Source organism: Quercus robur, chromosome 5 (genome assembly GCF_932294415.1).
Source record: "Quercus robur chromosome 5, dhQueRobu3.1, whole genome shotgun sequence".
Lineage (NCBI taxonomy): Eukaryota > Viridiplantae > Streptophyta > Magnoliopsida > Fagales > Fagaceae > Quercus > Quercus robur.
The window spans coordinates 67,908,828-67,980,916 of record NC_065538.1 but is presented as its reverse complement, the minus strand read 5'-3'; the positions used below and the strand labels follow the sequence as shown (position 1 = coordinate 67,980,916).

Here is a 72,089-nt window from a genome sequence, read left to right as displayed (position 1 = left end):
TAGGGCAAACTTGGGAACCCCCAAAATTGTCTGTTTTGTTTGTGTTTACCAGTCGCCACCGCTCAATTCAGTCAAATATTTGCTTCCCGCGATTTCCGCACGTTAATTGTGTATGTATCAATTAGATTGCAGCGCCTCTCCCATTTGAAAATGCTACTACAATTTTTCTTTTTCAAAGCCACAATTCTAATCCAGCTAAGGAAAATACTATAGTTACAAATTATTTTACAAATGTTAATGTGTGTGAGTGGTTATTAATAAGTAAAAAAATTATGCTATTAGTAGACTCAAATGAGAACCAATAAGAATTGGTCACAAAATTAATTTGTAAAAATGTTGTAAATAATTTGTGGTAGTTACCAAAAATTCGAGCACGTCAATCAGCACTTTGGCGGTGCCCTATCCATTTATGCCCTGGGGCAAGTTGGGTGTTATTATGGTAATGTTCAGACAGTGTAGTCAAGCGGGTTGCCCTTTCCCAACTCATTTTTTCTTTATCAAATAAAAAATAAAAAATTTCTTGCCAAAACAAAAGATTACACTAGTATTTAGTTGAAAAACTAATTTTTTTAGGTAGCATTTGGATATGACATTTTTTTTTTCTTTTTTTGTGAATAGATATGACATTTTAAAATCAAGTGATTTGAAGATAAATGATTTGACATAAAATTTAACAACATATAATAATTTGAGATTTGGAGCTTTTGCTCAAGCAAAAATAGTTTTATATTATGAATTGAAATTACTTCTTATATTTAATCATTTCAAATCTACATATTAATAAGATCAAGTTACAAAAAGGCCCCCATGTGGTATGGGTCTTGGTCGTATGGTGGTGGCATTAGTTCGTAGTTTTTCAATGAAGCGATGGGAGGTCAAGCTATACTTGTGGCATGGGTTTCGAGCCTTACTTGATTGATGTGGGAGTCATTTCTCTCACATGCAATGCATTAGACCACTTTCCATCAGTTACAATTGACGAAAATTATATGGCTGGGTCAATTTTGGCATTTTCAAAGTCTCAAAAGTGAATAACACAAATTAAGAGTACAAATTAAGAATCTGTTTGCCATTGAACAAAAACCCTAGAGGTCTTTTTGCAATTTGACCTTCATTCTTCACAAGGCTTTTTTTTTTTTTTTTTTTTTTTTTTTTTAAGAATCCTTGGGAATAGGCCGAAAGGGATTTATGCATTTGTGGATTATTAGGGCTGTTCGGCCCTGCTTTCAGTGGGCTCGGTATTTTGCAAGCTTATTGAACTGGGCTTGTTGGTTTACGGTTAACCCAGCGCACTTTTGATTCTCTCATTCTCAACTGCCGACATCGCTCGGGCTCTCCTCAAATCATGCTTCTCATCAAATTGATTCCAAACCAGAATTCCGGAAAGATACTTTAAAGTTCAAACATTTGTTTTTCTTTTCTTTTTTTTCTTTTTTTTGGGTGAGAAAAACGACAGAAACTTCACACTTTTTTTTTTTTTTTTTTTTTTTTTGAGGAAGCACAAATTTTATTTTGTGGGTCCAAATATCTTATTTTGTTTTGCGATAGTTACACTTACATTTTTTATTTTATTTTTATAAATATAAGAGAATATGCAACATTCTCTCTCTCTCTCTCCACAAAAAATGAGAATATAAGCCTTGGAATCAATTTGGTTTCTTCAAAATTTATCAAAATAATCGCGAGTCTTCATTAGTGTGAGATTTATTTATTTATTTATTATTATATATTATTATTTTGGTTGTTGAAGTTAGTTTCTCAAGAACTATGTATTAGGAAGCAATTGCATGCGCTTTATAATGTTGTATTACAATCAAATTTATTACATCAAATCAAATTTAGTAGCATATTTAGTAGTTTTCCCGTGCATCACACGTGTTTGCAATCAACGAAAAAATATTGAGTCTTGTTGAAATTTTAATGTAAATCAACAAGTCTAGGATGAAAGCCCACAATTTGCTGAAGAAAACCAAGAATGTGAAAGTTCAATTGATCAAGATGAGTTCGATTCCCAGTTCGACCAATTGAGAATTACAGATTCAAATTTTCAAGTCTAACATGATTTATTAAGTTTGCTATACATGTGGGTTTTTATAACCCTAATGGAGAGCTTTTATAAAGGTCCATTAAGAATGAATTATTAAGAGGTTAGAGAGGTAGAAACCCTAAAATTTTCAAAAAATAGATCTGAGGCTCCACTTATTCAAGCTATGATGGTTCAAGAGCACATAAAGAAAAATCAACTTGGTGTTACTGCTGCCATAGTGCAGATCTTGTATGAATCCATAGAGCAATCCAGTCTACATCAAAGTTGTTGGTCTAAGTCTTCAAGTGGTTTCTTGGAATCACAAACAAGGAGTCTGTGTGTAGCAAATTAGAATAGACTAGTCTGTGGATCTTGAAACTACGTGTGATCATCACTAGTAAGTACTATATGAGGTAATAGTAGATTTAAGATTAAGTCTATTGTATAAACTTTAATTCTATTCTAGTGGATTTGTTGTATTGAGGATTGTTAGATTAAATCTTCCAAGAATTTTTTTACTATGAAATGGGCATTTTTTTTATTGATTTTTCTAAGTCATCATATTATTATATTCTATTATTTCTGTTGGATTTATTATTTTATTGCTTTATTGGTGACATATTTAATCTGTGACAATTAACCTAAAAAACAATTTGATCAATGGACTTAGTTTTGGGTATTTTGGTTATATTGGTTTTGATTTAGGATTTTGGGTTTCTATCTAAAAGCTTTGTCTTCTCAATTTCATGTACAATAAGCCATCTCAATTTAATGTTTTGGGGTGTCCAACGCATGGATGTCAATACCGTACCGTACCGGCCATACCGGCCGGAATATACCGTACCGGCCAGCAATCCGGTACACTCGACCCCCCTATTTCGTACCGGAAAAAATACCGGCTATACCGGCCTCGTACCGGCCGTACCGGCCAATTTCGGGCAATACCGGCCGGTACCGGGCGTACCGGCCGGTACAGAAAAAAGTTTTTTTTTTTTTTTTTTTTTTTAAGTTTTGTAATTTTTGAATTTTTGTTAGGACAAAATGGTAACTTATTTGTATTAACTTATTAGTATTATTTGTTTTCTTAGTATGCAATGGTAACTTTTATGCTTTCTATTTTATTTTTTTTCCCTTTTAATTGATACTAAAGTCTAAAACCATGAATAACTAGTTCTAAATTGAGGAAATGTTTTATGGTAAACTTTTATATTTATTATAATATATATATACACAAACACATACATACATACATATATATATATATATATATATATATATATATATATATATATATATATATTATTTATTTATTTATATTTATATTTATAAATATAAAAAATAGCGGTAAACCCGAAACGGTACACCGGTATTGACCGGTATCCGAAATATATCGTACCGGTGGCCAAACCGGTACGGCCTCTGGTACGGTATTGACATCCTTGGTCCAACGTCATCTCAGTTTCATTTTGCTATGTATTTTAAATCTTTGCTTTTTGGGTTTTGTAAGATAAAAAATGAAAAGTTAAGGAATTGAGGACATGGTGTGTGTACAATGTCTCAGGTGATGGAGAACAATGTTGAATCTTAGATCAAGAACATTCGAAGAATACACGAACAATGAGAAATCTATATTAAGCACATAACCAAAGGTTCATAACAATTCCATTCCAAAGACCTTGTCTTTGAGTCAAGACTACATTGACACAATACTTGAATTGAATACTTTTCCAATAAAATTGAATTAGGGGATCATTTTATTGTATTATAATCTAAATACAGATAATTGTAGATTATTTGATTTTCAAACTTGAGGTTTTGTTTTTACAACTATAAAGTAAAGAATATCCTTGAAAATGACCAAAAAAAAAAATTTATTTACAATATTTCTTACAATCTCATTGAATTTGCACCATTTATTTCACAACAAATTATAAGTGGTTAGTTGTGTTATTGGTTCAAATTTGAACATACTACTGAAATTACTTTTTTGCCACAACATTAACAATCACTAACAACGTACCACTTAGGATTTGTTATAAAAATGTTGTGAAAATATTGTGGACATTGCATTTCTCTTTTAGTTTTAGTTAATTTGAGACATAATGGCTCAATTTCTTATATATTTTCTCACCAATAAAACTAATTTTTTAATGATATCATATAGTATGTATATGATGTTAGATTCCTCATTTTTTTTTTTAATTTTTTTTTTATACAAGATAGAAATTCTATTCTAGCCTAATCTAAGTGTATGTGTGCGTGAAACTCCCTCCTGCAGACTTGAATTTTGGCTCTTGCCCTCACATCCTACAAGCACTTATACTTGTAGAGTGACTATCGCACCAAGGGTGTGCGATGATATGTTAGATTCCTTATTAAATGCTCATAAAATGAATTACAACTGGATTCTTAAAAAAAAATATATATATATATATATATATATATATATATATATATATATATATATAAACAAAAACCTGAATTCCAAGTACTCGTCAAAGGAAACTGATAATGATAATAGGTAATAATAATAACTAATCCAACCCATGATAATGAAAGATGAAAGAAAATAATAAAGCTAGGTCTTCCTAAAGGCAAGCAAGTCTCTATTTGATAAACTCCATCGCTAACTAAGTAATTTAACTAAATCTCCATCACTTATGCCCCTAAGCCGTGAATCCCATCAGGCCAAGACTTCATCGCAAGTCACAATTTCTTCTGCTTTAACCACATCCTTATCTGCATTATACATATTGTGATTGCATTAGAAGGGTAAATAATTGCCTTTAATCAAAGTAAACAATGAACTACAAAGTCGAACCCAAAAGGATAGTAATTAGGAAAAACAAAATCAATAAAAAAAAAAACAAAAACAAAGGAAACAAAGAAACTATTTACCATAACTCCTTGCCGTTAAATGAATGATCAATTTTCCTTCAGGGTTCAGGTTGAAGACAAACTTCTCGTATTCAACGAAATCTACTGGATGAACCCTATTTGCGGTTTTCCATTTACTTTGATGATCACAAATCTGGGCATAGAAGAAAAAGAATCTTGGAATTTTTCCTTGTCAATCAGCTCGTTAGCACCAACCTCGAGTGTGTGCCCTAAATACTCTAGTGGACCATAATCAACCAAATTGTACCAGAACTTAATAACATATCCGGTATTATTCACCAGCTCAGTGGTGCCGATATCCCAAATAGCCATCCAAACTTTGTAAGCTAAATTTCTCCAATAAGACCAAGAATATGCAGATGACTCATCGTTGGTGGCCTTCTCCTTGCTAAGAAGCAAGGGCTTCTTCAGCTGCTTCATAGAGGTTGACATAACAGTTGCTTTTGATTTTTGACTTGAAAATCCAATTAGAAGCGTGTGTAAAGTGTGAACAAGGTTTCGGGTTGAATATATATCTGGGAAAAGATTGAAGAAGGTTATGTTTTGTAAATATGAATGAAAGAAGGTTTTATATATATATATATATATATATATATATATTCACGAAGTCCTTGTTTGTAGGAGTAGTAGCATACCAATTTATACTTGGTTTTAGGCTTTTAGCTTTACTTGGATTTTGTTATTAGGGATAATTACACTTTACCTACCTGTGGTTTGTGTCTGATTTGACTTGCCTATCCGTGGTTTCAATTTTGACATTTTACCCACCTGTGATTCATTCCATTATTAATCCGTAACCTACCTCTGTTAAAATTAAGGATAAATAGGTATTTTTGCTCAAGTTTTATGTCTCTCTCCCCCCAAAACAAAAAATAGTACAAAATGCAAGAGAAAGAAGATCAAAAAGTGGTATTTGTATCTCTCTCCATTCACACAAATCTTGAACATGAAGAACATACCCCCCCAAAAAAAAAAAAAAAAAAAAAAAAAAACCAGATCAACCTACACAAGATCACTAACTTAATGAAACATCTTCAAAAAATCATTTCTCCAGTTGGCAAGAGGCATCATTGAAGCTGAATCAGTTCCTTGTCCCTCCATGAAAATTGGGTTCTAATCTTACAGCTTAACTCTACAAAACCCAAAATTTGAAATCTAAATATAAATTAAATTTCAATAATAACAAAAACTAACACCATGGTAAAAGGACCAAAGGTCCAGAACAACTAAATTTCCATATTTTTAGGGACTTGGTCTACATTAAACCATTTGGCTAATCCAATTTTTCAATGCCCTTTTTAGCATTATAGCAGTACGGAGCATATGACTCAATATTTCAAATCATCTTTCTTTTACCTTCTTTTTTCTCAGCAGTCAAACAGCGTGCTAGTTCTTGATTATTATACGTTGAATTACAGGTACTTAGAGAACAAATAAAATCTTTTATTTAAAAACAATAATGGAAGGATAAAGTAGAGTGGGTTAAAAATGGATTTCATTAGCTTGAAGAGCTAACTTTCTGGGGGTTGGGTTAAAGATGGAAGAAAAATCGACTCACCAAGTTCTGAATAGGCAACCCGAATATAAAGGTTAACTTTGCCGCTAGATAATATCTGTGGGTCAATTAAGCTTCCAGTCCATGACAAACAACCTGTCCTGGTTATGTGTGGCTTTTAAATCTTTTCGAAGATGTTTCATTAAGTCAGTGATCTTGTGTAGGTTGATCTGGTTTTTTTTTTTTTTTTTTTTTTTTTTGGGGGGGGGTATGTTCTTCATGTTCAAGATTTGTGTGAATGGAGAGAGAGACAAATACCACTTTTTGATCTTCTTTCTCTTGCATTTTTGTGTTATTTTTTGTTTTGAGAGGAGAGAGACATAAAACTTGAGAAAAAATACCTATTTACCCTTAATTTTAACAAAGATGGGTTACGGATTAGTAATGGAGGGAATCACAAGTGGGTAAAGTGTCAAAATTGAAATCACAAGTAGGCAAGTCAAATTAGAAGCAAACCACAAGTGGGTAGAGTGTAATTATCCGTTGTTATTAATTGCACACACGGCACAACATTATATTAGCCGCCTATGTCTTGCGGCAACCCTAACACACAAAACAACATTATATATAGGGCTACCTCAAACTTCAAACTATACTTTTTATTTTTTTATTTTTATAAAAATCATTAAACAATATATTATTTTTAATATTTTTATATAAAATCTTTTTTTTATATACTTTTTAAGATACAAAATTACTAATTAAGTTTTGGCTAAAATGCAAAAACTATTCTCTAAATTTCATCATTTATCATTTCAATCCTCTAAGTTTACATTCATTCATTTTAGTTCTCTAAGTTTCAAAACTCCTTAATTCAATCATTCATTAAAGTGCCGTCGAGTGGTGCCGTTAAGCCCCCAAAAAGTCACAATTTTGGTCTAATTTTAATATTTAATATTAAATTTATTATTTATTTACTGATAAAAAATACACAGAAATTAAAAAAAGCTAATACCCAAATAATGTCATCCCTCATTTGAAGAACACAAAAAACAAACCCGCCCACCAAATCCCTAACCTGATAATTGAGAGAGAGAGAGAGAGAGAGAGAACTTACCCAAATGAGTATTGGCTGGAGCAATCGGGTATTGTTCTAGAGCAACCAAGTATTGGCTAGAGCCGCTGAAAACACCTCCTCTTTCCCTCTATCAGTCTCAATGTCTCTTTCTATCTCTCAATTTATCTCTCCCTCTCGGCCTCTCAATCTCTTCTCTTTCTCTCAGTTATTGGGTTAGGGTAGGGATTTTGGTGGGTGAGTTTTCTTTTTTGTGTTCTTCAGATGAGGGAGGGACGACTAAGTTTGGGTTTTCCTTTTTTAATTTCTAGGTTTTTCTTTTTTTCTTTTTATTTTTTTAAATTAAGAAATAAATATTAAATATTAGGGTAAAATGACATTGTTTTGAGGGCCTTAACGGTAGCATTGAACAACAGTTTAACGGAGGACTGAATTGAGGAATTTTGAAACTTGGAGGATTAAAATGAATGAATGAAACTTATAAGTGTTAGTCTCAAACCCTTCTTAGAATGATGTGATTATTTTCTAACAAAGTATAGTTGATACAATATATTTGATTTTTTTTTTATCAAGCAATACATATTTTTTATTTGAAAGTATTTTAAATTTTGTAAGTTTTTTCTTTTTTAAGGAAACACAATGAATTTTACACCATATTATTATATAAGGCAAGATATTTTTGTTAAATAAGTAATGTGTGGTTGAAATTTTTTCTAATACTCTTTTCAAACAGTTAATCCTTTATACGTTTTAAATGTCTAAAAAATGAAGCAAATATAAGTGAATCTATCACTTATTTTAGAAAAAATAAAACTTTAATAACTTAAGCAAAATGTAACTTTATCAAGAACCTATCAAAATTATACTGAGAATGTGACATAATTGTCAATGAAGCAATTCTTCTTTCTATACAAAACTTTCCTTCCAAAGCATCACCAAATGAACCAAAATCGACCTAAGTGTCCAAAATGGACCGAAATGAACCAAAATGAACCAAAGTAGACTAAAATGGACCATAGTGGACTATAATGGACTGAAGTGGACTGAATTGAACTGAAATGGACTGTAGTGGACTGAAGTGGGTTACAATAGACCAAAGTGAACTGAAAGTGTCCAAAGTAGATTGAATGGACCAATTAAGTTGAATTGAAGTGGATCGGATGGACCAAACTGAATCGTAGTGGAGTAAAATGAACCGAAATACAATGCTAATGTGACTTAACATGACCATAACAACAATTAATACTACGTTTCAACTTTTAGATATTATATAGATTTGTAGTTTCTTGTATTCTCACATCCAAAAAATAAAAATAAAAAACAAACTCTCAAATTGCAACTTACTACTTTCTATCAATAGTTGTTGTTGTTGTTGGGTTTTTTTTTTTTTTTTTTTTTTTTTTAATATTATTTTATGGACAAAAAATGGGTAGAGAATGGGCGAGCTAAGTTGACACCTTCCATCGATAATTGTTAGTTTGTATTTTCTTTGAAAATCCGCGTAGCAAACTTAGTAAATTTAGCACCAATAGACTAAAAGTATTCTTCATTGAGATAGCATTGAATCACATCTCTTTTAACTCGAAGTCAAATCTATAACTGACATCCTCTATTCCTTAAATTTTATTTCTTTATTTTTGACCCACTCTTTTTCTTACCGAACTAAAAAAAAGCAAAAATTTAAAACAACACATATCCATTACTGAACGAAAAACATAAATAAAATAATAATAATAAAAAAAAAAGAAAAAAAAAAAGAGAAAAGAATAGAGGACATGATGTGTGTACAACGTCTCAAGTGATGGATAGTTATGTTGACTCGAAAAATGCGAAATCTTTAACAAGCACACAATTAAAGATTTATTGTAATTATTAGTTCTATTATAGAGATCTTTCAATCCACTTTTCAATCCAAGTGGAGAACATCTGTTCAAGTCAAGACTACATCAAATGAATACTTTTTCAAGAAAATCAAATTAGATGATTATTCTATTGTATTATAATCTAAATACAAAGAATTTTACCTATAAAAATTATTTTGATTGTACTTGAGATTTTGTGTATAAAACTACAGCAATGAAGGGAAAAAAAATTATTGACAATATTTCTTGAATTCTCATTGCGTTTGGACCTAAAATTTAGTTTCTTAGTTAATTTTGATGAAGGCTCAATTTCTTATATATTTTCTCATTATTCAAACTAATTTTTTAATAATATCATATAGTATATGATGTTAGGTTCAACATTTTATGCTCATGAACTGAATTGCAACTGGGATTGAACTTAATTGTTGATTGGATAGGGAGGATGAGATGTGGAGGCAAAGGGCTAGGCAAAATTGGTTTCAAGGGGGTGATAGGAACACGAAGTATTTTCATGTAAAAGCTTCGGATCGTCAAAGCAAGAATCATATTGATGGTATTTTTTATGGGAATTGGGTGTGGCATGAGGAGGAGGCCAAGATAGCTGACATTTTTGTGGAGTACTAAATGGGTCTATTCTCTTCTTCCCAACCCGTGGAGTTTGAGGAGTTTATCCATGCAGTTCAGCCGAAGGTTTCAGGGGAGATGAATGTTGATTTGGCTCGTGAGTTTCATGAGGGTGAGGTCCATAAAGCTCTAAAGCAAATGTATCCTCTGAAGGCACCGGATTCAGATGGTATGTCACCTTTATTCTATCAACATTTTTGGAGTACATGTGGGCATGTGGTTTACAAAACGGTCTTGGATTTCCTAAACCATGGTATCTCTCCTCCTAATTTTAATCAAACTCATGTGGTGCTTGTTCCTAAAGTTAAAAGGCCAAAATATGTGACTGATTTTAGCTTATTAGTTTACGCAATGTAATCTATAAGATTGCTTCAAAGGCTATAGCTAATAGACTTAAAAGAATATTGCCATCAATTATTAGTGATTCTCAAAGTGCATTTGTGCATGGTAGACTAATTACTAATAATGTGTTGGTAGCATTTGAAACTATGCATCATATTAGTAAAAAGAAGGGGGGAAAAGTTGGGGAGATGACTCTAAAACTTGACATGAGTAAAGCATAGGATAGGGTGGAGTGGTGTTGTTTGGAAAAAATTATGGAGAAGCTAGGTTTTGCTGAAAGATGGAGATGCCTTGTTATGAAGTGTGTTACCTTTGTTACCTATGCAATTAGGGTCAATGGGAGCCCCATGGGATGCATTACTCCTACTAGGGGTATTCGCCAAGGGGACCCATTATCGCCTTATTTATTTCTCCTATATGTAGAGGGTTTATCATCTCTTATTAAGACTTCAGTGACTAATAGTGTTATGAAAGGAATTTCAGTTTGCAGAGAGGGGCTCGAACTCTCCCATCTATTTTTTGCAGATGATAACCAAATCTTTTGTAGAGCTTTGTTGGAGGATTGTGATGAACTACAAAGAGTGTTGGGAGTCTATGAGAGAGCCTCGGGTCAATAGCTAAACCGGGCAAAAACTTCTCTCTTCTTTAGCAAAAACACTCCAAGAGATATTCAAGGGGAAATCCAAAGAAGGTTGGGGCTCAAGTCATAAAACAACATGAGAAGTATCTTGGTTTACCATCACTTGTGGGGAAAAACAAGAGGAATACTTTTAATGACATCAAGGAGACGCTTGGTAAAAAACTGGCGGGATGGAAGGAGAAGTTGTTATCTAAAGCGGGCAAAGAAATCCTCATTAAAGCAGTTGCTTTGGAAATCTCAACATACACAATGAGTTGCTTCAAAATCCCGGATTCACTATGTGATGATCTAACAAGTATGATTAGAAACTTTTGGTGGGGCCAAAAATCTGAGGAGAAGAAAATCTCATAGGTGTCTTGGGAAAAGATGGATGAGTCCAAAGCTTGTGGTGTTATGGGGTTTAAAAATTTGAAATGTTTTAACTTGGTTTTACTTGCCAAACAAGGGTGGAGATTGCAATTAGCCCAAGATTCATTGGTGTTCCGGGTTTTGAAAGCTAAATATTTTCCTAGATGTGACTATATTCATGCTTCTCTAGGACATAATCCGTCTTATACATGGAGGAGTATCATGGTGGCGCAAGATTTGGTGAAGGAAGGAATGATGTTGGAGAGTGGGAAATGGGAGCAATGTGAAGGTGTGGGGAGATAGATGGCTGCCTAGTTCATCCTCTCATGTGGTGATTTCTCCTCAGTTGTTCTTGCATGAGGACACACAGGTTGGAGAGTTGATAGATATTGATGCCATGTGTTGGAAATCTTCAGTTGTGGACTCTATTTTTCTGCCACATGAGGCTAAAGTAATCAAAAGTATCCCTTTGAGTGTCCATTTCCCTTTGGATAAATTGGTGTGGGCTTAAACGGCTAATGGTAAGTTTACTGTCAAAAGTGCTTACCATTTGGCTGTGAAAATATTATTTTTTGAAAATAGAGGGAGTGCTTCGGATTGTAGCTTGATGAGAAGGTTTTGGAGAAGTCTTTGGAGGCTCCCATTCCCCATAAGGTTAGGCATTTTTCATGGAGAGCATGTAGGGAAGCATTGCCTACAAAAGTAAATTTAAGGAGAAGGAAGGTGTTGACAGATGACTCATATGAGTGGTGTAAAGAGAAGCCCAAAACTGTTGGTCATGTTTTGTGGAGTTGTCCGAGAGCACAAGAGGTGTGGGAGTGTTCTAAGTTGGTCCTACGCTTAGATAGAAGGCATGATATCTCTTTCATGAATATCTTATGGCAATTGCTATTGGCTGAAAATGTGAATTTAAATTCTGTTTCCCTGCTGGTTATGATGGCATGGAAGTTGTGGCACAATCAAAATGAATGGCATCTTAATGATGTGATGAAATCTGGGAAAGAGCTAGTGTATGGTGCAATGCATTACTAGGTTGAGTTCCTTGCGGCTAATGATAGTGATGAGCATTCGAGTATTGTGGTCCAAAAGATGAATTAGTCCCCACCACCACTGGGGTTGTGTAAAGTAAATGTTGATGCTACCACATTCAATGATATAAGATCAACTAGTATTGGGATTTGTTAAGGACATATTTTGTGTAATTGGCTAATCCTTTGACAAAACGCTCTTTACTTGTATTTGGATAGATCTAGGATGTGTTTAATACTTCAAAAAACATGTTGTTCAAGTCTAGTATTAAAGCCATGAAGATTGGACTAAGAAATAAGTGAAGAAAAGTTGTTCACTAAAGCTGGATAGATAGCTCGACACTTGCGGACAGATAGCTCGACAACTGCTTGACAGATAGCTATCTGTCGAGGTTTAATGAGGCTCAACAGATACTATCTATTGATGTATCTATCGAGGTTACGGGAATTCAGATTTTCAGATATGATTTTCTGACCATGCTTATGTATTTGTGTAGGGTTTCTTTTTTCACAACCCTAGACATATATAAGGCTTATTTTAGAGGCCTTCACATAAGAGAATACAAGGAGAACATATGCAAAAGATGATCGATGCCTTATTCTCTTTAAAAGAAGCTACTGTGTCTTTGCACCTTAGGGTTTTGTAACCAAGTGCTTTTTGATATTCATTGTTGATGAAGTGAAGAACTTTGAAGCCAAAAATCTTTTTCAAGTTGGTGTGTTAGTCTTGTACTAGGAGCCGTGCATCATTAGTTAGTCACGTACTGGGATCCGTGCAAAAGGTTGGTATTCATATATTGAAGAGTTCAAAGGTTTTGAAGCGGTAGAAAGTTTCTGCTGTGAGTTCATCTATGGGGATTGTAAAGTCTAGGGACAAAAGTTTTGTACTAGTTCTGAAACTTCTCTTTACTATAGTGGATTGTTTTTCGAGAAGATTTCCCCCCGTATTTTTTACTGTGAAATTAGTTTGTTTCATTGGTTTTCCTGGATCATCATATCTTGTCTTATTTATTTTTCCGCTGCATGATATTGATATGATATTGATGTTTGTTTTAATAAGTTTTATTCATAATAAATCTAATTAACAACTTGGGTTTAAAACTTGTTAATCATATCAATCGGGGTTTAAATTTCCCAACAGGATTGTAATTTGAGACAGCATGGGGCAGGTTGTAGTGGCTTTATGCAGAAAATTGGAAGCTCCTCTCGGTCCACTTGAAGCTGAATCCAAGGCATTTGAAGCAGGAATTCTGTTTGCTCTGAGCCGTGGTTTTACTGATGTGGTGTTAGAGGGAGATTCGCAGGTAATGGTAAATGCATTGGCAGGTACTTCATCTCCTGCCTCAACTGTGGCTTCTGTTATTCATGGTGTCCATGAGATATGTATGGAGTTTAGACAAGTCCAGTTAAGGGAACATGCCTATTCACTTAGTAGCAAAAAATGCTTATAATAGCATTGTTAATGACATTGTATGGGTTGAAGAGGATCCTTGCTTTACCAAGCAAGCCCTCATTCATGATGTAAATTTTATGTTTTCTTAGTAATGAAAAGTTGCTGCATTTCCTATAAAAAAAAAAATAATAATAATAAATAAATAAATATAAATAAACAAAAACCTGAATTACAATAAGTCATCCTCAAAGGAAACTGATAATGGATAATAAGTTAATAATAACTAATCCAACCCATAATAATGAAAGAAAAGAATAAAGGCTAGCGAGTCTCTATTTGATGAACTCCATCACTAACTAAGGAATTTAACTAAATCTCCATCACTTATCGCCCAAGTTGAGAATCCCATCAGGCCAAGACTTCATCGCGAGTCTCAATTTTTTCTGCTTTAACGTCCTTATCTGCTTTAAAGATATTGAGATTGATTAGAAGGGTAAAATATTTAGCTTTAATCAAACTTGAACCCAAAAGGATAGTAGTTAGGAAAAGCAAAAAAAAAAAAAAAAAAATAATAATAATAATAATAAAATAAAAAAAGAAACAAAGAAACTATTTATGTATCACTATATCTTTCCGTTTTATGAATGATCAATTTTCCTTCAGGGTTCAGGTTGAATACGAACTTCTCGTAATACACAAAATCTTCTGGAATAAGTTAAAGTGTTAAACTAAGGCTTGCTGCACAAGACTTGAAAAATTCTTCTTGCCAAATACGTACGAGCTGAAAGTTTTTGACAAACTTTTTTCAAGATATTCAAAAGCTAGCTGGATGAAAGTTAGGCAGAAATATGAAAGAAATTACCTGAGAGATACTTCCACCAAGAGTCCCATGCCCTCAAAACACTGATTGAAGGACAATGCAGCTAGAGTATTCTCATTAAGAATGTTAAATGCTATAAATGTTAAATTTTAACATCAAGTTTGTAAAAAGCACAAAAAAGCAAGCTACAACAAACATGCTAAACTTTAAAAAAAAAATAGCAACTAAGTTACAGTGAACTTTCATCTTTGAAAGCTCTCTATAGCTCCAATCTTAAAAAAAAATATTATTATTTTAATGCTTATGGTGAAAAAGGTGGTTTGTGTAGTTGTTTTTTATTATTTTAATGAGTAGTTTATATTATTTTAAACGAAATGGTAAAAAAATAAAATCTTTGATGTTGAGTATATTGTAAAATGAGTTATTAAAATTAAAAAAGTGGCTTTTTGAAATACTAAATGCTAAAAATTTTGAGAGCGATGGAAATGCTCTAACAGGCTTTATTGTTTTGGGACTTTCATAAGCACCCAAGAGAAACTCCAATTATGACGGAATGTACCACAATTCCCAACTCCAAAACCTTAAGTGTTATAACTTATAAGACTTAATAATTCACCATTACCACTTTATAGAATAAAATAATAAACATGACTAGATGGTTCAAAGGTTGGTGAAAATAAAATATACAAAAAATATATAAGAAATATAGAAATTAACTAACTAAATAAATGAATGGGAAATTCAAACTTCCCATTAGAAACATTTTTTTATGAAATTTTGAATCCATCCAAATGAGTCTGAAAATATTATGTCAAACGACAATTTAAAACAAAAAATAAGAATTCCAAAGATTAAAATTACCTGCGTTATGACACGATGCCGAATAAGGTCCGATGAAGCCGAATTGTCAACCAATTAAAGAAGAGGATCCATGATATTTTCACAATAGTTGAATGAAAGATGTTGATGGTTCATGTAACTATTGTGATTATATCCACATTTGCAAAGTTTCCTGATGAATTTGAAAATTGGAAGGAAAATTAGTTAGAGACACTTGTACATGCTAGATTTTAGATTTTTTTTTTTTTTTTTTTTTTAGAGTTTCAACTTATAGCATTCGCTCCTGATGATAACTCTTAGGGGAGTAATACGTGCAAATGAATCGAACATTCTTAACACAATTTAAACATGAGATGAAGGAGATAGCACTTAATGAAAATCAAATAACACTAGGAATTGACAACTAGTGTCATTGGAGTGCAAGGAATAGACTCAACTGTTAGGGTTTGTGCCCTAAAATCCAATTTATTGGCATATTATAAATAATTAAATTGTTTAATTATATGAGACTATTTGTAAATAAACTAATTAGACATTATCATAGTTCTTGAGATGCATTGTATGTAATTTATGTGATTTAGTTACAAAAAATATAAATCATAAGTTTCTTGTAAACTCAAAATGTAATTCGTAGTCGATGATGAAATTAAGCGTTTCATTTGTGAAGATTATAACACATCAACTAAGATGGTTTGTCTTGATCATGGAAGTAAAGACATCTAGTTGATGTGCCTTAAGTGTGTAAGACATATTGAATTGGACCGCTATGAGATTAATTATTCAATTAACAATTGTCACCTAAATAATAAATCTCATAACTTCAAATTTCATAGACTCTTAATTCTAAGAGGATAGTGAACTCAATCATGAAATGTAAGTTACTTTGATATATCAAGAGTGAGAATTAGCTTAACGGTTAAAACCTCAATATGTTGGGTAACCATACGTAGTATTGAGGAAACACATATTCTTAAGATAGAATCCATAATCTCTTTAATAAAGATACGAAACATTCCCTTGAGATACGTTTAATGGGAACTGTTTATTCAAGGCCGGCCACTTTAGTAAAGAATTACTAAAGTTCATATTTTATAAAATTAGATTTCATAAATATGAATAACTAAAAGATTAAACCAAGGACTCAAGGGATAAAATAGTTGTTTACAAAGTGACAGTTTATTATGACTTTGTTCATTATGGATATTTCATGGAGGGGTCAAATGATATCATATTAGAGTCTTGAGATATAATTTATTAATAAGGCCTAGAATGCAATTATATTTCCATAGTAGTACTTGTTATATAATTAATGGTAATTTTGGACTTGTCAAGAGTTAACAGATAAGCCCGAGACCCATTGGAGTTAGAGCCTTATTTGTTCCCTTTGGTCACATCCTAAGCCACACATTAAAGCTCATTTAGGCTGGTCCAAAAAACTAACCTAATTAGATAATCAGTTTTTGTTTAATAAGAGTTATTAAATAAAGTAACTGCCGAAGTAGTTAATATGTACGTATGATTAAAAGAAGAGAAAATAGTTTTCTCTGTAACGTCTTTTGAATACACTTTTGCAAAAAGGAGAATCAACATACTTAAGAACTGATTGAGAGATCACTCATCTTGGGCACCATGTGGAATTAGAATAAAGATTGAAGGTATTCTCAAGTCTTGTTTTTGAATTTTACTACATCAAGGTACGTTTTCTGTTCTTTGTTCTAGAATTCAAGATTATATGTTATCTCTCATGAATTAAGTAAATCCTTGTATTGCTTCCGCTGTGCGTTTTGTATGAGATGCAAAACCAGTTTTTCTAGCATCAACAAGGCATAGAAACCATCGATAATTGCAGACAACATACCATTGATAACTTATCTCTCATTTGTTGTGTATTTTGCTCATAATTCAGGATCATTTTAAGGCATTAATGCAAGTAATTAAATAGTTTGATTATCATTATTACCACTGTTAATGCAAGTAAATAGCAGGGTTAGATTTATAACAAGTTCATAGTTGGTAATTTGGTAAACTTTAGAACCCTTAGTTTAATTACTATTTGCCGTTTCCCATCGACATAGACTGCTAGTTTCATAGTTTGGTAAATCTTGGAATCATTTAACTTTTTAGAAAACTAGTTGCAGAGCCGCACGATGCACAAAAAAAATTGACGATTTGTTTTTTTTGGTGAAATGAAAAATGAAAATAGTAGATGAGACTTATAAGTGTTAGTCCTAAACTCTTTTTCAAAATTATGTGATTATTTTCTAACAAAGTATAGTTGATACAATATATTAAATTTTCTAAATTAAGCTATCTATATTTGTTATTTGAGAGTATTTTAAATTTTATAAGTTTTTTTTTTTTCAAGAAACATAATGATTTTACATGCTATTACTATACAAGTGAGAGATTTTATAAAAATTGTAATGTGTAGTTGGAATTTTGTTTCTAGTACTTCTTACAAACGATTCATCCTTTATATGTAAAGAGAGAGCATATACATACATATACATACATACACACACATATATATATATATATATATATATATATATATATATATATATAGAACTTATATCAAGAATATTTCAACATTACGTGGAGAAGATGACATAATTGTCAATGAAGCGGCTCTTCTTTCTACACAAACCTCTCATCTCTCATTTCAAAATATCATCGAAGTGTACTAAATGGATTGAAGTCAACCAACTAGACCAAAATAGAACAAAATGGATCGAAAAGACTAAAGTGAAAATAATGTTTAACCAAATTGGACCAAATTGGACTGAAATAGACAATACTAGACCGAATGGACCAAAATGGACCGCACTGGACCGTAGTGAACCAAAGTGGTCCTACATGCTACGCTGATGTGGCCCAATAGAAATGTAGCAAAAATAAATGTTATGTACATATTATATAGATTTGTAGTTTTGAAGATCTAGAACAACTAAAAAAAACTCTCAAATTGCAATTTACTCAATAATTGTTTCTTTGCATTTTCTTTGAACATCCACGTAAAAAAAGTTACAAAACTTAGTAGATTTGGCATCAATAGATTAAAAGTTATCTTCAATGAGGCAGAAGACGAAAGATCTTAAGAAGATTCATAGGCGCCTCTAAGATTCTCAATACACTAATAATCACATCTGTATGTGCATTGAAACATTAAAATTAAATCTGTTACAGAGAAATTGCTTGGAAAGTGAGAAAGTTTTGAATTTTATGAATTTCCCATGCAACAAGGTTTTAAAAAAAGAAAAAGAAAACACATTTTTTCCCCTAATTAGGAACACAATCTTTCATATATCTAGTCCTTGAAGGCTGAAAGCCTGAAAACTATGAGCTATGGAGATCTAAATTAAAATCAATCATATAGCCCAATAATATAGTCTTGCTAGAAGCCAAATTTCATCCTATTCTATATTTCTCCATAAAAATAAAAATAAAAATTGCTTGCCCGTACGTACCACTATACCAACAATTACTGAAAATATGATTCAGAAAGAGTGTCGGCTAGCAATCACATAGCACAATTGTCCGGGTGGTGACTCTCAAGAAATGGCCGTCCGTACATTCCTCCCTTAGTTATTTCTTTTTGACTCGTTTGTCCTCTTCTTCCTCACTCGTGTTGCTCCTTTTTTTTATTTATTATTTAGTCATTTGCCTTTGTCACCATCCATCAAAAGTATGCCTTATACTACGACATAGTTAAATTATATATACCATATGATAAAATATTATAACTTAGCTTTAACATTATTCCTCTCTATCTATCCACATTACCATACCATCAGACACATGTACTTATTTAAAATCATAATTAAACCCCATTTTCAACCAACCATATTTAACTAACGCAATGATCAAAGTTACTAACAACTAATTTAGTAAACAAATATGATTAAAGGTGTAGCCACATAATGAATAAACCATTCAATTGTCGGGTTGAAAAAAATGCATGCTAAACGATAATCAATAATTAGTTTATTTTTAATTTTTTTTTTAAAGAGTTTCCGACAACAATTCGTGGTGACAATGTTATAGTAATTGAGATGAGTGTAGTGTTGGTGCAGAAATATATATGCTAAATCTATCTCTACCTACCGCTGAGATTTTTGGCGGTGTCCCTACGTGACCCAGCAAAAGCAACGGCTGACAAAATATTTGGCTGCTGATTCGATTTATTTATTTATTTATTCAAGGTTGTTTGTTTCATCGTTTTTTTATAATTGTTTTAGGAGCATGAACTTGGGCGTCGGTGATGTGAAAGGAAACCGTGGCGAAACTAGAAATTCTGACTATTAGCGTTCGTGCTGGATAGTGGATATATACATTTTTATCTTTATGATCGGCGCAGACATTCAATCATACTGAGACGAGGATTTGCAATTGTCTATAGCTAGACTGTAGATAATGTATTTGGGGCCCCATTTCTTGGAAACCAGTAATAAGATAAATTATAATACTATTTAGCGACAGGAATATGTTAAGGGGTGAACAGATCGATGCACTTGTTAAACCACTGCGGTGGTGGTATAGCATGGTGGTATTGCCACGCATAATATTTGATAAGAATTAAACAGATTAAGTAGTAGTACTATAATAAATGTGTTGTGCTTAAGATAGTAGTCTCATTAAGATCCCAATGATACATATGATATTACCAATTACTGTTACTTAATATAGGATCTTTACATAAAAAAGATAATCTAACAGTTTTTAGACCCCTTAAACAATTAATTAAACCTAGGTAATTAGCCAAGTTGTTACTTAGTCCAATTAAACAAGTCTAGGTTATCACAATAATAAAAATCAAATCATGCAAAGTAACGGAAAATAAATAAGACAATGATATGATCACCCAAGAAACCAAACCGGTAAAAATCTAGGGAGGATTTGACCTAGCTATCTTCAAGGTAAATCTGAATCCACTATCTTGAAAAAATCGAAGTTCATACAAAAGGACTTACAAGCACTCCCGCTCGACTTCCTAATGCTACCAACCAGTAGAACTTACTGACATGACCACGTGCAAGCTCCGAATCCACGGACTCCTTCTTTCTTGGATTCCCACCAGCTACAAGCACACCTGCTTGTGTAGTCTTTAAGTTTTAATTGCAGCAACTGAATTGATCATCAAGGTGTAGAAAATATCTCCTCCTTGAAAACCCTAAGTTTGTGTAAAGGAAAGCTCCTCTAGATCTCACAAGAGATTTACACAAATCGCAAATATGAGCAACACTAAAACGTGGTTAGGGTTTGCCTTTTATACTTAGGACAAATAAGAAACCCTAAAAACGTTTTAAAACAATTAGGGCTGAGTTGGACGAATCTACAGAAAAGCAATCTGCCCGAGCTTCGATCGGTCAAGCCTAAGCTTCGATCGATCGAGCCAGGCTGAAAGCCACAGTGCTTCCTGCTTTAAACTCGATTCCAACTTTACATTGACATACAACTTTGAGCTAGTTTTAAACACTTCTAAACACATTGTTTTGATCATGGTTTGCCAACAATACACATTAGAGTTCTCAATACACATTAGAGTTCTAAATACATAAAATCCTAAACTTTAGAACCTAACATAATCGATTATAATTAAAAAAATTCTAATAATGTATAACTTAAAACATACATTAATAAACCATTTTAGAAAAAAAAAATAATAAAAAAAGAAAAATTAATTAATTTTTTCAATTTTTTATAAAAATTTCCTAAAATAGATGATATGCACGTTAATAGGAACCTAATTAAAAACGCTCTACTTTTCCCAAAACAGTTTGTGGCACTCAGGTTTTTTTCGATTAAGACTTTTATTCGGTGCTCATGACCAAACAATACACAGGACTTGCACAATATCAATTCTAAACGCGTGTTACATCCGTGTTTGCAGTAGACAGAAGCTAAACATTTCTTTTTCCCTTTTGCAAAAATAAAGATAAACATGTCTCTAACAAAGTTGAATTTATTGAATAAAGGCTTCAAAATCATTAATGTTGAACCACGCTAATGCCTTTAACTTACAAAATCATTAATGGTCAATTGGCTTAATGACAAACTTGATTGCCGCCCAAACCCATCTTGGGATTCAAACATTCAAGGAAAAAGAAGAACATGCAATATTTCCACCTTATAATCTCAGTCACTCACGTCTTTTCTTTTGCCCCATATAGGCATAGCTTTTGGATTGTTCTCTTTTTCGAAGATCTAAAACCTATTCTATTTCTTCCCAGAACTTGAGCAAGAATGAAACCAATTTGCACTTATCCTTTATTATCTCACGTGTACTTGGGATATCCTCCGACCCAATAGAAGTAAATGAAAGGTGCTGCATTCTTTGTCACAGCTAAGCAGTTTGGTAGATTTCATTTAGGTACGGGTCCCTGGCCAACTGTAACGGACAGTACCAACACCTAGATTTCATTTTCTTGTAGTTTGGATGTACAAAAATCTGGAAAGATATGCTCATTTATTGAGAGTCGTTTGTGAGATTGGCTGTGGACTTGTGGCTGAATTTCTTCTCTGAACTTTTACTACAAGTACTAGAAATTAAGAGAGATGAAAAGAAGATATTTGTCACTCAATATGTCGGTACAACCGTACATCCAAAAGCTTTAGAGAAGGAGAAAATAAACATTGTAGCCTTCTTACTAAAAGTCTAAAACCCTACATATCTTGTGAGGCCCTACTAGGATTTTTTCGCTGAGATTATATTTCTGTAGCTTTGAATCATTGAATGGTGCATATATGCCTTAAATTGATGGTCAACTTTATCTTTCACATTTGTAACCAATACATATATAGATGATATATCCATTGACAGCAGTCAAATGTAAATTTACTACAATGACGAGATGTTGCATATTGCTGCATATTGGGCCCCAATTATATATTATTGGGTCCTGACTTCCTTTATCACATTTAATTGTAGTCATCAGATGAAGAGTGCTTTTTCAATTCCTTAGCAAGCATTAAATGTTAGCATGTTCTATACTTCATTCCTAAATGAATCAAAGTATGCCATCTTTGTACAATTGTTTCTAGAAGAACAAGCGGACAACTCTGCACAAAGTTATTGGGTTTCAATAAGAGCACAAGAAAAAATTGAAGCAAACAAAAAAAAATGTCACTTTAAAAGTGGAGAAATTTAGAAACGAAAGTTGAAACTTTAGATTTGGAGCATAGTTATCTAAAACCTCACCAATAATTGACCTTACTGAGTGTATATGGTCGGGTTGGATTGGGTTTGTAGTATTTTTTAACCGAACCCAATCTCATTGGGTTGAGAAATCTTTAATCCAACCTACCATATTATAGCTCTAAAATCAACCATAAAACTTTAATACATTAACTAGTTACAAGGAAAAAACGAGAAATTCAATCTTTTATGGTCATGTGACTTGCACGTGATTGTCAATTTTAACCGTGAATCATGTCATTAGGTGCAATTCATAAGTTTAATTATTTTAACAATTGGGGTGGTGATTGCAAGTTTTCATCAAGCTATATGGTGCAATTTGAAAAGTTTTTTACAATTGGGTGATGATTAATTGCACGTAAGTTTTCATTATTTGGAGTGCAAACTGCAAGTCCACCCACAATTTTAGGTTGTTTTCTACGGTTAATCATTTTTTATTCAATGACAAGGATGCTTGATACGTTCCTCTTTCTTTCTCATAGAAAACATAATTTATAATTTCTTTTCTTTTTTAGGAGGAATAATGATTTTCTCTTTTAAAAGAAAAAGTCTATGTAGCTTTTATATATATATATATATATATATGGGCTATGATCAAGTTACATATGGTGTAATTCTTTATTAATGTTTCATAATTCAATAACTTTTTATTGGATTGAAATTTTCATATTAATCGAGTCTTTTTTACTATTCAATCTCTAAATGTGTATTTTACGTACAATTTTAAAATTAAAAAAAAAACATTTTATAGAAAAGATAATTATTAATCTTTGATTATCTTGAAATTTATAAAGATGGAGGATAAAAGAGAGAAAAAAAAAGTGTAATCCAACAATCAAGATACACATCAAATAAAAAGTATTGAGATGTGTAATATTGTCAAAAATTATATAAAATGTACTTTGAATCCAATTATATAGATATCTGTGTGTTTTATATGTGTATTGAGATGTTTTTGTTAAATTACAAGACAAGGCTAGCCTTGATTATTGTAATTCGTTTAAATAATTGTTAAAACAAGTCTTTTATTCCATTATTAGTCTGTAAATTTGTTACATAAAAATTAGGAAACATTATTTATTTTTATTTTTTTGAGAGAGTTTCAACCTATGACATCCGCTCCTGATGATAGCTTTTTATCATCAGACCAAAACACCAATCAGTTTTTAGTGTAGGTGGGAATTGAACCATAAATCTCTTATACAATCATCAGAAACTTTACCAGTTGAGCTAACCAGGACTCACAAAATTTAGGAAACATTATTAAGTACCTTCGATTAAGTATAACGATATGATATTTCATTCTTTTATATAATGATGAGTTCTGTGATAAATTTAATTAGTGAGATTTATTATGAGTAGAAAATATAAATGCCCTTTTAAATATTAAATAATTACTCAAAATTTAGTAGAGCAAATCACAAAAATATGCCGCTTCTTATATATGGTTAATAAAATGAAATCAGTTCAACATGAACGTCTTCAGAGGGCTTTACTATTCGGATTGCTAAAAAAAAAAATTCACTTGGCTTCCCATTTTTATTTTTTAATGGAGCTTTCACAAGGATGCTTGATAGCGAAACGTCTCTTTGTGAGTCGTCTTTTCTTTCTCCCTCTTCTTTTATTTTTTCATGTTATATAATAACAAGATTTTACGTAAAAATTCAAAAAATATTTTTCATGGTACAAGAACAAGCATAGGTAACTCAATCTACTGGATAGTTTTGTAATGCTACGTCTATAATATTTTTCACACAACTTTATTAAGTTATTATTCATTTCTATATAGGGAGAAGTGTTATATTCACAACAAATTATAAGTGGTTTGTTATTATTGGTTCTAATTTAAATTTAATACTGAAATTACTTTTTAGCTCTACCAATAACAACCTATAACAACCTACCACTTAGAATTTGTTGTAAAAATGTTGTGGACATAGCATTTTTCTTTATATAGATTCATTAGTGACACCACTTTATTTTTTATCATTAACATTTTTCTCTTTTCTCTTTTTTTAACACAGGTCAATTTATATAATATAGGTAAAATTATACAATACTTCAAGAGTACAAAAATGTTATACTCTCTAATCTCACATAAAAAGTAAATCTCACCACAAAAAGGGCATCTGACATTAAAATTTAGAGATTAAATTTTATAATGATGTGGTGTAAAACTCATGTTTTACCCCTTCAATCTCAACATGTCACATTATCTTATCGCATATTTAAGAATAAACACAACCATAGCCAAACGATTCTAATACCCATATATAAATCCAACCAAATTGAATTTTAAGTAAAATATTGATGTGGTGATTTCTTATTAGATAGTGTAAAAGATGAGTTTTACACCTTATCTTTACCAAGTTAGGCTCTAAAATTTACTACTAACAATTATGAAAAATCAAAAACCAAAAATAAATAAATAAAAAAAATTTGTGAAATAGCATATGGCTCTAGACTTATTGCTTTATCAAAGGTCGTCCTTCAAATTTCAATATCAAAGGACCTACAAATTTCAATTTGAACGTACATATGATGTTGATGTTGAATTCAATACAGGGAAGACTTCAAAATCCACCGCAAGAAATAAAGGAAATTATTAGATACTTACTGTATCCCCTGACGTGGTACTCCACACCAATTAATGCAAGATATTTTCTCTAAACATGACACAAATCCATGAATAAATATAAATATATAAATAAATAAATAAATAAATATATATATATATATATGTATATAAAATGTTTTTCATAACAGCTAAATTGTTAAGTTTTGAGTAAATTGCAAATTACATTTCTGAAGTTTGGGGTTGACTGAATTTTACACTCGAAAATTTCAAAAACTTGATTTTACACCCTGAAATTTGGTTCCGTTAGCAATTCACTCCCCATAGTTAATTTATGTTATTAAGTAACACATCATCATACTAATGTTTTTTATTTTTGACAAATCAACCTCAAAACTACGTCGTTTTAGTGATGACCAAGCAAAAAGCTGGCATGCATCAAAACTATTAACATCACTTTATTATTTAATTTTAACAACTTACCATCTCAACTTGTGAAATTTTTTATAATTTAGAGTCTAGACTTATTACTTTGTCAAAAGGCTTAGAAATTCAAATTTGAAGTAATGAAATCTAGAGGTGTTGTGTTTATGTACGATTCGAGGCCAACCCATTGAGACGGTTTCGCATTGATCAAACTGTTGTATGGAGCCAAATCTAGGCTATGGGTTGTGGTTATGGCTATGGGTTTCAAATCTAGGCTTGTGGTTAGGGACGGAGCCAAAAAATTTTGTTTTGAGGGGGGGGGGGGGGCGATTTAAGTTACTAATTTATTAGTCTATAAAAATTTCCATACACCTACATAAACACATACATCTATACATGTACACACATGGAAGTTAGTATCTTTCAAAGCGATATCCTTAAAATTAAATGTTTCATAGAATTAAATTCATCTTTCACCATCTTCTATAATGAAATTCTTTCAATTTTCATTTAATATAAGTTACCAAATTGTCTACCATTGCGAGTAAAAAAAAATTCAATTTGAACTAATGAAGTGTTCAAAAACATGAATAATCGAAAACTTTAAAAGATACAAGAACATATTTTACAATTTTGAGAAACAATACATTCTCTATAACTACTAGACCAATTGGACAATTTTTTAAATACATTATTGGACTAATTCAAATATTTGGGGGGGGGGGGGGGAACTCCCGTTTTTTATTTTATTTTTGGGTTTAGTGTTATAATTTTCTATTCAATTATAGCCACATTAAAATCCTATATACACTTCATCTATTTGATAGTTGACTCCATACTTCTTTAGTTGTTTTGGTTCGTCAAATTCCATAGCATGAGTTCTTGTCGTGGAAAAAAATAAGATTATTATCTTAAAATTAATAAAAAGAAATCAAAATATCGACCACAAACCTAACCCAAAGTAAATTTAATCGAGCAAATGAAGAGAAGAACAATATAATTAAAAAACATTTACATTGAGTAACATTAAAAACATAAAACACATTAAAGGAAAATTAAATACCTTTTTGAGAGGAGAAACCCAAGGTTATACACTTTTTTTTTTTTTTTTTTAAACGCTAGAAGAAGCAAAATAGCCCATTAACCGTACAGGAGAAAATTAACATAACTATGGTAGAAAAAGTTTTTTTTTTTTTTTTAAGAGAGAGTTTAATTCAATCTATGGCGTCCACTTCTAGTGATAATTCTTTATCATCAGATCAATATACCAATTGGTTTTTAGTGTAGGTGGAGATTGAACTCCAGATCTCTTGTTCAACCATGAGAGATTTTACTAGTTGAGTTAACTGAAATCTCTACTTGTAGTGGGAAGTTTGTGACGCAGTAAAAGACGTGAAGAAAGGAGAGGTTATCAGTTTTTAAAATATTAAAATTTTGTTATATAAAAAAATTATATATATATATATATATTAAAATTTTGTATCTACGTTTTTTTAATAAGAAAATTTTGTATTTAGCTTTTCTCAATATTTTGAAATTTTAATTGATACATGTTAAAATATATGCTGGGTTTTTTAATATATAGAATTGAACCTGTGTAAGAAAGAAAAAAATTATAACCTAAAATTTGGGATTTTAAAACTTAATAATTTTACTTAAGTAAGTGAAAAAGAGTAGTGAATAACTTGAAAATTCTTTTAAATAATCTAATAAAAACTACATAGACTTACCCCAGATTATGGGATAAGGATAAGATTTTTTTTTTTTTCAACTCTAAGTTAGATTGGGAAGCTTTTTACTTAACGTTGGTTTTTTTTTTTTTTTGGATATAATTTTTATAGGAAGCTTTTTTTTTTTTAATTTATTTTATGTAGAGTTGTTTTGAAGACCTGGATTAATGGGGGAGTGGTCCTATTTTGTAGGCATGTATGTTTACTGGGTTGTCCCAAATTTTGCCCCAAGTTTTAAGAGTTTAAGGGTATTTTTGAATCATATAAAAGTCCAGTCTAAGAAATGAAATTTTATAAGGAACTAGCCTTTGAGCACGCACGTGCTCAAAAGCTATTCTATTTTATTTATTTTTTTGTAAAAGTTAATAATTTGATAGGAAGATAAACGTGAGGATGATTTTTTATTTTTTGTTTAACTTGTTTTCCTTTTTTTTTTTTAATAAAAAAAAAAAAAAAAACAGTAAACGAATAGTCGCTTTGAAGAAGTGGGTTAGTGGGAGAGTGGTCCTATTTTGTAGGAAATGTTTTAGGAGAAAGTTAGAGATATATTTTTATAGTATTATCCTCAAGTTTTGCCCCTACTTAAACATTGGCGGTAGGGATATTTTGAAAAAAAAAAAAAAATCAATCCAAATAGGGGAAACTCCTTAAATAGTAGTAGTATAAATATTGTGACATTATAGACCCTATTCCTAAAATATTGTAGGAGAAGTTTATTGGATATTGGATGAAGTACTTTTGACCTTTAGAAAAGTCTAAATCAAAGAGTAAATCTTGTTATATATAAAGAATAGATAGATAGATAAGGATATTTTCAGAATAGGAGAAATGATGGAAAGATACGTAGGAACAAAAGAAAGGCTAGAATTTTATATATATATATATATATATATATATATATATATATATATATATATATATATATATACTTAAGTATATATATACTTAAGTACTACTGCTACGGGGTAGAATAGTATTATCTACCATTGTAGGAATTTCATCATCAGCTCTTGTTATGTATAAAGAATAGATAGATAGATAAGGATATTTTCAGAAAAAAGAAAAAAAAATTTGTGATTGTGGGTCTCAGAATTCAACTTATGTTACCTACAAAAATTGCCTGAAAGCCAATCTAGGTGGTGTGACAGTTGTTTTGATCTTGTAAACACGAAACTTAGTGACGCAACTCAAAAATCTCCCTAAAATTGGTTGTGCTAAACCATGAACACCCCTAATAAAATTCATAGCTTATTCAGTCGCCAATCGGTTGTGAGGCTAAAAGAGCTGCTCATAATACAGCAAAATGCTAAGACCACAACTGAAGACAGGATATAGTTAAAAAAGGTTCGACCATGTGTTGCTCACTTAGTCGCTAATGATTTATCCAGTGACAACACCCAAAAACAAAAAAAAGTATAGTATTAATTGGATTGCATTTGTTATTGTGAAGACCACGTCTACTGTAGGGTCAAATAGTAATTACTCGAGAACATAACATAAGGATAGAGCTCTGTGATTCTTCTTTGTCCGGGCCAACTAAAATTCTATAGTGTTTCAACATTGCTGGGTGTTTTTTCTCAGTCAAAGAAAGAATAAAAATAAGGTTTGTATAGGAACACTAAACTAAAGCGTTTACAAAGAAGAAAAAAGAAAAAGAAATACAAAGGGTCTGAACCTGATGTGTTTCCACTGTGAGTCTGGGACTTTAAAATTTCTTGCTCCCTCCATTCCAAAAGGCAACAAAAACATAAAGAATAAATAAATAAACATATGATAATCAGTGTTAGTTAATTACTCGGATGCCGATTAGTCGCCTACCAAATGCTCATTCCACTTCAGCAAAAAAAAAAATGCTCATTCCACGACATTCACAAATCACAGAAACATTTATTTTAAAAATTTTAAATAAATAAAAAAAATAAAATCGCACACACAAATGAGTGAATGACACAGCAACCAAAGACAGAGACAGTACGCACGTATGTACCTCCACACCTATATAAAGGCAATCCGGTGCCTCCCCATTTTCATCATCCTATTCCAATTCTCATTTCTCTCTCTCTCTCTCTCTCTCTCTCACTCTCACACGCTCGTAAAGTCATAACTCTCTCTTTCTCACACACACACACAGAGAAAAAAAACATTAAGATTTCCGAAAAACAACATTAAAATGGCGGCGGCTGCAGTGACAGTAGTGTCAAACCCAATGCTCAACTTAGAAGAAGACTCTTCCTTTGACGTAGACAAGTTGTCTTATGAAATCTTCTCTATCCTTGAAACCAAGTTCCTCTTCGGCTATGATAGCATTCCCACCACTCCCCTCCAAGAAAACTTGAAATTGAAGCCCATAACCACCACCAATAACATCAGCAATAACAATTCTGTCGGAAAAGTCCGAGTCCTCTCCATAGACGGAGGCGGCGCCACCGACGGAATCCTCGCCGCCACCGCCCTCGCCCGTCTCGAATCTTTTCTCCGCCGCAAATCCGGCAACCCCAACGCCCGCATTGCCCACTTCTTCGACGTGGTGGCCGGAGCCGGCGCCGGAGGAATCCTCGCCGCCCTTCTCTTCACCCGAGGAAAAGACGGCAACCCCATTTTCACGGCCGACCAAGCACTCAGCTTCCTCATCCAGAACCGCCGCAAGCTCTTCCGGGTGTCGCCGGAAAGCACTCTCCGGCGACTCCTCCGCCGTCCGGCGAAGCTGGAGAAACTCTTCGCCAAGACTTTTGGGGAGTCAACCACCCTGAAAGACACGCTGAAGACGGTTCTGATCCCCTGCTACGACCTCTCCAGCAACGGGCCGTTCGTGTTTTCCCGCGCGGATGCCGTGGAATTCGACGGCTACGATTTCAAGATGAAGGACGTGTGTGCTGCCACGTTGGCTGTGGGCCCCGTGGAGATGAAGTCGGTGGACGGGAGGACGAAGATCTTGGCCGTGAATGGGGAGGTGGCGATGAATAATCCGACGGCTGCGGCTGTTACGCACGTGCTGCTTAACAAGCAGGAGTTTCCTATGTGCAATGGAGTTGAGGATCTGCTTGTGGTGTCTTTAGGAAATGGGGAGTCCCAATTTGATGTTGCAAATTCAATTCCCAATGGAACTCAGCTTGTTAGAATTGCCGGAGATGGAGCTTCCGATATGGTAAGTTATTACAAATTTTACTATAAAAAAAAATTACATGAGAATGAATTTGATTAGTTAGATTCCTATCATATAATAAATAAATATTATATTACGTTTTCGAAAGAAGTTAGAGACATAATCTTGAATTCGGGATACGAGATTGACATCATAGCTAAAATCCATCTAATATTACAATACATTAAACATAAACCAAACTCTATGTAATAAAATATATTGGATCCATAAAAATTACTCCATCACTCTTAATTGTTATGGTAAAGGTAATGAAAGTTCACCTAACAGGGTTATTTAATTAATTAATTAAGAGTAGTTTTATTTTACTGAGCAAAAAAAGTATTATTCTTGTTTATTTTAAACAATTTTGTCGGCTGAGGAATCTGAACGTGGGCTTGTATTGTCCTTTGTGTATTTTTTTAGCTTATTTGGTTCGTACTTTTAAATTCATCGAAAAAGAAAAGAAAAGAAAAGACAACTAAAGTGAGTTTCAATTGATTAATTTGTTTTAGGTGGGTATGCTAATCATTGAATCTTTCTTATTTTAATCTACAGGTTGATCAAGCAGTTTCAATGGCATTTGGTCAGTGTAGGACAAGTAATTATGTTCGCATTCAGGCAAATGAAAGTCTAGCTAAAAAGCATAGTGGCTTGAAGAAGGGCATGAATTCTTCTAGCAAGAGCATGGACATGTTGGCCGTGACAGAAAACATGTTGGAACAGAAAAATGTGGAGTCAGTTTTATTTCAAGGGAAAAAGATGGTTGAGACCACAAATTTAGAGAAGCTAGAATTGTTTGCTGGAGATCTAATTAAAGAACAAGAGAGGAGAAAAACTAGCATTTTACCAACTGTGACATTGAAGCAGTCATCACCTTCACCAAGAACATCTTCAGCTACTACTTTATCAAATTCAACTCTATCTTCTTGCTAGTTAATTTGGGTGATTAAAACAAAAGGAGAAAAAAAAAAAATACAATTGAGTTGAGTTTATTTATGATGCCTCTGCTGCCGCTCGTGATGAATGAAATCCGAGTCTGAGCTGAAATGAGTTGCTCGGTGGACCTATATTTTTTTTGTATAAGTTACTAGTTTTTATGTAAAGTTATGGTATATTGTTGATTGTTTAGATGGAATGAGTTATTGTGAAAGCATATTGTGTAAAATTAAATTACATTAACGATGCAACCTTTTGGGTACTTTGCATTTTAATTGGATTGGGTTGAAGTTGTGTACTCAATATATATATATATATATATATATATATTTATATTCCCCTACATTAATTGGGGGATGGGGATTGGACTCACCATTGGAGAGACCAAAAAATACCAATTGAACCAAAAGATTATTACATAGGGTATTCAAATGTTGAACAAAAATGTTGAACAAAAATATTCTTTCTTAGTTCCTCTTAAATTGGGGGATGGAGATCTAACCTGAACATTAGGGACACAGAAGGCTATAAGTGAACCAAAAAATTATTTGGCTTGCCTATTTAAATGTTGTCCTTTCCAATTTAGCCCCAAAAAAATGTTATTTTTTTCTTGTTCCTCTTAAGTGGACAGATGTAACTACCGCGGGGTGTGGTTTGGTGGTAGGAGTCTTCATATTGTTTCAATGAGTTCACACCGGAGACCTCTTTTTTTATTTAGAGCAACCACACAAAAAAAAAAAAAAAAAAAAAAAAAAAAACCCTGAAAACCTCATTTTTAGTCACTAGATTAATTAAATTGAGTTCAAGTATTTAGTTAGTCAAAATTGGAGAACTCGGCATATTTGAAACATGTGTAGGTCTAGAGTATAGAGAAACGCACAAATTCACATTTTTAATTCACAATTTTTTAAGGTATCTTATACTTACCGCTAACGTTTTACGTTTGCCTGTTATTAATACTTATACTACTTCAACATAAATCTATAGTGGCAAAACACATCAACTTATAAGAAAGCTCGTATATTTTTGCATGTCTATAAACTTTTTTATTGGAACATACAAATTTGCAAATTGAAAGTTTAAACTTTTTTTTTTTATTACTCACTAGTTTGATGTAAATTCATGGTATATTGTTGATTGCTTAGGTGGAATGAGTTATTTAGAAAGCATATTGGGTAAAATTAAATTATATCAACTATGATAATTTTGGGTAGTTGGTATTTTCATTGGATTGGGTTCAACTCGAGTACAAAAATGCTCCTCTATTTTTTACCTTCAATTTGGGAGATGGGGAATCGAACCTAGCCATTGAAAAATTCCAATTGAACCAAAATGTTATTAGCTTGGGTATTCAAATGTCATTCTGTTCAAATTAGCTAAAATGAAAAAAACAAAACAAAACAAAAAACAAAAAAAAAGACTCTTTCTTATTTCCTCTTAAATTGGGGTCCAGTGACTCCAATATGGAGTGTCAATTGAACCCACAATTTAGCTCCCTCCCCCCAAAAAAAATTTGTTACTCTTCCCTAGGCACACTCATGTAAACACGTCATTCTTAAGTCACTAGATTAATTAAACTGTTCAAATGATTTAGACAGTCAAAATTGGGGAACTTAGCACATTTGAAACATGTATAGTATAGGTCTAGAGACATGCACAAATTCACATTTTTTTTAAGTTTTCTTATTCGTACCGCTAACGCTTCAAGTTTGCCTACTATTAATAGTTTACTTCAACATAAATCAATAGTGGCAAAACACATCAACTTATAAAAAATCTCGTAAATTTTTGCATGTCAATAAACTTATTATTATTAAAACATACAAAGTTTGCAAATTGAAGGTTTGAATTTTTTATTGGTGTAAACAATGAACTAAATGGTGTGTAGAAATGTTGTGATTTCTTTTTTTAATTGTTAAAGTGGATATGTAGAGTTCTTTAAACACCTGATTATTCTTTTTAGCGTGTGTAATCTTCGATTCTACACACATTATAAGTAGAGATGGCAATGGGGCAGGGCGGGTCCAAAGGATGGAGTTTTTGTCTTCGCCCCACATGATTTTGTCTTACCCCATCTCTATCCCGACCTACATGGTGGGAAAATTTTTCTTTCCCCATCCTTACCCCTTGGGGCCCCTCAAAGCCCCTCCCCATCCTATAAAACTCTACTTCTTATTAATTTGCCCATAACTATTACAATTTTTTTTAATAAAATCTATTTTGTTAATAAAAAAATATACTTGAAATTACAAATAACTTTATCCCATCGAATCAAACTTATTTTTAGCAAAAATTGAATAATATTATTAAAGTGTTTAACAAGACAATATCACAATAAAAACAAAAATCTCATAATACAAAATCAATATCACAACAAAAACAAAAATCTCATAATACAAAATCAATGATTCAATAGTTTATAAATTTGTTTATGACAAAGACAAAAGAAAATGTTAAAATTGATACCTTATTTCCAACCTTGCTAGGAAAAAAAAAAAAAAGACAAAAAACTTTGTTAGGTAGAATAAAATAAGTTAATGATATGTTTATTTAAATAGTAAAGTTTTAGAATATGAAAATTTTATAATTTAGCCATTATTAATGCGGAGCGAGTTGGGTCTAAAAAGTCTAAATCTATCCATGCCTCGTGGTGCAAGATTAAAATCTCGCACTATTTCCGCCCCATCATCTTTGCGGGGTGGAAAAAACCCGTGGGGCGAAACGCAGGTCTAGTGGAGCGGGGCAAAATTGCTGTCCCTAATTATAATTAGTGGTTCTTAGATTCCTTGTGTGGGCTTGGACCACTGTGTGAAAGGTGGAAAAAATAACGTGCAGCCTTAATTTGACTTTGCTCGTTTTGTACATTGCCCGGCTTTACGCTGGGCTACCTATACATCAAAGCCCGTATCATTCGAGGCCCCAAGACGTGTGGTACTTGTTTCATAGGCCTTAATTACTTGTATTGGTACATAGAAATTAGCCTACAACAAGTATAAAATAAATCAATTAAGAATTGATCTGACTTCAAAAGTTGTTTCTAAATTTTCAATATTCTGAGGTCTAGATACATTTTAACTTGAGCATTTTTGTTATTTACTCCTTTGATGTAATCTGGTGGGTTTTGTATAAAAACAAGTAAAAAGACAAAAAGGGAGACTTTGGATTGGAAAGATTTTACATTATGAGTAGACCCACCACTATTCAAATTTGAAACAACAAAATCATCATGGATTCACTTTTGTTTTTCCCTTTAACCGTCCCTTCTATTTGAAACAAAGGGCGGTGAAAATGATACTCAAGTGCCTAGTGTGCCCCATGGGATTGATTCCCTTTGTTCTGCTCGATCTGGTCCCCCAATTAAAATTGCTTTAAATCAAATTTCACAGTGTGTTGTTAAACTTAACTTTGAAGTTACAGTACTCTTTTTCCATGTAATCTATATATGTTTCAAATCTTTCAAGTTTCAACTAGTAATGTCACTTTCAAGTTTAAATTTTTTTTTGCATGTATTTCTCATCACTGGCCTGACCAACCAATTAAATGGCTCTCTTTTTAACACTGCACGCGCTTGGCAGTGCAAAGCACGATTCTGAGAACAATACGAGGCTTCTCAAAATCAGTTTTAAGAGGTAAAAAAAAAAAAAAAAGGTAACAAAGTGGTCCTGTGTGGAAATGTGCTTGTGAAGCTTAGACTCACTATTTTGGAACATGATTGGAAGTTAAGGTACTATCTGATATATAGTGCGCAACTTTAATAAGAGTAGTACTACTAAGACTGTCTCTATTACCTTTTGTAGTTTCTAGTTATGAGCTTGTTTCTGATCTCTTTTGTGTATGAAAAGCCTGTAGACTATCGAGTTGTGGGGACCTAGTTTTTGCATGAAGTGAGCTTTCTTTTAAAAGAGACATGTCTTTTTTTTTTTGTGTTGACAATTGTAGCGTGCGTGCGTGCGTGTTGTGATGCTATGTTTATAGAGAGGGGGTTGTGTTAAGTTTAGGGACCCCTAAGGCTGCTTGCTTGGACATTATTGTACTACTACTTTGGTTTTTTTGGCAGACTATTTGAAGTGGGTTCACCTAGAAAAGAAATTTTGCATCAAACTAAATTGGGTTTTGAATCTTTAACATACTATTTAGACAAAGCCTAATGAGGACTGTACACACAGTGGAAGAGTACCAAGTACGAACCTTTACTCCTTTCCACTTTCCAGGCCCTCTCTAAGCCTCACCAATGGATTCCACGTGCTCCTTTTGATTGTAAGCAAGTGGATCTTTCACAAACCAAATCCTAGTGCCTTTGTTTAATGGAACCCAAGGACAAGGAGAGCAATCCAGAGAGAGAGGGGAAGAGTCAGCAACTGTGGCGGAGCTAGAAAATTTTCATCGGGGGCAGTGAATACATTTTTGTGTAATTTTTATATTATTATCAAATGTAAAAGAAAATTAATTGAAAATTTCAAAAGCAAAGGACCATGGCCCCCTTGGCACCCCCTAGCTCCGCCTATGTACGCAAGGAATTGTGGGTGGCTCATGGTTGCCTATGCCTATGCCTATGAGAGTGGCCACTTTTCTGTTCTTTTTTTTCGGAATCATTTTGTCTAGAATAAGATGCTTATTACATACCATCTTGCAAAAAACCATAAATCTAGGGCTTTTTTAATGGGTTACCCAAATGAGTGCTTATTTAAACCTACTTAATTATTTATGGGCAAAGTGGGTTCCAGTTAGCTCAACTGGTAAAGTCTCTGATGGTTGTATAAGAGATTTGGGGTTCAATCCCCACCTACACCAAAAACTGATTGGTGTCTTAATCTGATGATAAAGAACTATCATCAGGAGCGGACGCCATAAGTTGAAACTCTCTCAAAAAAAAAAAATTATTTATGGGCAAAGATCAAGAAACCCAAAAAAATACATCTTTATTAAAATAAATTTCATACTTACATCATCCTCATAAAAATAAGAAAATAAAAATTGCATGGCCCATTTCCTAGTTACAAAGCCATCATATCATCATCGAGGATTAATCAATTTTTTGGGTATCCCACTAAGCTTAAGCCCAACCAACCACTAAAAATTGACTATATTTCGCATAAACATGAATTGCTATTTTAGTATGCCACGTTGTATCTCTAAGCAAATATGTTTGCTCCTACTGGCAAGCATGTGGTAATCATCGTCAACATGGTATTGATGGTTTCTTTTTAAAGAAAACATTCAATTTATAAGTTTCTAGGAAAAACTATTAATGTTTTTCTTAAGTTAATTCTCCCACCATGTTGAAAATATGAGTAAGCTTACTTACCTGGTCAATGTGATTCTAAATCCTATTAATATGTTCTACCATACTTGGAACGCCATTCATTATGGAACTCACATTGTGCAAATAATCTCAACCAACAGGACATCAAGTTAAAAGATGTAGAGGCAATAAAATGCATTTCCCAAAATTGCAACACAATGTACCATTATTCACATAACTTTACTACTTGAAATCTTCTCATTCTCAGATTCCAATTGCAAGATATTAGGGAATACTCTAGCCATTTTCATCACAAAGCACCCTAACTTACCGCGTTACAAGTATGTCTATTAAGTATTTCTTGGAGAATCCCTACAAACTTATCCACCCCCGTCCCCCCTCCAAAAAAAAAACCTCAATATCACTAGCAAACATAATAGGCAAATCTCAGCATCAAACTTTGGCAGAATTAGGTGGAATTTTCACATAATAGGCAAAATAGCTCATGTCTATAAACAATATGCTAATGTAAAAATAAATTAACCCTATTAAAGGAAGATGCTCTGATCGACTCTCTAATTCCCTAAATTACTTTCGCTTCATTCAGAGCCGGCTGAATGCTAGAGCAAGAAATGCGGTCGCTTAAGGCCCCAAGTAAAAAAAAGGCCCCCAAATTTTAATCAATAGGGTTATTTATAATCAATAAATAAAATTATATTTTTTTACCCGATGAAAAACAAGTAAAAAAGAGAGAAAAATGCAACGTCCACAATATTTTTCACAACACTTTTACAACTAATGTTAAGTAGTAGATTGTTATTGATGGCAAAAAAAATAATTATAATGATATTTTCAAATAGAAAACAAAAGGCAACTTAAAACCTAGAATTTGTTGTAAAAAATATTGTGAATGTTGCACTTCTAAAAAAAAAAGAATAATAATAAGAGTTGAGTTAGCAAACTTTTACTAGTTCTCATCTAAGTCTACCACTAACATCGTTTTTTTACTTACCACTATCAATCTGCCACATCAACAAGTATGAAAAATTTTGTCAAACTTTTTCTGTCTATAAAATTTCTAAAAAAAGAAAAAATTCTACATAGTTCATATTAATTAATAGTAATTTTGCATCTAATACAAGATAATCAATTTTCGCCTTAGGTCCCCAAATGCATCAAGCCGCCCCTGGCTTCATTATGAAGGCGAGGGTTCATCCAAGCGAGATGGTCCTAGGGTCGTCCACAGGTCGGGTTTGTGCCCAACCCGGACTCGACCCGACCTTATTGGGTGGAGAAGATTTCGACCAGCAACCGATTCGAATGAAGTTTCAAATCAACCAGGTCGGGTTGTATCAATTTTCGGGTGTGAATCGGTCGGTTTCGGGTTTTCCAATATCACCAGATTTTGGCCAAAATCTGGCTGAATCTCGTCAAATTTGGCTGGATCTAACGAGATTTGGCCGAGTTAGAGTCGGGCTTACCGGAGTTTGGCGAAGTTTGAGTAAATCTAGGCTAGATTCACTAGATTTAAGCATATCTGAATGAGGATTTGAGCGGATCTAAGTAAAGGAAGGCCAAACATGGCCGGATCGGAGCTGAGAAGCGCCAAATCGTCGCCATATTTCGGCCTTCTTTGAGGTTTTGTCAGGCAGGTCAGGTAGCTCGGGTTTTTGAGGACGAAACCCGCCACTTGACCCACCAAAGTTAGGTTCTGAAGGTTGGGTGTCAGTCCGGCCGTGACGAGTCGGTTCTGGTCGGGTTGGTCGATTCCAACAGGTCTTCAATTTGCTTGGACAGCCCTAGATGGTCCCAATGACCCACTCAAGCTATCTTACCCACATCATCATGTGCGGTACTGCCTATGCACAACACTCTCTAGCACGCCAATGCACTTACACACTCAAGCTATCTTACCCACATCATCATGTGCGGTACTGCCTATGCACAACACTCTCTAGCACGCCAATGCACTTACACAGTCAATTTAGTCAATTTATAAAATTTTGCTATCCATCGGTACCAATTGATTTCATCAAATTATACGAAGAATAACAATATATTTAAGGATAAAAACTTGCACAATGAAGCGCTCAAAATTAGTATTTCACATTTAGACCCAAATGTTCAATGTAGACCAAAATAGTAAACAATGCCAACAATCTTCAAGTTCTGAGCTACAGCTGACATGTTCCTTAAATGCTTAACCTGGCCCTTTGGGAGTAAAATTTTGTAATTGTCAGTTTACACCTCAAGTATACAACCCACCCAAAGTAATTATCAAACCAAGTGCATTCTACACAACACTTGTGTTGCATACACATTATATCTCTCTAGGAATATTAGTCAAGCAGCCAATTCCCACAGTATACTAAATCACGATGGTTTAGAGGTAGTCTCCTATTTAACTTGTACCACGCTAGTGTCCAATGCTCAGGGAAAGAAAAAACTTAGGTTGAGCTCAAGAACCAGTGTCCTTTGCTTATGGAGGAAAGAAAAGCTCGGGTTGAGCTCAAGAATATACTTTCAAATCATGAGCGTAAAATATCGTAAATAGCTTGGGGCTGGGGTCTTACAAGTTATATAACTAGGCAACAAAACAAGAGAAATGCTATATGCACAAGTCAAGCACACAATCACTAAATAATGTCACGTGCAATATTGCTCGTGCACAAACTAATAAAAAGGCAAGACATAATGTATCATAGCTTGCAATAACTTCATTCGCCTGCTGACTCATGATTTTCAATGCAAGATAATGCTGGCCATTACTTGGAAGAATAATTTGTATACATCACTGTTCATTTCAATCAAAATTTCCTTGTGCCAGAAATAACACATCAAATACAGAAATTTATACTCAAACTGCACTAAGGAGTTAGTACACTTGTTTTAAATAAAAGAAAATCAGGCACATCTGCAAAAAGAATATTTAACTACAATATACAATTATACGCAGAAACGTTAAAAGTCATTAGCACTGGCCAAAAAGTGCTACTTTCCGCAGAGCTCTGCAACTAAACCGAAGGTTGCCATGACATCAACTGGATAGGGGAAACTCAATACAGATCCCAACTATATATGTACTGGAGGCAACTGCCTTTCAATGCATTCTGGCTCTCAATCCATTTACAAAGCAGGGTGATGAATAAGATGACAAAATACTCGTTCTTTACTCCAATTGTTTTTCTACACATGTTCAATTGACCCACTTTTAAGCCTCTCCATCCTGGCTTGAAGCCCAGACAACGCTTTCTCATCCATAGGAAGAACCCCACTCTGCACCGTATTCTCTACACCAGAGCAGTCTGATGCATGGGGAATTTGACTAGAAAGTCCCTGGCTTGAGTTGTCATTCATGGACATTAGAGGCCTGCTTCCTGTGTTTGGGTTACCAGCTGCTGCTGCTATTTGCATGCTCTTCATCCTTTCTCTGATTGCATCTAATGTCCCACTGTTTACTGCAGTTTCCATGACGTTGACGTTTTCCACTTAGTTTTTTTCTTAATCTATAAGTGTAAAACACAACCAAAAAAAAAAAAAAAAAAACCTACAAATAGTATAAATTACCTCCAGTTATAAATCTGTCATTTCTTTGGTCCCCCAATGAGTTCTCTGAGGTGATTCCCCTAGAAGTAAGGGCATTCATGGCCCTGTTGTCCTCAATATATGAAGGTGGTAGATTAAAGTTTGTTGGATCAGATTTAATATTCAAGGATTTTGCATCATTTAAAGCATTTGTGTGTACAGGGGAGAGAGGAGCAAATTCAGGCGAAGAAATTGTTAAGGCTGATGGAGGAGGGGTTGACATTGGCAAACTTGAGGGAGTCCTTCCAGCTGCTGCATTCTTCTCCATCTGTAGAAGGGCAAAACCAACTGATTACACAAATGTTTTCAATTGTTTCTCCCACCCTGTCTGCATGTGCAAGCACTGTTTGTCAGGGGCGGCATTATGTTCAAGCCAGGGGGTTCAAATGAACCCCGACTTGTCAATTTTTTTTTTTAATATATATATAATTTTTTTTAACTTTTATTTTGACCCCCTAAAATAAAAATTTGAACACCCTGATCCTAAATTTTATTTAAACCCAACTTAAATAAATTTGAATATGATCATCTTAATTCTACTTTCACAATATTTTCACAATAAATGTTATATGGCAAGTTGTAACTAGTTTTTATTTGGACCCATAATTAACATCACTTTTCACCTACCATTAACAACTTGCCACCTAGATTTTGCTATAAAATTTTTGTGAAAGTAATGTGTATTGAATATCATTTAAAAAAAAAGTTTCATTTTTGCTCATTTGTTAAAAATATATATGTATATACTCTGCAGGACTCTGGCTTACTTTACTATTGACAACAAAATGAAGCTGTTTTTTCATGCACTTTTTTTCTCCATAAGCAAAAAATTACAATACTGTTACAACCAATATATCTCTATCTACAATTGTGATTCTTTCCCATTCTCTTTATCTCTCTTTCTCTCTTCTGTATTTTCTTAGTTTTTCTCTTTATTTGATCAAATTGTTTGATAAATACTCTATAGATTTTCAAGTCCAATAATTTTTTAGTGCTTGCTTAAATTCCAAGAAAGCGATCGCATGTATGATTAAAAAGCCATACATGATTCTTAAAAAAAAAACATACACTTCAAAAGCAAAAGCTTATTTTAGTTACTATTTTTTTTCTTTGTTTCACATTACTCCTAGTTCTACTCTTAGGTGTGTTAGTATTCTTATTTATCATATATTTTTATTTAATTGATAATACATATAAATATAATAAGTTGATATTAATTTGACAAAAATGTATGATTAATTATTTAATTATATTTGTTGTCTTACTAATCTTTAAAACTATTAATAACTTTTTTATATTATTGTACAATATAGTTGTATTATATACTGAATTATATTTAGAATACTATTTTAGATTATTGTATATAATATGGAAGTTGTATGTACAGAAAAACAAAATATCATTTTATTTTTTATTTACTCCCATGACAAATTTCTTGCTCTATTATTGTTGAACCCCCTGCAAAAAATCCTGGAGCCGCCACTAATGTTTGTGCACCTACAATTTTACATTACAATTTTTTCTTAAGGAATACCTAAACAATTCATTAGTGTAAGATGATAATACAAAACCTGAGCTAAACCATCTCTAATGTATGTGCGAAATGCCTCACTAGCATTTTGGAGCTGAGCAAATATATCAACCTGAAATCAGGAAAAAAAAAAAAAAAACTTTAGCCAGGTAATCAAACACGATTGTAACTGACTTTTGATACCATCCAAAAAATAAAAGGATTATCAAGTATACATCTTCCAAATGGAAAGCCCAGACTCAAATGCTTACCTTTGGGTATAGTTGAGTTATGCGATATAGCTCATATAGACCAATGGTGCATGTTTGCTTGTCACCAATTTTCTTGAATATAGCAGCAAGTTCTTGCTGTAAATTGGAGAGAGCAAAAGAAAAAAAGAAAAGGGGGGAGGGGGTGGAACGAATCATCATTGAGTCACAAAAAGAGAAACAGAAAAACAAGTGAACACAGGAGAGGAATTTATAGAACATAATATTAGAAATATCAAGGACAACCACAAATTTGTGATTGAATATTTTTTTAATAGTGTGGGCCGATGACCCATATATCAGATATTAAACTGATAAGAACAGATACTACACTTGATCTTAGCCAAAAGGCAGAAAGGTATTGTGATTGAATATTAAGCATTAGAAAATGAGCAAAATGATACCTTCAACTGTGCATCAGCAGAATGAGTGCCAGAGGATGGATTGTTGGCTGCTGAATCACCCCAATGAGTTTGGCCCCCAGGACCTGATGAGGTCAACATTCTTGCCGCAGCTAAAGTCTGCAACATTAAGGTGTAAGAAAGACAAGTAAAAATAATAAATATATCTAGAAAAGCTTATTGTCCTACTGGATAACAACCTCAAGGTTAAGGTCAATGTAGGCAAGAATAATTGGCTGAGGTTTCATATCAATAGGAACCATAGAAAGGTGACCCTTTATTGCAGCTCCACGAAGCTTCACTAGTTCATGAAGAACAGTTTTCACCATTCGTAACGGTTTGTCATCAGCACCAGCTCTTTTGTTGTGTAAGTTTTTAAGATAGCAGAAAAAAGGAGAAAAGAAATCAGTTCCTATTGGGTAAAGGGGAAAAGAATAAAATTTAACTGCAGTACATAAATATGTATTAAAGAGAGCAAGAAACACGACATATATACAAGGCGGATACCTCCTCCTGATTTCTTCCATCCCCAAGTCTTGCAAGTATAAATGGATGCTTTGAAGGATGCGATCAAGATCAACATCATATATAGTGCTTTGAAGAACCTGTACAACATGGAAGCAGAACTATGACAAATCCAAAAATATCTGAGCATAAATCAGAAAAAGAAACATTTAAAAACAAGTAATACCGATGCTTCATCAATTAGTAACAAATTTTCCTCCATAAATTTCACTCCATCCATAGAATTTCAATAATTAAACTATTTAAACAATTTTTTAGCCACGGTCTCTTGACAATTACAAATGATCTTCTCCGGGAGAAACCAAAAATACAGTATAACAAGTGTTCAAATTCATCGGATATAGTTGTCACACTGACTGTTCAGCCAAAAACAAGTGCAAGGCATTACCAAGGACAAACATTTAACAATTTCAACAAGTGAAGAATTCAGCAACTGTTGCATAAATGAATTCCTACTGAGGACTCTGCGAAATCTGTGAGGGCCTGTCAGTATTGCATTACCAGACCGACAGACCCCTTAAAGCACTTTAAGGGCCCTAAAGCTCTTTCAAAAAAATTACAGGCATCTGGTAAGTTTAAAAAGTTTTTTTATGTGCTCCCCTAAAGCTGAATTTCTGTGTCAAATGATAAATCTGAGCTTTTAGAAAAACCATTGGATTGATGAAATTGCCCTTACCCATTAAGACACCTGAACCTATTCCTTTCCTTCCCCTTCCCCACAAATCTAATAAAACTATAATTTATCTTCTTCTTGTTGTAAAATAGACTGAAAGACAAAGAAACCAAGGTAATAAATGAGAAGTTACCTTTGTAAGTTTGATTAAGCATTTAACAACCAAATCAGAGAACTTCTGATTTCTTGAAGCAAGGGACTCATTTGATGCAGGTGAAGGCCATCTTGAGGGATCCAAAGGGCTTAAGAGATTAATCAGGACAACAAATGATGAAGTTCGATCCGCATTATCCTGTACATACAATCTCTTAGTAAAGCTAATATAACAGATGCAAAAAAGCAACTGCAATACAGATGTATTATCACGCAAATATTAACCAGAATCTTAAGCATCAAAACATTCAAAGCTTTGAGGAGTTGGCTTCCATCATCCATATGGGGAACCCTTTCATCCAAAAGCCAAAGCAGAAGCTCAGTGATGAGACTGTCAAGAGTGCTCTCATTGACAGCATGAGCAAGTCTTTTATTTTGAAACGTCTGCAGAAAAGTCCAGATATCATTAGTACGTTGAAAAAAGAATAACTACTAAACGCAGTCTGGTTGAAAAGAAGATAAAAGGGGAGGAGAAAATTAAGAGTCTTACATAACCCATCTTCTATTAGGGTGGAAAAAACGTGACCAAACCTAAACTTGCATTAAATGGAGCATAAAGTAAAATATCAGGCTGGATGGAAAATTACCTGCATGAGCGTGTTCAGGACATATTTACAAGACCTTGAAGAGGCGCCGGTCAGACTGAAGTCAAAAGTCTTTGCTACCTGTTAGGATAGAAAATACATTTTCCAGAGAATATAAGATTTTATTAAGAATATTTACTCAGGAGAGAACAGGAGTGTAAGAAAAGAGAGGGGAGGCAAGGGGGAAGCAGGGGTTGGGGGGGGTAACATCATGACATAATGATAGATGTAATTGCCTTGGTAGCCAAGCAAGAAACCAGCCTATCTGCATCCTTCACAAGTTCATCCATTGCACTGCCATCTGGATCACTAGTGGCTTGTGCCAACTCATGACACACAACTTTCATTCCTTCAACAGACTGCAACACATGCATATTTCAAATCTCAGAACCTACTTTTTAAAGTTGAAATTTTCATGTACATACAAAACAGATTGGATATGCCTGTATATTTGCAAAAGACATGCACATCCAAGAGAATTGCAGCTTAAAAAGAACAAACATCAGGCCTAAACAACTAAAGGGATCACACTGGACCAGTTATGGAAATTCAAGTCACATATCTAACATGTTAGCTGCTAGAAGAGATAAAATTGAAATGGAAAAAATCCAAGAGAAGGCCTGCAACTCAAATCACAACAAATACAGCCAACAAGGCCGCAAGTAAATCCAGTATGTAATCAACTAAAAATGTTCAACTAGAGAAGTTTAGGTTCAGAGAAAGCCACAATCTTTGAAAATCTTCATCTGGACATTTTGTTGTGGAATATTTTATATTTATAGATCATTTGAGAATTTTAATAAAAAGGAAATACAGGGTTATTCCACTATAGAAATTCAACAAGTGACACATTAATATACAAAAAACTAGAATCCTGTGAATGACAAGGTGGCTTTTTTACAATATTTTCACCAAACAAAAGAATGCATGACAACTCCACAACCCCCTTGTAAAACTCCAGACCTTAAGAAAAAGAGAAATGTCACTCTAGCACAAAAGGTCTAGCAGCTACAATATACACTATAAATAATCAATTATATTAGCATACAATACAAGTACTCCTGCAATACTTTTCCAACAACATATTTCATCTATATAGAGGAAATTTTAAAATTTCCCAGCCAAATTTCAGATAATTGAGGAAATTTTTCATAATTAACCAATAGAAAAACTCTGCGACGGAGCTTATTACATACATGTGTCAATGCGCACAGAAATCATCTTAGTTTATTGGAAGAGTTTAATTCAATCAACAGAGAAAATCTCAACACAATATAAGTTGGATACCTGCTCAGGAGAACCAAAAGAAATGATTTCCAGAGCTTCGTTCCAGTCTGTGGGGCCATTGGCACTAGCAAGGGTATGGGGCAACAACTGTTGGTCCACGAGAAGTTCAGTATGGCCATAGTTTTTCCTGGAACTGAAACGTATTAGCACCATGACAAAAATGCACTCTGCATAACCATAAAAACAGCTAAAAGTTTATTAAGTACATATTGTACCTTGTAATTATTGGGCCTGAAACAGATCGTGAAACTTCCCCACTTTGCTCTGCCACATCAGACCTGTTAATCAATAGAGAAAACAGGGTTGAAAGTTTAAGACAATCTCAAGGCAGCCACAAAGCTACTACAGCTAATTACTGCATTCATGGTTATAATATTTACACAAAAGTTTCCCTTAGTTAAACAAAAAAATTTCCTAGTATGCTTCTGATCCTTCTTACTGAATAAATAGCAGATAGCAGATGAACTTTATAAAATTGCAAGAACTATGAGCAGAACTTTGCTAAATAGTAGCCAATTGTTTCTTTTCCTAATCCTTTTTCCTTAAAAAAAAGATAAATAAGTACTTAAGCCTAATTAGAACACCCTTCTGCCTCATAAAGGAATGAGCAATGGAAGTTAGGGGTTCCAATTGAAGAAATAGTAAACACCATGTATAAGCATCAAAATAAAACTTAGTTAAAATTTGTAAGAATTATGACAAGAATTGTATGAAACATCATCAAAATTCTTTCCTTCAATCCTTTTCTTGGTATAACAAGTAATATGAATTTTATTAGAAACGAAAAAGGAGAGGCCCTAGGCCCCTAGAACATGGAGAGTATACATGAGCATCATCAAAGAACTAACATCTAAAGTTACAAAAATCTAAACAATACATAAAAGAGCTACAAGCTAAATCCCAAATCTCCTTAAAAATTCAAGCAAGGATCTTAGACATAAAAGTATCAAAAGAAGCAACAGGTCTCAACTCATGCAAATGTCCTTGGAAGGGTGTTTGGAAACCAAAGATTCCTAGGCGAGTGGCGTTCTTTTTGTGGACAGCTACTCATGGTCGGATCCTCACTTTGGACAATCTAATGCTTAGGGGTCGCCCGTTGGCTACTTGGTGTTGTATGTGTTGTTGTGATGGGGAGTCGGTAGACCATCTTCTTCTTCATTGCCCTCTTACTCATTCCCTTTGGACTTTTATGCTTCAGGCCTTTGGCATTCATTGGGTTATGCCAGGATCAGTGGCGGGTTTGTTATCTTGTTGGCATCAGTGGCTCGGGAAACATAATTCAGACATCTGGAATTTGGTTCCAGGGTGTTTAATGTGGATTGTGCGGTTGGAACGAAATCGTCGTTCCTTTTGAGGATAATGAGAAGACATTGGACGAGTTAAAAGTTTTATGCCAACGTAGTCTTTGGGAGTGGTCTCGGTGTTGGGGTTTTACTGAATGTTCTTCTCTCTCTGAGTTTATGTCTTCACTTAGCTTAGTTTCCTGATTTCTTGTTTTGCTGTGATTGTTTGTTTTTTTTCTTGTTGTTCATCATCATGAACAATTTGTACTTTTCTTTTCTTTTTTCTCTTTATTAATAAATTTCTGATTACCTATCAAAAAAAATATATATTAAAAGAAAGCAATAGTATTATTAAAATAATGACAACTTAAGCTTTAAGTTAAGCCAGCAGAAACGCAAACCTGAAGGGTACACAAACAAGATACAGTAACCAACAAGCATAAATGTTGAAAGCCAAATACATCTCAGTTCACACACACTAATTAATTAACATGACAAAATTTGCAAGAATGGAAGCAAGAAACAGGAATGACAATTTATTCTGTAAATGGTACAGAGACATGTACATCCAAGCATTAAAAGCAGGTACAGACCCATTCTCCCTGACAGAACGCCTTAAAGCAGCTCTAGCTTCACCAGGCCTACCTTCCTTCTTCTTTTCCATCTCTCGAACCTGATAAAATGCATCCAGGTTAATGGAAAAAACAGAAACAGGACAGAATAAATAAATACCTTTTAGCACAGATAAAAATAAATAAAAAATAAATATATACCCACCTTCCACTTAAATCTATCATCTAGCATGCTTCTCTGCGCATCTGTTAGCTTCCCGACATATCTCCATATGTCCTCACCTACAAAATTTGGAAAATAAATGGTGCTCAGCAACAGCCAAGGAGCAGGAAGAGGGTGGGGGTGATGGGGGGAACGTAACTGAAAGCCAAGGGAAAGCCAATTATATGAGGCAAGGGAAAGCCAATTATAGAGCTCAAGCATTAATTTGGAATGTTTTAGATGATGGAGAGCTTTCTTGGAACCCTGCTTAGTTAGTTTAAATTGAATTGGGTCTTATTGTTCACTTCGGTGTTTTTTCTATTTAATCAATTTTTAAGGCCTATGTAAAGGCTTTATTGTAGTCAATAACATTCACAGTGAGATTAATTTAGGTAAAATTCCAACAGCCTATTTTAAGCTTCAAGAGTGTTATTGCCTTCTCCTAACTAAGTGTGATTTCTTAAGAAACCTAGGTGTGATTGCCTAGTGTTTATCTTTCCATATTTCTCGTTCTAATAACTTTTTAATACCAAAAAGCCATCAAATATATTCAAGATCCAATCATCTTATTACCTAAAACTACATAAACACATCAAACCCTATTCAAGAACCCTCAAGATCTCATCAAGAAATCTAATTTGGTGCTGAATTCTTAGAGATCCTAAATCGGGGGGTGTCAAAGAGAATTTTTGAGACAGAAAGAGCCTGGGGACAAGGGATGCTGAAATTTAACACCAATTGCCTCAACTACAAAGTATGACAAGTAAACACATAAAAGATCAAATACTCCACATGCCCTATGAATCTGCCTTTTCTTTTTCATTAGTAAATAAATTTATTACATAGCCAAGAGTCTTGTAATTCAACTGATTGGCAGTTCCTAGTGTCTCCAACATAAACACCCAGGGTTCAAATTCCCCCTCCCCTATTGAAACTATTGAATTATCAAAAATAATTTTATTAAGGAAGAGGAAGCAGTTTGAATCTATTTCAAATTGGAGCAATTCCCACACTACCCCACCCCCCCAAACCTTCCCCCCTTTACCTCTCCCTCCAAGCTGATACATTAATCACACACATTAACATAACCAAAAAAAAAAAATGTTTTAAAAAAATCACAATCAGAAATGAATTCTACTCAAAAAGATTACATTCCTTGAGGCATGACTTTTATAAATCCAAAATCCCATTAAAAATCATGAAGCATTACAATGAGTACATATCATGACATACCAAGAATCTTATAGCCAGTAGCCAGCGTATTTAATGCTGCTTTCCTAATTTCACCATCTCGTTCTGCAGTCAAGCCCGCAACAATTTGCAATGATTTTAATTGCCCACTAATCTGTTCAAAGATGAAATGTAAGCACATTAGAACTGAAAAAAAAAAAGCAGCACAAAATTCTCTACTTTTACCTCAACTCCATGATGATCAATGATGAATCCAACAAGATCAGCACACTCTATCCGAGTACGGTTGTTCTTTGATCGCAAACCCTCCAAAATATAAGGGAAACTTTTTGATGCAGAATATATGTTTACAATCTGTTTGGTCAGCTCCCGCATTTTTTCTCGTACTTTCTCAATATTATGCCCTGACTGCAGCACAATATAAAGTTCAGCATTCTCTGCCATAACCATTTTAAACTTCACGGAGCAGATGATGGCATATAACACACCACATTGAAAAAGCTCTAAACCCAGCAATACAGAAATAACCCAATGACAGAAAAATAATATCCCATGAATTTTTTAGAAGGATATTAACCAAATTACAGATGATGTTTATATATGCAACCAATTCTTCTAATAAAAAAATATAATGAACCTTCTCAACTAAGCATGGAAGAAATATGGCTGCTTCAGATTCAGTCAAAGAGTAGGCCTCCTCCCTCAAGGTATCAAAAAGTTCGGGAAGAAATTCTAACACCTGTTCATGTCAACAGAATGAAGTAATATTTTACATAACAGATGCAACAAATTTACATACAAGGAACAAATAATCAGGGGAAACAACAATAATGAAGAAAGGAAAAGTACACCACCTTCAAAAGGCATGTTGTGTTCGATTTACAGAACTGCAACACAAACCACCTCAGAAGTATATCCAAAACTTCAATAATTTCCTTTGTCATGGATGGAAGCGCCTGAAATGTTTATAGAAGATCCATATAAAAACAGACCTTCATATTCTCAAATAAAATTCAAATACTCAAGGATGTAAGAAAGCAAAACACCTTCTGCAGCATCTCAAGCCCATCCACTTGCTTCTTAAAATCTGTACTTAGAAGCCGCCTGTGTAAATCTTCTCTGAAGTACCTCATCATATCATTCTGCATCCAAAGCATGCTTTCAAAGATCAAACACAACATGGTGGCAAAAAGGGGAAAACAAGATATCATTCTATGAACACTATACAATTATAAACCTCAAGATCTTGAATCTGTTCTATACGTGGCTCTTCAAACTTGAACCTACGAACTACCATTCTCTCCCGATCCTCCTGCATATAAGCCATTCCAAATGACAGCTAAGTTATCAATGCCTTAGATTTTATACCAGTTTCAACCTTTCATATTCTAGCCAACATACCTTAGATGAGTCCTTGACATTTAACAATGCCTGTGACTGGACAGCTATATCTTGAACAGACAATAGCTCTGTCCTTGACCCCTTCGTTGCAACGACTCTCTTTCCAGAACATGAAACACACAATCAATATTGCCGTTACATTTCAAAAGAATATCCAAGATAAGACAATATTACATACCGAGGACATAGCTCTGTTTCCAGGCTTCATTACACCATTTGAAGTAGATTTTCCAACCCTTGAGCTGGATTTGGATGTTGGCCCCATTGAAATTGCTTTCGCTGAATCAAAGGATTCTAAGAGAAGGATGTCACATTAGAATAAAGCATGACCAACCCAAAAAAAGAATTAAAAAAATAAGAGTCAGCCGAGCTACCAGAAAGCCCACCTTGGAAAGCCCCACCAGGTTTCAGCCGTTCAAGAACAAGAGCCAAAGCTGGTCCATGTAGATCTTTAAGAATCTTTTCAACCTGAACAAAAAATTATATCAAGAAAATGTTCAGGCACCAATCATACCTCAGATGAATTAGAAAAAGCACCAGAATTTACCAAGCAGACTTACCGTCTCTTGTCCACTAACTCTCAAAATTTCATTAATGCATGTCTCTGCCGCCTTTCGAACATCTGATGATTTATCCTGAGAAAAATCCAACCATACATATAATTTTGAAGGGAAAATTTTTAACAAAAAAGAAATGAACAATTTGCACAAGTTATAATCAGGAAACGTTTGAGCCAAGAAATGACTGAATATACTTTCCTAAATTTAAATAAATAAATAAAATACCGTCATAGCAGAACATGCTGGTTTCAACAGATGTATTGCATCAGAAAAATCACTTAATCCAGAGAGTTGCCTCGTCAACCAATCAAAAAGATCCTTACGCCCCTCTGTCCCATGCTTTGTGTCTGTCAATGCTGCTGTGATGTAAGGAACCTACAATGAAATTACAGTTACCACACCTGACAGAAAAACATATTAACTTTTAAAACATCAGAAAATAAACAGTTACCATTTTATCAAGATGAACAGCACCAAGCCAGGAATCTAAGGTAGTCAAAGTGCATTCTCTCATATGCTTCTTATTGTCACCAAGACATTTCAAAACATCTGACAGAATGCCCTGTAATAAAACAATTTCATAATAACATTCAAGTTTCTAAAAAGCGAGAAGCACATTAAGATTTACTAACAGCTGAAAAAGTGGTCAACAAACCTTGCTGGACTTCTCAACAGCTGGTCCCATTGCAGAGGCAACACTACCAATAGTCGTTAAGGTCGCCATGACTAAATTTTTGTTGCTGTCCAATAGACGCCCTTTAAGGGCCCCAAATAACTCAACTGGCAGTCAAATAGCAAAAAAGATTTAAGCAGATTAACCGTCTTTGCAAACAAAAAGGCAAATATGCAAGCTTATTGTAAAAGGACAGAGCAACATCAACAGCCTCTAATCCATGAGACATTAACTGAGAGACGGAAAAATAGAGAGAGAGAGAGAGAGACACAGACAGAGCAGTGGTTTTGATTATTTTAAAAGCACTTGAACAAATGACAGTAGTATCAAACCTGTTCCAGTTGGTTGAATTCGCTTATTTGCCTCTTCCAAAATCTTATTCACGGCTTCAATTGACTCCAAACGAACCTGGAATGTGGAAAAATTCCATAAATGAAATGTTTCTAACTATTAACTAAACATTGACTGCAACCAGAAGAATGACAAATCAAACTGGTGTCAACATATACAAATAATCAAACCTTCCAATCAGTACTTTCCAAGCTCTTAAGTAGCACAGGGGTGATCTTTCCACTGATATCTTCACGTGGCAGGCCATCGAGCCCACTAACTGATACAGACGAATTGGACTCAGATGCCCTAACAGTCCTCTTTGGAGCTGCAGAAGCACCCTGAAGGATGATATATGAGGACAATTAGTAATCCACAAACAATAAACAAATTTCTGGCATTATAACACAAACTTGATGTACCTCAAAGGGATTCTTTTCATACTCAGTATCAAGCGCACTAAGCAGTGCAGGTTTAACATCCGTAAGAAACCCTTTAATATCTGCAGTGGAATACATTTCAGAATTTATTAAATTAAACACAGGCAGATGGACAGTTCCAAATAAAATGATTAGTCACCTGGACCAACAAATTTATGCACAATGCCCAATAGCTTAATTGTAGAATTTCTAGTGGCAGCCGCACTAGACTGTAGTCCAGTTTCTTTACAGAAATCAATTAAATCCTGTAAAAAATTACAGTTAGTGTCAACTTAATTAATGATAATATTACAGTTTATTATTGAAAAACCATGAGAGACAAAACAAAACAAAGACACAACTTGATAATTATGTTAAAATATCAGGAAAAACCTTAAGTTTCAAATGTGATACACCGAAGTCCTCAATAGCTGACACCATCCACAATATTCCTTCACTGAGAACCTTAGGATTCTTGTGCTCCTTCATGATTTTGTAAAGCTACAAAAACCACAATTTGCAACAATCATTTTAGACCAACATCAAAATAAATCTAATGCCAATGAACATAGGGCATTGTTTATATTTGCTACAGTATAAATTCTTCATATGCATACATATATGCAGATGCTAACAGAAATTATATAAGTAAAAAGTATACTTACTCTTTCAAAAATAAAGCCCGGACCTACTGCTTCACAGAAAGTAGTAAGGCATTTCATGGCATAAGCACGGGTCTTGATATCTGCTACCCGTTCGCTTATACCTGTCAATTAGATGAATAACTCCAGCTAAGGTTAAAGTTGACTTGACAAAAATCAATTCAGCCACAAGGAAAAACAGCATATTGACCATAGAAATTGGAAAGCAAACACAACCATGAAGCTAGCTACTACTACTAAAATGAAAACAATACCCACCCAACAAGCAAAGTACTACACATTTCTTTGGAAACTTTTTCGCTGTAGAAGCTATGTAAGTAATAACTTCAATAACCTGTTGCTGAACCTGCATTACGAACAATTAAAGGCTATAGTAATTTTTGAATCCAAAAAAAAAAAGGGGGGGAGGAGAAAGCACCAGATGAATCTGTCAACCTGAAAGAGCAGAACCCTTAAGTACCTGAACATTTTTTTCACTCCAACCCGGCACAGCACAAAGTAAACGAATCAAAATCTCTACAAATTGGTCAAGGCCCTGTAAACCTTCCACTTGTTGTTTCAATGAGGAAATTGCTGCAATAAAACTTAAATTTAGTAACCATACACTCAATCAAGAACCTCAGTTGACAAACCAGGTTTCCCACAAGGTAAATGCACAGTGCATGGCCTCTAAATTTTACTATTGTACAAAACAATCACTGCAGTTTTTAGCCAACATAAATCCTACCAGGGTCCATGGCATGCACCATAAACAGTAAATGATGGTACAGAAGTCATTTGATAGTTCCAAGCTCGCAAAATCAAAACCAGCCAATTAAAAAACTGGAGTGCAACAAGTTAGGTTCATGTCAATTATATACAAAGAAAGGCATAAGGATAAATACTAGTTACTTCTCAGATTTCATCCTTTTTTTATAGGTCAATAAAATTCATTAATTAAAACTTCTAAGGTTTAAAGTTTAAACTTACAATTATACAAATAAATCTTTCAACCTTGATTAAAATCCAGAATCACAACATCAAATAATACGGCAGGAGTTCAGCTTCAGCAAACCATAAAACCATGTCATGATGAAGTATTTAATTGAAGAAAAAAAAATTGATAAGTTTGTTTTTGTCCCAAGGGGAATGGAATTTACGTTTTTTTTTTTTTTTTTTGTTTAGTGAACTTTCGCAAAAATAAGGAACTAGTTCTTACCTGAATTCTTTATTAACAATTAGAACCAACTTGGATCATATTACTGGTTAATACAAAAATCAGTTCATTATATAGCCTAGGCAAGCTACGTGTACACCCAAACCAATGCAAAATTTAGGTTTTTTTTTTTTTCAAGCATGTTTTAGAACCCAAGCCTTCATTTGCAAAATTACAATAAACATCCATGCACTCATCTGTCCTAACGACTTGACTGAATACATTTACCCACTAGATATAGAAAGCTTTATAGAATAGACCCATTAAGAATTTATAGGATAATAAAACTACTCAGTAGAAACAAAAATAATAATTTAATAGAGAGGAGGGTCCCATTACAAGAATTTACAAGATAAAGAAATTACATATGCAGGAAACACTAATGGCCTAAAGCAATGTCTGGTTTGAGGGAAGATGGAGAGAAAGGAAAGAAGACATAAAAGGGAAGGAGGATAACAGAAATCCATCATTTGATTGGAGAGAAATGGGGCAACCAATTTTCCTTACACACCCACCTTTTTCTTTCCTCCCTGATTTGAAGGAAAGAGAGGAAAGGAGTGTATGAGTGGGACCCACATGATGATTCTTTTTCCTTTTCTTCCTCCCTTGCAAACCAAATACTTGGAAGGAAAAATACTCTCCTTTCACCTCCCTTTATTTTCCTCTTACCTCCTCCCTTTCTATTCCCTTCCCTCCCCCTCCATTTTATCAAACAAGGTGTAAAATGAAATTGAGCGCCCGTTTGGTAATAACTTATTTAGTTTTTTGCTGAAAGTGTACTAAAGTACACTTGTACTTTAAAAATGTAATAAAAAGTGAGGTTTTAAAAAACTGTACATAAAAGCTAAAAGCTAAAAAGCTGGCTTATAATCTAATACCAAATGGACACTGAATGAAAAATGAAACTCAGAAAACAGGACTTGAAATGGGATGTTGTATTGTTTACCATGATAAAACAGCATGAACCAGAATGGTAGCAAAGGATAATGTAATTGATTACAAGAAACTAAATTGCTTAATCTACAATCCCCAGTAAACCAATCTCATTATTATCTCTAGCACCACATGCTAAAAAAAGTTGAAAGGGGCCATACCTTACCTTCCCCCTCCCCCCTAGCCCCCAACAAAAAAAGAAAAAGAAAAATCAAAGCGATGCTAAATGAGAAAAAATAAAAGGCAACTAAAGCTCAATGCAAATCTAGAGGGAATCTAAGCGATGCAGCCAGGGAAGATTAATATATGACTAGCCCAAAAAGATACATCACAAGGAACATCCATGCAAGATACATCGACAAATGACCTGCCAAATAATAGCACAATAAAAAGAGTTGAAAGAGAAGATAACCAACCCTCAAGTCGTTCTTTCCATACAGTGCTCTTCAATTGAGAAACAGTGTCTGCCTGTAGAATAGAACCTAATCTGCTTTCAATCTCTTCAAGGCTCATTTCTGCTGGCTGTAAATTTGAAGGAAAAAAAGGCAGTTAACAAAGTCCTTGCAAAAATCAGAATAGAGTATTCACAAACAAATCATTGATTTACCTCAATGTCTTCAGGAGGCTCAATTGGTTTGGAAGATTTTTGTTGTCCAGTTCCATCACTTTTCTTGTTAGCACCCGGTTTTACAGAGCCACCCTTCTTTATAGCAGGCTATCAAAGTACCAGCACAAGTCAACTAGGAAATACTTGGTGATATAAAGTAAATTAAGCACCAAGAGACACAGACAAGCACTCACAGCTGCCTGGACAGGCCTCTTCCCACTAAGCATGCTAGCTGCTGACCTTCTCACAAATGCACCTTCGGAAGCCTGCAATTTATTCAAGAATGACATCTTAAGCTAGTAATCTAAATATAGGAATAATCAACATCGACAACACACAAAAATTGGATCAGCGTAACATCTAAAACCTTGTAAGTAGCTACTTATATAACAAGATGCATTTTTTTAGTAACTATAACAAGATGCAACTTTTGTATATCAAACTTGGTAAACATTAGAAGTGTTGAACAGATGGGATCTCAGACAATATTTATTATAAGAACTTACGGAAACAAAAGGGCTTGCCATAAAATTTGTCAAAAGAATCTGTACAGCAGGAGGGCTAAATAAATATGCCCCAGTATTGTTTTCAAAATTGTTGGAAACGGATACTTATCAAAAAAAAAAATTGTTGGAAACAGGAAAAGAAAACCCTATGTAACTCAGTGCAGTACAATTAATAAATTTGAGATGTTGCACAAATAGAATTAAAAATTGTTCATGTGGGAACAGTATGCTCTCCATTTCACTTAAAATGAAGAATCCATTTCACTATTAAAATTTTATTCTTTAGATCTAAGAATGGCCAAAGTGCCCCATTATTTAAAATGGTAAATAGTGTGGCACTAAATACACCTTCAGATTTGTAATAGTTAATATAAAGCACAAAATGGATCCATTTCAAATGAAGAGGACCCCTTTTTCATTGATGTATACATTACAGTAGGAAGGAACTTCCATCTTGTTTTATATTTGGCATTTATACTCTACATATATATATATATATATATATATACTCTCCACTCATGCTAATGGTTGATTGGATGACTATGTACGCCTATGTAGATTGTAAGAAGTTCCAAAACTCCTAATGCAAGCCCATCCCATGATAGTTCCTCTGTTTTGTCTTCTCACTTAGCTTTTGATGCAAATGCAGTTAATGCAAGTCCCAAATGTGATAAAAATATGGAACCATAACACATTAAATAACCTAGTGTAACAATCAAATTTCATTAATGTACCATATGTGAAAGGCATTAAATATGCAAAGCATGAAACTTTAATAAAAAATCAAGTATCAACTCACCACTGAAGAGGGCATGCTTCCACCTGAAGTTTGGACTGTGACTGACACACAAGGATAAGGTATAAGTAAGAAAGAGAAACCTCTAAAGATAAACACTAGATTAAATTGGTATCCACTTGAAGTACAAAAAATTTACAAACCTAAGCTCGTATTAGTGGACACACCAGCTTCAGAACCCACAATCATTTCAGAAAGCTTCTTTCTCCGAACATCATCAAGTTTCTCCAATGACCTTTCCAAAGGCCTCATGCCAACCAACTAAAAATGAATGAACAAGTGAAGTTGAAAATAACAGTAGTTTTCATATTTTATTTATTCACACTATAAAAGGTTGACAGTACTACCTTAGCCATTGCTGCCAAGGCTGAAAAGGCTGCATCCCTCACATCAGGGGTCCCGTCATTGAGGCTCTACACAAACCAAAATATTTTCTTCAGACACATAAATGAGAAACCATAAAAATTGTAGCAGAGGAAAGTCCCAAACGAATCTTATCAATGACTATGCACAACTCTGTATCCATATATGACTCAGAAAGGCATTAGCAAAGGGAAGAAGAAATGTAAATAACAATCCATATCATGTCCAAGCAAAGGAGCAACACTTGTATCAGACCATAATGGAAGCACCAAAGGACTGGCAATCCCAGACATTAAGAATATAGAATTAAATCCTCTTATTCATAGATCTCAAGTTAAAACAGCACATGTTACTAAAAGCCAGAAAAATAAAACACAGGTAAGACCACAGGCACTAACCTCCATACAGATGGGTACATAATCCTTGTGCGCCTTTAGAACAACAGCCTTGTTGCTTGTTTCAATACAAAATGTAACCCAGTTCAAGGTTAGAGATCGCACCAAAGGCACTTTGTTTTTTACTGCAGTCCTAATATCTGCAATAAATACCATTCATTACAATCAACATTAATTCACAATTACCACCAACCACATGTAATTTATGAAACATGAAGACACATTATTTTTTCATGCAACCACCTCCAAAAACTGTAACTTCTTCTCTTTAATCAACATTCAGAACTAAACCAATTTGAAAGGCAACCAAAAAATTATTTTAAGTAAAGAAAGATGAATTTATTGGGAACAGAGATAATGGAAGTGATTTTTGAATGAAACATAATAAAACCTGCCTTCAACAATGTCAACAAGATTTAAGCACCCAGCCTTGTGCATTGCTTGGAGAGTTTGAGAAAGTGCTTCCGTCAATGTAGGCTTCTTCTCTTTCAGTTTTTCCTGTTAAAGAAAAATATTTGTTATATCAGCAGCCACTTGTTCAGGCATAGCAACAAAAGGAAATGATTCTGTTCTTGAATAGGGTTCACAAAAACCTTTAAAAAAAAATAAACATAAGATAACTTATTAAAGAGATATTGACGACCACAAATGGACAAATTTTCCTCAAGAAAATAGTTTTCCTCAATTTAAAAAATGTAACATATAAATAGATTTATAGATTTTGAATTGCGTATTTTCACTCTTTTACCTCAACGTCTTTTGCAAGATATAATCAGTAAAAAAAAAAATACAAACAGCAAAGGCAATTGTAAAGGTAGCATAAAAAAAATCATTTACAGTTCCAGGGAGCATCCAAGTGACCCATTGCTACGACTAGAAAATAAAATTTCTGACCAAGACCTGCCTATCAAAAAAAAAAAAAAAAAAAGAAACAACTGACCAAGACCTACCACGAAGGTTAACAAGAGAACCAATCCTATTTCCTTATAGCACTTCCAGTTACACATCAAATATATCAGGGTACATTTGGTTTCAAGTCATATAGGCAATGTTGATCATATTTAATCAGGGCTTCCCTTTCATTATTACTTTCACAAGGGAACCATGTCCTGCTCAGTCAAAGTATTGGAACACCCTCCTTGCTCAAAGAGAGAGCTTTTGCACCTATAACATTTTTGCATTTCCTATTTGTTATTTCTAGGGAATGTGAAAATTTCTGTTCATTGTTTACACATTAGGACCCTTGTTTCATCTCTTTTTCTTCTCACAAAACTGTTTTCATTTTCAAATTACCAAACAAAGAGGAAAACAAGAGATTTTCAATAACCAAAGACGCCTTTAGTTTATGATCAACACTCTGCCACAAGATGACACAAAATAATTCGCAAAAACAATAAGACATCAGAAGAATATAGCAATTCAGTTTCTAAGTAGATTCATTATAAGGGAAAAAAAAAAGTGCAAAAGATAAAAAGAGGGGGGGGGGGGGGGGATGCAATCATACTATAATAATATATTCCCTTCTTTCATAATAGAATAGTGCATCATTTGGAACAACTTGAGATGCAACAAGGGATACACACAAATTATAGACATTTTAACTTTAGTTTTCCTTTTTTTAGAATTACATAATTGTACTTACAAGAAGAATTGGCAATAAAAAGCGTGAACTCCCAGAAAAATGCGATCTAAGACCACGGGCAAGATTGCCAAGAGCTTGAATAGCTTCAACTGCAACAGCAATGTTCACATCCGTAATAAGCTGCATGAAAAAACAATCAGTGAAACTTTAACTTAGCAAGGCAATTATTAGTTGCATCAACAGCTGTTCAGAAACAAAGCAACATGTCAAAAATTATAAAACAGCATATGCATAGCATATCAACCTGCCAACTTTTGAGCAATCAAATAATAAATTCTAGCTAACCAAACACACATTGAAATTTTAAAACCCTTCAAATCATATGCAAACAAATACAAATCAAATGCCATCAACTATGATGTTGACACTGCAGTCTTTATAGGCATCGTCATTTTAAACCAATAGGGTTCCACAATACAATATCTTCCCTCAAATAAACTGTATATAGAAAAATATCATTCATGATTCAAAGAATTTAAGTTCTAACCTCTAAACTGCAATGTGAGAAAAAGAAAGAAATAATTTTTACATGTAAAATGCAATGAGCAAACAAAAAGATTAATTCAAAATATGGTGAGCATGGTTTCACTGCTGCCAACAAAACTCATGTACAACTACTGTGAAAAGGTAACTACTTAATTCAGATCACTACCTGTCTATGGTTTTCCTATATTTATTTAACCTTTTACTTCACTCTCCAAATTGCCAAAATTGCACCCAAAACTAAAAACCACACGATAAGTTTAATAAGAGTCACCAACAAGAGCCTTGTAGCTCAATGGCATTGCTTGGTCTCCTTTATAAGTAGAACCAGGGTTCAAAACTGAAAACCCCTCCTTCACTTGTTGTATCAATTGAATTGTCAACCAAAAAAAAAAAAAAAAACAAGTTTGAGCAAGCCACCCAACCAATTTGCTGATCACAAAGGGAATTCACAACCCTGTCCCAAGTGAGAGGCATATAGAGCGATTTTCATCATCTAAAATTCATTTTAGAACCTTAATTATAATCCCCATTGTGGTAGGTTGTAGATCTCCCAACCAAGTATCTAGAATGGTGCCCTTTTAACCTTGCAGTAGGATCATTGACTCAAATTTACTCATAGCAATTTGATGGGCCCCTCAATTGTGTGCAAAAAAGAATACACACATGCGCACACATCCATAATACTTTCCATAAATATATATATATGCACATGTACTAAGGCATACGCATTAACTTTGTCTTCTTTTTTTTGAAAAGTAATAAAGGGCATATACCTTTAGATGCTCAATTTTTTTAAATCAATAATTTAAAGTTATCAGCAGTGTTTTTTGGCTAAGTGGTCCGTAAATTTTCTTTTATGAGTGGCATGTAAAACCATTTTTTAGGTGTAATACCTTTTTAGTATATTGGACTTCATAATTGAACCACAATTGCCTATTCATGACTCTACTAACAAGATCAATACAAATAGAGAGATTTGATTACTTGAAATCTTTTCTTTGTAAATTAAGCCAATATGCTTTGAAAGTTTTGACCTTATAGTCTAGTTTAAACAACCATTGGAACCTCAAATCAAAGATGTGAAAGTACAAGCACATCCAGGAATACATAGTATGGGCAGAATCCACTGTCATAACCCAGTTATTTTTACATTCATTTGCCCATTAAGTGACATTTTTGTGATATTCAAGGGTGTAAATTGCAAGTTTACATGGATTAGGGGCCAATTTAGAAGCAACCCCAAACTTGAAGGGTGTAAACTGCATTTTAGCCTGAATAAAATGTACCCATAATCAAGCCCAAACGACAATACAAAGGAACAATCTCAAACTGAATAAAAATGAAGACTCAATTACTTCAACTAAATAATTTTAACCCACCTTCTTCAATGTTCGACAAACTTCTGTAAAATCACCAGGTGCTATTCTTTTCGTTGAGGCAAGCTTGGTAAGTTCCGCTACAGCCTCCTTTCGTTCTGACCATTTGGTAGCTTTCTGAAAAATAGATACAACATTAAAACAATCATTAAGCTCCAAAACATCAAAATTTGCACCATTTGATGAGAAGATTAACCCCCCATATAGCCCAACAAAATATGTTTAACTGTGACCAAAAAGAGAGATTGATACGGAGCACTGACCACTCCATCCCAAAATCCAGACTTCTCAAGAGGAGTCAATATATCAACAGGGTCAACAAGCTCATACTCGTCTATTTCTTGCGGAGCTGTCAATCGAAAATATCAAGAACAAAGATATGTTAGTAACATTGCTATGGTGCTGACATGTTTCAATGGAAAGCATGTTCAAGGATGCTGCAGGGACAACACATACCATCATCTGAAGATTCTACAGTCGGACCAGGGCCCACAACTTCAGATATAGCTTCCTGCTCTGGCTCTTTATCTTGTTCAGATCTAATAAGCATATAACAATTAATCCCATCCATAAAAAGGAACCAACAATATTCTCACTTCAATTTTGATACAATTCCTAAAAAAGAACAGTTATTGAGATAAATAATGCATAAACAATTATATGCTAAACAAAAGTGCAATTGGCATGCAGTCACAAGGAGTGTTTGTCAAACAGGTAATGAAAATGCATTGAAGAAAATAAATAAATAAACCTTTTTTAGTTTACTTAACCCCTAACCTCCAAGAAAACATTAATATAAAAAAAATAAAAAATAAAAATACCTAAGTACACATATTACACAAAATAACGTAAAGCCAAATAGACACCAATTTTCACATAGGACATCACATAAGGAAAATAGGAAAGCTACAATCCAAGAAAGTCCCTTCGTTCAAATATTTAAAGATTTAAACTTTTAGAAGGATCTAAAAACACATAAATCAATGCAGGACTGCCACTGCTCATGAGCAATGCATTAATCAGTAAGGAACTCCACACACACACCCCTCCCCCAAAAAAATAATTTTGATTGGTAAGTTGAATACACATGCCCAGTGGATTTTAGACCCACAACCTCACCCTCAACCTATTCTTATGGGAGAAAACAAGAAAAAGGCATAGAAGGAACAACATGAAGACACATTTAGAGACATAATATGATCATAACAATTGCCAAAGAAGTTACCAGATCATAACACAAGTAGATAAATTTTAGAAATTAGAAACGTGGTTATTCACAACGGACTTTCACCTTATTTTGCGAGATGGCTTAGCTGTGACCGTAACATTTACAAGTTCAGCCTCCAGCTCTTTTTTCTTCAACACCCAAAAAATAAAAACAAGAGTTTTTTTACAATTTCAAACAACAGGAGAAACATAGACAAGCTATAGATACAAAACAAAAGAAAAACAAATGCAAGATATACACCATACCATTGTATCCCGCATTTTTTCAAAGAGTATTGATTTTACAGGATCTTTCCCAATCCAACGACATAGCTCAAGAGTCAGTCCTTTAGAGGATGCACGAACATTTTGATCTTGATGGTCAAAGAGTTCAGGTAGCATCTTCAGAATTCTCTTTGGGGGAACAACTTTTGCTCCAAATTCACTAATGACAATCAGAACAATGCCATCAAATTATTTATTAAAAATGAACAACATAATACGTTTTGTTTATCAACAGGTAAATACAAACACAAAATGCACATACACACTTGGGATAAAACCCATGACCTCTACCTCCATCTCTTGCTAAGGAGGCGAGGAGATGCAAAGAACTAATGCATAATTTGTAAAATCAAACTTAATATGCAAACCTCAAGGCTTGAAACATAACATCGATTGCAGGCACAACAGCTTTGGCAACTTTGTTCTTTATTGCTTTCTCCATTGCATCCTACAATTACCAGGACCCATAAGTTAATAAAACCTACATTTAAAAGAAAGGTTGTATTTTGTACATCTAAGAACATATTCTCAAATCATATTCACGTTTCCCCCTTGCAAGTACCAAAATTGATTATACAATTCAAATAGCACAACCAAAAAACTATTATTTTTTGATAATTCAATAGTTACAATAATGGGGAATGGAGAATTAGAATCCTAGACGTCTTTGTTGGAAACACCAGGAGGTGCCAATTGAGCTACAAAGAATATTTTAGCTCCATTGACTGTGCCAAAAATGTGCATACAAGAACAACAATTATGTGTAACCTATCTCAAATGAGTCCAGTGGGAATGTAGGATTGTTTTACTTAAAAGAAAGGAACAAAAGCACACTAAGAATTCCAAACATGAAGGAGAGAATAAAGAAACAACCAAGACTCTACACTAGCCTTAAGCAAATCGCCACAATAGTGGCAACTAAATGGAATTGAAATCTATAAATGTACTATCACTAAAGCATTGTACGATAATTCACATAGAGAGCAAATGGTGGACAGGTTATTCCAACTTTAGAAAAAAGGAAAGTAAAGGCATCAAATTTAATGGCCACTAGAAGAACATTACAATAGCCAAAAGCCTCGTAGCTCAACCCGACACCTCCTGAATTTCCAATGGAAACGTCCTGGGTTCAAATCCCTCCTCACCCAATTATCAAAAAAAGAAGAACATTACAATAAAACATGGGAAAATGGACCAAATAAATTGACCCTTGCAATGGCAAACCCCATAACATACTATAGAACAGCTTGATTAATGAAAGCATACAAAGAAGCATTTGTTTATTGTTCACGTATTAAGTCTAAACTAAAAAAAACACACATGCATTGCACTCAAAACAATTAAAGGCAGCAAATTCTTATAGCGAGAGAGAAAGAGAGAAAAAGCACCAAAAACTGGTCGACTGCCTCCAATTCTATCCAAAGCATGAATGCCGCCTGAGCTTTCTCCACTGTCTTCGTCCTTCCAGTGAGGCATTTCGCCACAATTGCATCGCATACTTCCTTGGCATACCTTCAACATTACCAAATACCAATCCAAATTACGAAGTTTCAACAACAAACAATCCAAAACTAAAGAAAGAGAAAAAGCAAACAGACCTAGCGCCATCGGAATCGGCAGCTCGTAAAAACGCAATCAAAGCGTCGAGCGCCTTCTCTTGCACCGGCGCATTGGAATCCGCAACAGTCTTCTTGAAAAGCGGACCTAAATTACAGATCGAACATTAAGAAACGAAGAAACGCAGATCTGAGTCCAAAACCCTAAAAAACCAACCAAAAGAGCCGAAAACATACCGAAATCGCGAAGGCGAGAGTCCTTGGGATCTGCGATGGAATCGCATAGCGCGGCCAAGTCGATATTGGCTTCGTTCCTGACCTTCCAGTTCTTGTGTAGCAATCGATCTTCCCAAGGCAATTTCTTCGCCTCCTTCAACAATTTCTCTTCCTCAGACATTTTTGTTTTCTCGCTTTTTGGCTTATTTTACTGTGTTGGTTGTACTGACCAATATTAATCGATCTATGGAAAATGCAGAGAGAGAGGAAGGTATGAGGAATGAGAAACTCGCTTTCCTAAAATTTCTCTCTTTTTTGTGTGTTTATTTTTAGTGTCTCTGCCGAGTGCCGGCGAGATCAGATAACTTGAGTATAGAGAGAGAGAGAGAGAAAGAAAGAGAGATGAAGGGTAGCCCGGTGTTTTTTAACTTTTTTAACAGAGAAGAAAGCCTTTTTGTTTTGTTTTTGTTTTTTTTTTTTTTTAAGAGAGAGGAGGACAGATATGGTATTTTGGAAAGTACGTTTCAAGGGAATGTTTTTCTCACGCGCATTCATAGCGCGTGATTAAGAAGAGGGCCTGAATTGGAAGTAAATACTAATTTGCAAAATAATTTGTATTCAATAAAACATTGTTTTGAAACTTTTAGTTCTTTATAAAATCACATCAATAATTAATAACAATTTCACAACATATTCATATTTGTCTAATCTTATTTTTTAAAGGGGCAAAGAGTAGTACTACTATAGGTACTACCGCATTCATTATCACATCAGTTTATAAGTTTTACTAGTTTCGTCACAAACGTTTTGTCTTTTTTCTTTTTATTTTTTTGTCTAATGTACTTGAAATTAGGAATTAAGAAAATCAAAAATTCTATATTCTCAAAAAAAAAATCAAAAATTCTAAATAAATAAAAGAAACTAGTGAGTCTTGATAAAGTAAAAAAAAAAAAATTAGATCCTCTAGATTTCCTAGGGTACTCTAACAATAGATTTCCTTAAATCCTAACCACTCTTTTATAATTTAAAAGTCTAAATTTTGCCATATCAGTATTCCACTAACAGTACTCTTAAAATAATAAAATAATATTGCAAACAAAACAATTAAAATTATTGTTAGTAGAATGACGACATAGCAAAATTCAGACCATTAAATTATTAAAGAATTGTTAAGATTTAAGAAAATCTATTTGATAGAGTACTCTAGGAAATCTAGAGGATCTGAATCCAAAAAAAAAAAAAGTTGGAAGGTGGTCTTGAGGGAAATATCAAAGTGGACTAAGAAGTTTTTTTTTTTTTTTTTTAATTTTTGGATAAGTTTGTTTTGAAGGCATGGTTTAGTAGTAGAGTGTCCTATTTTGTAAGCATTTTATGTGAAGCTAGAGATATATTTTTACTAGGTTGTCCTCAAATTTTGTCCATATTAAATGTAAGATTTAGAGGTATTTATGAGTCACATAAAAGTCCAATCTAAAATTGAGAATCATCTTATAGATAGATATAATAAAACTTGTAGCATCTTTAGAGTTTTTCATTCAAAAAATTGTAGTGAGCTTATGTGTGACGTGTTTTACTAATTTAAGAATATTTTTTTTCTTCTAGAATAATTTTAAAAAAACTTTAGATTGTTGTGTGTTGGTGGTGCAACCCATAAGAGCATTTGCAGCAGTGGAGGTATAAAGCTCCTTAAACCCCAAAATCATACTCACAGCAGTGGAGCTAAATCTATAATTTTTTGCTCCATTACTACAATGCACATTTATCTATAGATGTGCACTGTTCATGAGAGCTAAAAAAAATATATATTATTTTATTGAATTTCTCTCTCATTTTCCATTAAAAAAAAATTTTCTCTTTCTTTCTTTTTCACTCTCTCTCTAACTTCTCTTCTTTCTTCCTCTTTCCTTCTCATTTTTTTTTTCTCCCTCATCTACTCTCTGCTGCCCGTGCCTCTCTACTCAGTCCGTTGCTCCTCTCTACTCAGTCCTCACACTTCGTTTCTGCCCATTGCCGCCGACCAAGCCCCTGCCCAACGCCAACCGAAGCCCCAGCCCAGCGCCGACCACTCTTTGCGTTCTCCACAACTCCACCCCCTCTCTCTTTGCTATCTCATGCCCAGCGCCGACATGGGTCTCTATCTTGCATTTTCTCTCTCTAGATCTCCACCTCAAAGGTCGAACCTCCGAGCTCCACCCTCTCCCTGCTATCTCATGCCCAGCGCCGATGTGGGTTTGTGTTTGTGTTTTCCGATCTGTTGTGGGCAGTGGACTTGTGTTTGTGTTTGTGGCAGTGGGCTTGTGTTTTTCGATGTGGCTGTTGTGGGGGCGGTGGTGAGGATAGAGTGAAAGACAAAGAAAGACAAAACTGAAGTAGAAAAATAAAAATGCAAGTGAAGATAGAGTGAAGATAAAGAGGAGTATACGTGTGTGGAGGAGAAAAACAAAGAGTTAAAAAGAAAAAAGAAAAAGAAAAAAGAAACGTGTATTTGGATGAAAATAATAGGAAAAATAAAATAAAGAATAATAAGAAATTAAAATTAAGAAATGTTACCATAATATTTTTGCAATAAATTTTAAGTGAGGTTATTACTATATTGGTGAGAAAAAAATAATTTTTTTGATGGTGGTGGTTGCAGTGGCGGTGGTGGTAGTGATGGTGGTGGTGGTAGTGGCTGTGATTGTTGTTTATTGTAGATAATATATTATTCTATCAAGTGGCGGCAGCGGAAGAGTTGGCGGCGGTGGAAGAGTCAGTGGCGGCGGCGATAGTGGCAGCGGTAGTGATTGTGGTGGCGGTGGAAGAGTCGATGGCGGCGGCGGTGGTGACAGCGGTAGCGGTTGCAAATGGTTGTAATTGTTGTTTATTGTAGTAAATTTATTATTTTATTGTGATGTTCATATTATTTTATTATGTTGAAAGCTAAAATAGATCCATTGCTGCAGCATGTGTGTAGGTAAAATAAATAAAGTAACTTTTGGTGGAGCTAAAAAGCTAAATTTTTAGCTCCACTGCTGTGAATGCTCTAATGTTGTAACAATTGTTGGGCCTAGATCCCCCAATTAATTTGTATGTTACTCTAGGTAGAGCTCACAATGGGAAATCCCAAGAAGAGTTTGGTTAATAAATAGTGGCTAGGAACGATTTGAAGATGGTTGTGTATTGTCAATTTGACTATCCAAGGTAGCCATTAAGTGTCCCAAGCTGGATCACATCTTCCCTAATATCATATGAAAACCTCTCGTTCACTCGTGCTTTTCTCCCTTGAAAAATGTTTCAACCCTATTTCCTTCAAATTCCTCTCCTTATATACTCTCTCATTAATGGGTAGACAATGATGAGAATATTCCACCTGTGCATGGGTCCCACCATTTGCCAGGTTTGAGTGACCCTTTGAGTCTAGGTCATTGTTTCAGCATCTCTAATCTCATGTCAGGGAGTGGGCCCATTTGGTTCGTTCTTCATGATGATTTTCTTGTAACTTGAACTTAGTATCGAGATTCGTACTCTATAATTCCTCCAAGACATTATTTCTCATCAACATTAATTCCTCTCATTGTGCATTTTTGTTATATCCCTAAGTTTTTTGTTTGAGTTATTTAGATATTCAGTCTTCTTCTTTTTTTCAAAATTGTATTTTTAAAACACGATTTAAACTGTACTACATTGTATTTTAAATAAAGTTGTGTTTTCAAAATAAAATTTCAGAATTGAAAAAATATTATTTAAATTTTATTCATTTGGGTATGGTTTGGTCATGAGATTTGGACCGCATTGGTCCGACAGTTGAAACTTGTAATGTAAGCGAACGAGGATGGCGCGTGGGTTATAAATGGAAATTTCATGCACGTCAGGTTGTTTCTTTCATTTTCCTCTGATGTATAAATATAGAAATAGTTCTATGGTTGAGCAATGTAATTCGTAGGGCCTTTTTAAGTGGGCCCCACCCCAATCTCAAAAGAGTAGAGGGGAGCGGCGAGGCAGACGTATCACTCTACTCGATAAACATCTTTATCTAACGATTAACATTTTAAAAAAAATTTGCTGATCTGTCACAAAAGTTTTGTACAACACTCTTTACCGGCCGTTGATTTCCAAATTTTTTTTTTTTATAGTTTAGGGTCATGATCCAACGGCTCATGTTTGATGCACTTTTTACAATGGGCTCACGGGATAAGCACCACTTAACAAGAGAGTGTTTGTTAACCTCTTATGATCATTATTAGTTCTTTGCCTTGCCGGCTGGTTTACTCATTGAGTCCCGGGGGGGGCCTAATGGGTAAATTGACTAATTTGCCCCTTCCTAGTCATTACAAAATTTGAAAATTTTCAAACTTTTTGGTTCCGCCTCATTTTGTACCGTTCTTGTCTTATATCTAAATTTCTATTGCCAACAAACGGGTATTTGACACGTCTCACTGTATATTTCCAAAATTGGAGATTTTTTCACCTACAATTATTTTTTTGTTTGGAGGAGAGAGTTAAAATAAAAGTTCTCAAAAAAATAAAATAAAATAAAAGTTAGCTTTAGAACTTGGAGGGTTATTCACTTATTCTCACACTCTCTCTCTCCTTGGTGCATGCTAGCGCCTTGATGCTAAAAGGCAATCGAGTCTTTTTCGATTGCCATCGCAAGCATTGCTTCGAGGTGGGCCTATATCGCTGTTCATTAAGGGTGCGTTTGGATACAGCTGAAAACTGAAAATTGAAACTGAAAACTGAAAAACACTGTAGCGAAATAATTTTTAAATGTGTGAATAGTATCGTGGGACCCATTTTTAATGAAAAAGTTGCTGAAAAGTGAAATTTGTGGGTCCGTGAACAGTACACGATGTGCTGTGATTGGTCCAAAAAAATTTGAAAAGTCAAAGTTTGCGGCTACTGTTCATTGAACAGTGCATGAACAGTAGCCGCAACACCCAAAACGCTCCAAAACGCGTGAAAAAAAAAAAAAAAAACTGAAACGCAGGAAACGCAAAACGTAGACGCAAAAGCTCAATACAAACACACACTTAGAGTGCGTTTGGATTCGGCTGAAAGTTCCCTGCAAACACACACTTAGAGTGCGTTTGGATTCGGCTGAAAGTTCCCTGCGTTTGCGTTTTGTCTGTTTTTTTTTTTTTTTTTTTTTTTTTTTTTTTTTTTTTTTTTTTTTTTTAGCCGCACTTGTTGACTTTTTGTCCGTGAACAGTGCATTTGTGCACTGTTCATGGACCCACAAATTACACTTTTCAGCAACTTTTTCATTAAAAATGGGTCCCACGATACTATTCACACATTTAAAAATTATTTTGCTACAGTGTTTTCAGTTTTCAGTTTCAGCAAAATAAGTTCTATCCAAACACACCCTAAGTATAGGTCCTTCAACCTCCTCAAAGGACTATGTGTTGTTTTTTTTTTTTTTTTTTTTAAGGATTTATACGTTTTTTTTTGCGAGTTTTTTTTTATAACTCTGGATCTAATGTTTGCCTCTTGGGGGTCCCTCATTGATCTATTTTGATCATTCTCTTTGCCTTCATGGGTGATGTATTACTCATTCACATAATTTTAATATTTATTTTATTTTATTTTATTTGAATAAATGGGGGCTATTGTTTAAATTTTACATATAAAATAGTTTTTTTATTTATCAAAAACATATGATGAGGGGATTTTTCAAAATTCATGGGGCATCCCTTGGTTAGATGGATGCCAGAACTTAGAGTTAAGGGGGGCAGCTTTGTTGCTGGTTGTGTGCAACGATTTCGGGCTCTGACTCTATTGCTGTTTAGCAACTGAGGGATTTTTTTGTGTGTTTGATATATGTGCTGTTGTATATAAAAAAATTATTTTATTTAAAATTTTTTATAGGGTCAAGTCGTTTGTTTTGGATAAAATTAGTTGACTAGGCTTAATTTTTTTTTTTTAGTTTTAATATTGGTAATTTTTTTTTTGTTAGACTAATTTTTTTGGGCTTATATATTTTGTTTTTACATTTTAGATCTATGAATTATTGTATGGTCTATAAAATGAGGACAATTTAAGAGTTATAAACTTTTTTACAAATTGCAGATGTGATGAGCGGTTATTGATAAGTAAAAAAATAATGTAAATGGTGGGCCCAAATGCAAACCAATAAAATTTGCTATCTTAACAGTTTATAAAAATATTGTAGAAAATTTGTGATTATAACAATACTCTTAAAAGAATCAATGATATTGTTAAAGGGGCAAAAGTATAATTTTATAAAACAAAATTACTAAAAATAATACCCATATATATAATAATATTTTTTTATCCACTCGAATCGCAGTTATATAGCAATTGATGGTGAAGAAAATGGACTTTGATGCTGCAACAATATATGAGAAGTGCCTTAAGGAGGATTCAAAACTGGTCATTGGTAGTCCATTTATAGAAAGCAAGGAAAAGCCCACCTATAATGTCTACAATGAAAAGTCTCATGACTAATATTGTCTTAGAAGTTATTTTCTTAACTCTATGAATTGGACTCCATTGATCTCATTAGTGTTGATCAGTTTCTTGTACTATCTAACCATCTGTCCATCGTTCCCTTCATCTATATAATATCTAAAAGTTGAAGCATATTGAGTCACATATCAGTCTATTTCGTCCAGAAATCCATTATGGTCTACTTTGGTCTTGTTCGGTCCCGACGATCCACTTTGGTTCATTTGATCAATTCAATCCATTTCAATCTACTTTGGTTCATTTGGTCCATTCAGTCCATTTTAGTCCACTTTGGTTCTTTTGGTCCCACTCAGTCCATTTTGGTCCACTTTGGTCAGGTTCAGTCCATTTGGTTCACTTTAGTGAAAGTTGGAATGTTTTACATCTGTATTCTGGACTCCTCATCTACTTAACAACATAATTGGTCAACATTTCCACATTAAATCCAACTCACTAGTAATTCACTTATTCTCCTATTCTATTGTTTTCTTTTTTGTCTCTTCACCTCCTAAATATTAAAACCCATTGATTGAATTTAACTATGAACCATCCTCACATTTCTGCTTCTTCTTAGCATCATGTAATACTTTCCCATCTTTTCTACTTTCTAATTTAACTCAATATTACTACTTTCTTCCCTTTTCTTAAGTAAAATTTGCTCTTCCAACTTGAAATTTTTATACCTTTCAATCATCAATTTTCTAAGCTAAACTTGCAATGCTTGAGAGGAACACAAGAACTAAACTAATTTGAACATCATCAACACGGTCAGAGGTGGCATGTGCTAGAGGTCCATCAAAGCTATTGAGGTGTCATTAGGAAGAGGTCAATCCATATAAATTCTTAGTTCAATGCTAATTTTTCTCACACAAGAAGGTGATTACGCACACTCTCTTTCTCTATTTTTTTTTTCTTTTGGTGGATTTATAATTCTTCCTTGCATCTCTACTTTGGGTTAATCAATTTTTGTTTTAAGCTCTTCTCCACACAAAAAAGATGATTACTCTCTCTCTCTCTCTCTATGCTACTATTTAAGGTGCTTCCCCATGTTTGGAATCCTCAATTTTGATGCTCAAAATACTCTCAAATTTACCAGTTTGTAACTTTGTAAAGCTTAAATGGTGGACTAGACATGTAATAAAAAAAAAAACCACATTCAA

General features: G+C 33.8%; 2 protein-coding genes and 1 pseudogene across 6 annotated transcripts; 1 reads left to right on the top strand and 2 right to left on the bottom strand.

The window, feature by feature from the left end:
• The first annotated feature begins 29,348 nt into the window (after positions 1-29,348).
• Positions 29,349-31,436, top strand: LOC126726796 (patatin-like protein 7). The gene is made up of 2 exons (XM_050432160.1): positions 29,349-30,465; positions 31,018-31,436. Exons 1-2 carry the CDS (start codon positions 29,491-29,493, stop codon positions 31,393-31,395), a joined length of 1,353 nt encoding a protein of 450 aa, XP_050288117.1. The 5' UTR covers positions 29,349-29,490; the 3' UTR covers positions 31,396-31,436.
• A 7,943-nt stretch (positions 31,437-39,379) lies between these two features.
• On the bottom strand, positions 39,380-64,907 carry LOC126726795 (protein MOR1). Of its 5 annotated transcripts, none has more exons than XM_050432155.1 (54): positions 64,504-64,907; positions 64,309-64,414; positions 64,099-64,222; positions 63,079-63,158; positions 62,693-62,870; positions 62,511-62,575; positions 61,676-61,758; positions 61,483-61,568; positions 61,223-61,336; positions 59,358-59,477; positions 58,111-58,213; positions 57,719-57,855; positions 57,305-57,370; positions 57,101-57,218; positions 56,961-57,001; positions 55,850-55,921; positions 55,656-55,763; positions 55,465-55,570; positions 53,381-53,493; positions 53,179-53,266; positions 52,924-53,024; positions 52,652-52,759; positions 52,419-52,524; positions 52,262-52,341; positions 52,031-52,180; positions 51,842-51,917; positions 51,492-51,616; positions 51,288-51,398; positions 51,062-51,211; positions 50,837-50,911; positions 50,663-50,744; positions 50,455-50,570; positions 50,277-50,375; positions 50,113-50,187; positions 49,922-50,017; positions 49,730-49,831; positions 49,513-49,614; positions 49,101-49,283; positions 48,918-49,029; positions 47,688-47,764; positions 47,477-47,583; positions 45,843-45,905; positions 45,628-45,760; positions 44,577-44,699; positions 44,344-44,421; positions 43,982-44,140; positions 43,737-43,895; positions 42,913-43,010; positions 42,606-42,762; positions 42,409-42,525; positions 42,008-42,103; positions 41,797-41,868; positions 40,208-40,493; positions 39,380-40,098 (listed from the first exon to the last, which is right to left on the bottom strand). In XM_050432155.1, exons 1-54 carry the CDS (start codon positions 64,661-64,663, stop codon positions 39,827-39,829), a joined length of 6,114 nt encoding a protein of 2,037 aa, XP_050288112.1. In that variant the 5' UTR covers positions 64,664-64,907; the 3' UTR covers positions 39,380-39,826. The 5 variants fall into 5 exon arrangements, with proteins under 5 accessions (XP_050288112.1, XP_050288113.1, XP_050288115.1 ...); XM_050432156.1 differs by having other exon boundaries at positions 45,628-45,754; XM_050432158.1 differs by having other exon boundaries at positions 47,504-47,583.
• On the bottom strand, positions 42,255-42,367 carry LOC126731975 (U2 spliceosomal RNA; annotated as a pseudogene).
• Positions 64,908-72,089: the final 7,182 nt, after the last annotated feature.

What these genes read in the sequence shown, in the direction of transcription:
- LOC126726795 (XM_050432155.1), bottom strand. Translation starts at nt 64,663, where the DNA reads ATGTCTGAGGAAGAGAAATTGTTGAAGGAGGCGAAGAAATTGCCTTGG. An exon ending in AAAAAATGCGGGATACAATG is followed by an intron (nt 62,576 to 62,692) that starts GTATGGTGTATA and finishes TGGGTGTTGAAG; the next exon opens with AAAAAAGAGCTGGAGGCTGA. An exon ending in GGAGTGAAAAAAATGTTCAG is followed by an intron (nt 53,267 to 53,380) that starts GTACTTAAGGGT and finishes TTCGTAATGCAG; the next exon opens with GTTCAGCAACAGGTTATTGA.
- LOC126726796 (XM_050432160.1), top strand. Translation starts at nt 29,491, where the DNA reads ATGGCGGCGGCTGCAGTGACAGTAGTGTCAAACCCAATGCTCAACTTA. An exon ending in GAGATGGAGCTTCCGATATG is followed by an intron (nt 30,466 to 31,017) that starts GTAAGTTATTAC and finishes TTTAATCTACAG; the next exon opens with GTTGATCAAGCAGTTTCAAT.